The sequence below is a fragment of the Aegilops tauschii genome, chromosome 2 (genome assembly GCF_002575655.3).
Source record: "Aegilops tauschii subsp. strangulata cultivar AL8/78 chromosome 2, Aet v6.0, whole genome shotgun sequence".
NCBI classification, from domain to species: domain Eukaryota; kingdom Viridiplantae; phylum Streptophyta; class Magnoliopsida; order Poales; family Poaceae; genus Aegilops; species Aegilops tauschii.
Genome location: NC_053036.3, coordinates 185,197,038 through 185,269,126, shown reverse-complemented (window position 1 = coordinate 185,269,126; position 72,089 = coordinate 185,197,038).

Below are 72,089 nucleotides of genomic sequence, written 5' to 3'. Positions count from 1 at the left end.
ATTATTAGAGCATTGTCCCAGTGAGGAAAGGATGATGGAGACTATGATTCCCCCACAAGTCGGGATGAGACTCTGGATGAAAAAAATAAAAAAAAGAGAAAAAAAAGAGGCCATAAAAAAAGAGAGAAAAGGCCCAAATAAAAAAAATAAAAAAATGAGAGAAAAAGAGAGAAGGGACAATGCTACTATCCTTTTACCACACTTGTGCTTCAAAGTAGCACCATGATCTTCATGATAGAGAGTCTCCTATGTTGTCACTTTCATATACTAGCGGGAATTTTTCATTATTGAACTTGGCTTGTATATTCCAATGATGGGCTTCCTCAAAATGCCCTAGGTCTTCGTGAGCAAGCGAGTTGGATGCACACCCACTTAGTTTCTTGTTGAGCTTTCATATACTTATAGCTATAGTGCATCCGTTGCATGGCAATCCCTACTCACTCACATTGATATCTATTGATGGGCATCTCCCTACTCACTCACATTGATATCTATTGATAGCTATAGTAGGGGGGCGCGCCCACCCCCCTGGGCGCGCCCTCCACCCTCGTGGGCCCCTCGTGGCTCCCCTGACGTACTTCTTCACCTATATATACCCATATACACTAAAATGATTGGGGAACAGAATAGATCTGGAGTTCCGCCGCAGCAAGCCTCTGTAGCCACCAAAAACCAATCAGGACCCTGTTCCGGCACCCTGCCGGAGGGGGGATCCCTCACCGGTGGCCATCTTCATCATCCCGGCGCTCTCCATGACGAGGAGGGAGTAGTTCACCCTCGGGGCTGAAGGTATGTACAAGTAGTTATGTGTTTGATCTCTCTCTCTCTCTCTCGTGTTCTTGATTTGGCACGATCTTGATGTATCGCGAGCTTTGCTATTATAGTTGGATCTTATGTTGCTTCTCCCCCTCTACTCTCTTGTAATGGATTGAGTTTTCCCTTTGAAGTAATCTTATCGGATTGAGTCTTTAATGATTTGAGAACACTTGATGTATGTCTTGCCATGCGTATCTGTGGTGACAATGGGATATCACGTGATTCACTTGATGTATGTTTTGGTGATCAACTTGCGGGTTCCGCCCATGAACCTATGCATAGGGGTTGGCACACGTTTTCGTCTTGACTCTCCGGTAGAAACTTTGGGGCATTCTTTGAGGTTCTATGTGTTGGTTGAATAGATGAATCTGAGATTGTGTGATGCATATCGTATAATCATACCCACGGATACTTGAGGTAACATTGGAGTATCTAGGTGACATTAGTGTTTTGGTTGATTTGTGTCTGAAGGTGTTATTCTATGAACTCTAGGGCTGTTTGTGACACTCATAGGAATAGCCCAACGGATTGATTGGAAAGAATAACTTTGAGGTGGTTTCGTACCTTACCATAATCTCTTCGTTTGTTCTTCGCTATCAGTGACTTTGGAGTGACTCTTTGTTGCATGTTGAGGGATAGTTATATGATCCAATTATGTTATTATTGTTGAGAGAACTTGATCTAGTGAAAGTATGAACCCTAGGCCTTGTTTCCTAGCATTGCAATACCGTTTACACTCACTTTTATCTTTAGTTACCTTGCTGTTTTTATATTTTCAGATTACAAAAACCTATATCTACCATCCATATTGCACTTGTATCACCATCTCTTCGCCGAACTAGTGCACCTATACAATTTACCATTGTATTGGGTGTGTTGGGGACACAAGAGACTCTTTGTTATTTGGTTGCAGGGTTGTTTGAGAGAGACCATCTTCATCCTACGCCTCCCATGGATTGATAAACCTTAGGTCATCCACTTGAGGGAAATTTGCTACTGTCCTACAAACGTCTGCACTTGGAGGCCCAACAACGTCTACAAGAAGAAGGTTGTGTAGTAGACATCACCCTCCGCACGGCAGACCCACGCGACCTCGCCCCAGCCGCGGGTCATGAAGATCTTGCCCGGGGAGACTGCTTCAAGCTCAGCTCCGGTCGCCGGAGCGTCGCAGCCAACGTGCTGCAACTAGAGCTCGAGGGGCCCCCTCGGTGGCATCACGTCAGAGAAGAACCGCAGGAAGCGGATCCAAGAGCTTGGGGGCATCGCCGCTCACAGCACGAGCTCGCGCGAGGATTCTGCCGCATGGACTCCAGGAGCGACGGCGTGCGTCACCATGGCACGTTGACCTTGGCCGCGGCGCGCGTGTCGATGCCCGTCGTTCCTTCCTCCTGAGCCCCCGGCTTGGGCATACAGGGGCAGCTGATACCCAGGAGGAGGCCGCTCGCACCAAGGCCTTGTCACCACCTGCATCACCGCTGCGTCGCGGCGGTGAACCGACCTCTTCTTCGGCGGAAGCAGCCCCAGCTCATCGCGGGGAGCCTTTCCTTTCTCCTCGGCGGAGAACCTTCGGGTTGGCGCCATGGGAATTGTTACTAGTGATGAAGCAAGAAGGAAGAAGCAAGAGAACTAGGAAGAGATGGGCGACGGGGCCTCAGCCCCCCTCCCTCATTTATAGCAGGAGAAGGCCAACCAGCGCCTCCCATGATCATAGGTAATGATGGTTTCCCTTGCATGTCGCAGGGACTTGTCACGTCGGGCAGTTGCCGAGGCGGCGTGGGGAAGCGGAGATGCCCACGTCCAATCAACTGCCACGCGTCGACCAAGGCCGCAGGCTTTTGGGGCCCGCGGCGCTCCGTACTTGACCTTTGGCTTCGCCTCGAAGCCAAGCCCGAGTGTGCCTTGGGCCCGGGGGCTACTGTCGGCGTTCGGGGAACGGGGTCCCCAGACTTGCCTGCCTGCGGCCCACGGCGTGGCTGTGCTAGCAGGCCTGTACGACCCATCTTCAACAACAAGGCATTCAAGACCCTCGCGAGGGGCCAAGCCTCACGAGGCAGACGACGCAAGACCTCCTCAGGAGCAGCCTCATCAGGCAGGCTCGCGAGGGGCGGAGAGATCAAGGCGAGGCAAACTTCGCGAGGCTCTCGTGACGTGAGCCATGATGATCGAGACCAGGCGGGCGCCAGCGCGCGCAGTGTCCTTGCTTCCTCTTTGGTGCTCAAGGGGCAAGCGCAGGCGCGGAGTACCGAGGCATCAAGCAAAGGTTTCCATATCGGTGCAACGAGACCAAGACCGTCAGGACGACAAGACGGAGGTCACCATGGAGCCCAAGGCGGCGTCACCACCAGAGCCTTTTGCAGGCGATGACCGCTTTTGTCAGGATAAGCTATACTAGCTGTCCCCTTTCAAATTGGCCGTTGTTGGCTCCCTTCCCCCTCAATATTTGGGAAGAGGACCAGGGCCTATATAAGTAGAAGTAGCTACCACAGTAGGGGCAACTGATCTGATCCAGAGTCATCTGATCCAGGGGCACCTCGCCTAATCCTTAGCCACACACCGAGCACAAGAACACCTCAACCTCCGGAGTCTGTTCTTCCCCTTGTACTGTTCATCATCAGCCCAAGAGGCAATCCACCACCACCACCACACTGGAGTAGGGTATTACACCACAACGGTGGCCCGAACCAGTATAAACCTTGTGTCCTTTGTGTTGTGAGTTCGTCGAGCTCGTTCTTGTGATCTTAGCTAGTTAGGACACGGATCGGTAGGAGGGAATGAGCTCCGCGAGCACCCCAGAGTTCGAACCTTAAGGGTTTGCCGGAACCCTGTGATCCGACAGTGTCATCATAGTCAACTCCTTGAACTTGCCGAAAACCCTTTGTGACGAGTCGAGCTTTATAGACAGTGGCATTACCATCAGCGTCTGTCTTCTTCTTAAAGATCCATTTGTTCTCAATGGCTTGTTGGTCATCGGGCAAGTCTACCAAAGTCCACACTTGGTTCTCATACATGGATCCTACCTCGGATTTCATGGCCTCTAGCCATTTGTCGGAATCCGGGCCCATCAACACTTCCTCATAGTTCGTAGGCTCATCATTGTCTAACAACATGACTTCCATGACAGGATTACCGTACAACTCTGGTGCGGAACATGTCCTGGTCGACCTACGAAGTTCAGTAGTAACTTGATCAAAAGTTTTATAATCATCATTATTAGCTTCCTCTTTGGTTGGTGCAGGCATCACGGGAACTGCTTTCTGTGATGTGCTACCTTCAAGTTCGAGAGAAGGTACGATTACCTCATCTAGTTGTACTTTCCTCCCACTCACTTCTTTCGAGAGAAACTCCTTCTCCAGAAAGGATCCATTTCAAACAACAAAGACTTGTCTTTTGATCTGTGATAGAAGGTATTCTATGAAGACATACTTCTCCGCTTTGGGTTTGTAACACCCCGGATGTAACTTTCCATAATTGTAACTCCAACTCTTGCCATTTTCGGCTATGTGTTATGATATTCCCTCCGTGGTCGGGTTTTGGCTTTCGTTTTGCATTTTGTCCATGTCATGCATTTCATATCATGTCATCATGTGCATTGCATTTGCATACGTGTTCGTCTCATGCATCCGAGCATTTTCCCCGTTGTCCGTTTTGCAATCCGGCGCTCCCATCTCCTCCGGCGCACCCCTCTTGTTTTCTTTCGTGAGCGGGTGTCAGACATTCTCGGAATGGACCGAGGCTTGTCAAGTGGCCTTAGTATACCACCGGTAGGCCACCGGTCAAGTTTCGTTCCATTTGGAGGTCGTTTGGTACTCCAACGGTTAACCGGGCATCCGCAAAAGTCCATTTGTGTGTTCCAGCAAAACCCCCTCTCTAAACAGCCCAAAACCCACCAAACTCTCTTCCATGCTATAGGGCGTTCGATCACGATCGTGTGGGCGAAAACCGCACCTCATTTGAAGCCTCCTAGCTCCCTCTACCTATTTATATGTGAGCCCTCCCGAAATCATTCGCAGTCCAACCCTAAAAAATCGCCCTCCGGCGCAGCCGGACGTGTCTGTACCACGCGGGACGAAGCCGCCGCCGCTTCCAGCCACCCACGCGCCGCCACGTCACCCCCGGCCACCGCGCCGCCGCCGCCGCCCGCCATGCCCGTGGCCGGCCCTCCCCGCGGCCCGCGCGCTCCACGCCGCCCGGCGCCTCCTCCCGCAGCTCCGCCCGCCGGGCCCCACACCGCCGCCGCCCGGGCCGGTGAACTCCGGCGCCGCCGCCGCCATCCGCCGCCGCTGCCTCCTCTGCCGCGCTCGCCGCCGTCCTTCTCCTCCTCGCCGCCAGATCCCGCGCCCCCGGCCTCCCTCCTCCTCTCCTCCAGCTTGCCGCCTCGCCTTCCTCCATCGTCGCCGACGAGCACGAGCTCGAGCTCGCCAGATCTCGATCCAGTACCGAGTGCGTTGACTTTTCCCGAGCCCCCCAAAAATTCCTGTCTTTGATTTTACTTTAAGTACCCCTATTCATCATGGCATAACTCACTCTGCATAGCTCTGTTTCGCGCGTGTAATATATCGAAATGTTCGTCTCGTGATGCTCTTCATTTTGTTCAATTGCACCATGTTCATTAGAAGCCATCTTGATGCACAAATCTCTGGTGCAAGAGTGCTAGTTGCTGTTATCACTGGTTCTTATCAGAACTTGGAGATTTGTTATTTTTGTATCTTTTAATCTGTGCATCTTATGGGCATGAGCTCTACATGTGTTTTGTTGTATGCCATGCCATCTTTCCAGTGGAGTATGCCATGTATTTTTTTGAACTCTGTGATGACTAGAACAAGCATGCAAACTAGGCTCCGTAATGTTTCTGATTTCAGGGACATTGATTTCTCTAAGTCCTTGTCTGCTGTTATTTTGTTGCCATGTAAACTTGATGCTACAGAGAGATCCATGCATATTTTGGAGATGTTCAGTAAGGATGTTTTGTAGATATTGTTGTAATTGATCCATTCCTGCCCTTGTTTGCAATTATGGAGTGCATAGCATGACTCAATCTTGCTCTACTTGTGCTATAAAATATTTCTGGCAGATTCTTAACATGATATGAAATTTTGCCAAACTTGTTGTAGTTGATCCATACATGCTATGCTTTTGTTCTTGCCATGGATAGCTTTATAAACATGCCATCTTTCTGTAGGTATGCTTTTTTTGTCATGAATTGCTTTGTGGTGAGTGCATCAAGCTCACCAAGATGCCCTCATATTATTGTTTCTGCCATGCTCTGTTTTCTGCTAAGTCTGAAACCTGATAACGAAACTTGCTATGTTTACAAGGTTGCCATCATATCTTCTGGTCCTTTTTGGCTTATGGTCAGTAAGGGACTTTTGTCATATGAAGTAGTAGAATACTTCAATTCCTTGTTTTTCCATGTTAAGTTCCTGTAGCATGTTGATTTCGTGCTCTGAACATTGCTACCTGATGCTGTTTCAGCCATGTCCAGTAATTTCACCAAGTCTGTGAACCTGTTATCTTTTGCACTTTTGCCATGCTTGTTTGAGATTGTTATGTTGTGATCTAGCCGTAGCTCAGTGTTTATCTTTTGTCAAGCATCTCCTGTAGATTACTGCCATATGCTTTGTTCCTATGTTGGAGTGCTGTAGCATTGTTGCTTGTTGCATCTTAAGTGCTATCATGCTGTTAATCGCAGATTCGTGTCATTCTTGTTTTGCTTGCCATTTGCAAACTGTGCATCCGTTTCCGGTGATCTTTATATCGATTTCGACCGAAATCATCTCATCTTTCCAGTGGCATGCTTGGTTTGCCAAGTTACTGCCTTGTTCATCATTTTCCTTCCAGAGCACGCATATGCATCGCATATCATATCTTGCATATCATACATGTTTTGCATTATGTTGCTTGTGCATTTCTCGTGGTTGATTATGGTTCCGTTTGTTTGTGTTCTTGTCTTGGGTAGAGCCAGGAGACGAGTTCGTGAACGAGGAACCTGTTGAGTACGCTTACGAGGATCAAGCTTTCGACAACTCTGAGAACCTTGCAGGCAAGATGACCACCCCTCGAAATCACTTCTATCTTTGCTTTGCTAGTTGTTCGCTCTATTGCCATGCTGCGCTACCTATCACTTGCTATATCATGCCTCCCATATTGCCATGTCAGCCTCTAACCATCCTTTCCTAGCAAACCGTTGTTTGGCTATGTTACCGCTTTTGCTCAGCCCTTCTTATAGCGTTGCTAGTTGCAGGTGAAGTTGAAGTTTGTTCCATGTTGGAACATGGATATGTTGGGATATCACAATATCTCTTATTTATTAATGCATCTATATATTTTGGTAAAGGGTGGAAGGCTCGGCCTTATGCCTGGTGTTTTGTTCCACTCTTGCCGCCCTAGTTTCTGTCATACCGGTATTATGTTCCTTGAGTTTGCGTTCCTTACGCGGTTGGGTGATTTATGGGACCCCCTTGACAGTTCGCCTTGAATAAAACTCCTCCAGCAAGGCCCAACCTTGGTTTTACCATTTGCAACCTAAGCCTTTTTCCCCCGGGTTTTCGCGAGCCCGAGGGTCATCTTTATTTTACCCCCCGGGCCAGTGCTCCTTCGAGTGTTGGTCCGAACCGAGCAGCCTACGGGGCCACCTCGGGGAAACTCGAGGTCTGGTTTTACTCGTAGCTTGACTTATCCGGTGTGCCCTGAGAACGAGATATGTGCAGCTCCTATCGGGATTTGTCGGCACATTCGGGCGGCTTTGCTGGTCTTGTTTTACCATTGTCGAAATGTCTTGTAAACCGGGATTCCGAGACTGATCGGGTCTTTCCGGGAGAAGGTTTATCCTTCGTTGACCGTGAGAGCTTATGATGGGCTAAGTTGGGACACCCCTGCAGGGTATTATCTTTCGAAAGCCGTGCCCACAGTTATGAGGCAGATGGGAATTTGTTAATGTCCGGTTGTAGAGAACTTGTCACTTGACCCAGTTAAAATACATCAACTGTGTGTGTAGCCGTGATGGTCTCTTCTCGGCAGAGTCCGGGAAGTGAACACGGTTTGAGTTATGAATGACGTAAGTAGGAGTTCAGGATCACTTCTTGGTCATTTCTAGATGACGACCGTTCCGTTGCTTCTCTTCTCGCTCTCTGTTGCGTATGTTAGCCACCATCTATGCTTAGTGTCTGCTGCAGCTCCACCTCATTACACCATCCTTTTCTATAAGCTTAAATAGTCTTGTTCTCGCGGGTGTGAGATTGCTGAGTCCTCGTGACTCACAGATTCTACCAATACAGTTGCAGGTGCCGACGATGCCAGTGCAGATGATGGGATCGATCTCAAGTGGGAGTTCGATGAGGAACGTGGTCGTTACTATGTGTCTTTTCCTGATGATCAGTAGTGGAGCCCAGTTGGGACGATCGGGGATCTAGCATTTGGGGTTATCTTATTTTCATTTGGATCTTGACCGTAGTCGGTCTATGTGTGTATTTTGGATGATGTATGAATTATATTTATGTATTGTGTGAAGTGGCGATTGTAAGCCAACTCTTTATCCCATTCTTGTTCATTACATGGGATTGTGTGAAGATGACCCTTCTTGCGACGAAACCACAATGCGGTTATGCCTCTAAGTCGTGCCTCGACACATGGGAGATATAGCCGCATCGTGGGCGTTACAGGGTTTGAGCTTATCAGGCATAAGTGTCTTCCCCAAACTTTAAGAAACTACAACATAGGTTTCCTGCTAAACCATAGTTCTTATAGTGTCGTCTCAACGGATTTAGATGGTGCCCTACTTAAAGTGAATGTTATTGTCTCTAATGCATAGCCCTAAAAATATAGTGGAAAATCAATAAGAGACATCATACAACACACCATATCCAATAGAGTACGGCTACGATGCTCGGACACCCCATTACACTGTGGTGTTCCAGGTGGCGTGAGTTGTGAAACAATTTTCACATTGTCTTAAATACATACCAAACTCGCAACTCAGATATTTTCCTCCACGATCATATCATAGACTTTTTATCTTCTTGTCACAATGATCTTCAACTTCACTTTGAAATAGCTTGAACTTTTCAAAAATTTCAGACTTGTGTCTCATCAAGTAAATATACCCATATTTGCATGAACCATCTGTGAGGGTAAGATAATAATGATATCCACCGCGTGATTCAACACTCATCGGACCACATACATCGGTATGCATATTTCCAACAAGTCACTTGCCCCATTGTACCAGAAAACGGGGTTTTCGTCATCTTGCCCGTGAGGCATGGTTCACATGTTTCAAATGATTCATAATCAAGTGATTCCAAAAGTCCATCAACATGGAGTTTCTTCAATTGTTTTACACCAATATGACCTAAGCGGCGGTGCCACAAATATGTGGTACTATCAGCATTAACTTTGCATCTTTTGGCATCACTAATATGAACATGTGTATTACTATGATCGAGATTCAACAAGAATAAACCATTCACATTGGGTGGATGACCATAAAAGATATTATCCATATAAATAGAACAACCATTATTCTCTGACTTAAATGAATAAATGTCTCGCAATAAACAAGATCTGGATATATTGTTCAGGATTAACGCAGGCACCAAATAACATTTATTTACGTTTAAAAGTAATCCTGAAGGTAGAGGGAGCGCGCCGATAGCGATCAGAAAACCTTAGAGACACTTCCAACGCGCATCGTCACCTCATCCTTAGCTAGTCTCCATTTACTCTGTAGCTTCTGTTTCGAGTGACAAATAAGAGCAACCGAACTAGTATCAAATACCAAGGCGCTACTATGAGCACTAGTAAGGTACACATCAATAACATGTATATCAAATATACCTTTGTTAACATTGCGAGCCTTCTTTTCTGCTAAGTACTTAGGCAATTCCGCTTCGAGTGACCATCCTAGCAATAGAGGCACTCAGTCTCAGGTTTGGGTCTAGCCTTGCGTTTCTTCACGGGAGCGGCAACTGCCTTGCCATTCTTCTTGAAGTTCCCTTTCTTTCCCTTGCCTTTCTTGAAACCAGTGGTCTTATTAACCATCAACACTTGATGCTCTTTCTTGATTTCTACCTCCACGGACTTAAGCATCGCGAAAAGCTCAGGGATTTACTTCTCCATCCCTTGCATATTATAGTTCATTACAAAGCTCTTGTAGCTTGGTGGCAGTGATTGGAGAACTCTATCAATCGCTACTTTTTTCGGAAGATTAACTCCCAATTTATTCAAGCGGTTGTAGTACCCAGACATCTTGAGTACGTGCTCGCTAATGGAGCTGTTCTCCTCTGTCTTGCAGCTAAAGAACTTGTCGGAGGTGTCATACCTCTCAACCCGGGCATGAGCCTAAAATACCAATTTCAGCTCCTGGAACATCTCATATGCTCCGTGGTGCTCAAAACATCTTTGGAACCCCGGTTCTAAGCCGTAAAGCATGGTGCACTAAACTATCATGTAGTCATCACTTGTAATCTGCGAGACATTCACCGCATCCAGATTTTCTAGAGCGGGTGGTTCACCTAGCGGTGCATCAAGGACATAAGCCTTCTGTGCAACAGTGAGGATAATCCTCAAATTACGGTACCAGTCAGCATAGTTGCTTCCATAATGTTTCAACTTTTCTTTCTCTAGGAATGCATTAAAATTCAGGGGAGCTATAGCATGAGCCATTGATCTACAACATAATTTGAGAAGACATTTAGACTATGTTCATGATAATTGGTTCAGCTAATCAAATTACTAGTGAACTCCCACTTAAATCAACATCCCTCAAGTTTTCTACTAAGTGTCACATGATCCAAATCAACTACCCATGTCCGATCATCACGTGAGATGGGGTCGTCATCAATGGTGAACATCTCCATGTTGATCATATCTACTATATGACTCATGTTCGACCTTTCGGTCCTCCGTATTCCGAGGCCATGTCTATACATGCTAGGCTCTTCAAGTTTAACCCAAGTATTCCACATGTGAAAAACCAGCTTACACCCATTGTATGCGAACATAGAGTCTATCACACCCAATCATCACGAGGTGCTTCGAAATGACGAACTTTTGCAACTATGCATACTTAGGGAGAACACTTTTATCTTGACATTAAGTGAAGGGATCATCTTATAATGCTACCGTCGTCTTAAGAAAATAAGATGCATAAAAGATAAATATCACATGCAATCAATATATGTGGCATGATATGGCCATTATCATCTTGTACTTTTGATCTCCATCTCCAAAGCACCGGCATGATCCCCATCGTCATCGGCATGACACCATGATCTCCATCATCGTGCCGTCACGTAGTTGTCTTCGCCAACTATTGCTAACGCATATCGATAAAGTAAAGCAATTACATGGCGTTAAATGATTCACACGCAGGTCATACAATAAATTAAAGACAACCCTATGGCTCCTGCCGATTGCCATACTCATAGACATGCAAGTCATGAACCTATTACAAAACATGATCATCTCATACATTGATACGTCTTCAACGTATCTATAGTTTTTTATTTTTCGATGCTATTATATTATCCATCTTGGATGTTTTATATGCACTATTATGCTATTTTATATCATTTTTTGGGACTAACCTATTAACCTAGTGCTAAGTGCCAGTTGCTATTTTTTCCTTGTTTTTGTCTTTACAGGAAATCAATACCAAACAGAGTCCAAATGGAATGAAACGTTTTGACGATTTTTCTTGGACCACAAGACACCCTGGAAGCTTCGGGAGGAGGCCAGATGGGCCATGAGGCGACGACAAGCTCAGGGGCGCGCCCTAGGAGGGGGGCGCCCCCAAGCTTGTGGGCCCCTCGTGGCTCCTCTAACCCTAATTCTTCTTCTATAAATACCCAAATATTCCCTGTATACCAGAGGGCACACCAAAAATACTTTTTTCGCCTCCGCAAGTTTATGTCCTCGTGAGATCCCATCTGGAGGCCTTTTCCGGTACTCTGTCGGAGGGGGATTCGACCACGGAGGGCTTCTGCATCAACCTTGCTGCCCTTCCAATGATGTGTGACTAGTTTTTACCACAGACCTATGGGTCCATATCTAGTAGCTAGATGGCTTCTTCTCTCTCTTGATCTTCAATACAATGCTCTCCTCGATGTTCTTGGAGATCTATTCAATGTAATCTTCTTTTGCGGTGCATTTGTTGAGATCCGATGAATTGTGGGTTTATGATCAGATTATCTATGAATATTATTTGAGTCTTCTCTGCACTCTTTTATGCATGATTAAGATAGCTTTGTATTTCTCTCCGATCTATTGATTTGGTTTAGCCAACTAGATTGATTTTTCTTGCTATGGGAGAGGTGCTTTGTAATGGGTTCACTCTTGCGGTGCTTATTCCCAGTGACAGAAAGGTACATGACACATATTTCTATTGTTGCCATTAAGGATAAAAAGATGGGGTTTGTTCATATTGATTGGATTTATCCCTCTACATCATGTCATCTTGCTTAAGGCGTTACTCCGTTCTTGTTAACTTAATACACTAGATGCATGCTGGATAGCGGTCCATGTGTGGAGTAATAGTAGTAGGTGCAGGCATGAGTCGGTCTACTTGTCACGGACGTGATGCCTATATTCATGATCACTGACTTAGATATCGTCATGACTATGCGCTTTTCTATCAGTTGCTCAACAGTAATTTGTTTACCCACCGTATGCTTTCTTACAAGAGAGAAGCCTCTAGTGAAAACTATGGCCCCCCGGATCTATCTTTTATCATATTATTTTCATATCTATAAAATCAAAAAACCCCAAAATACCTTGTTGCAATTTATTTACCTTTATCTTATTTTGCACTTTTACTTGTCTTTTATATCTATCACTGTCAGATCTCAACCTTGCAAGTAACTATGAAGGGATTGACAACCCCTTTATCGCATTGGGTGCAAGTATTTGTTTGTTTGTGTAGGTGGAACCATTGGTGATTTGTGTGTTCCTCCTACTAGATTGATACCTTGGTTCTCAACTGAGGGAAATACTTATCTCTACTTTGCTGCATCACCCTTTCCTCTTAAAGGGAAAAACCGACGCAATCTCAAGAAGTAGCATACATCAACATATATCATATCATGTTTTGGCCATACCACATCACAACATGCCCTGCAAAAACAAGTTAGACGTCATCTACTTTGTTGTTGCAATTTTTTACATGGCTGCTAGGGCAAACTATAAGAACCGTTCTTATCTACGCAAAACCACAAAGATGATATACAAGTTGCCTTTTAACCTTATACAAGGATCGCCGTTGTCAAATCAGATTCAACTAAGGTGGGAGAGACAAATACTCGCAAAGCCACTTTTATGAAATACAACTTGCATGTCAGTTAGTGGAACCGGTCTCTTGTGTGTGGACAAGTAAGGTTTGTCCGAGCCGCTTCATCCCAAAATACCACTGAATCCAAAGAGGACAAAGGAAGTAAGAAATTCGAACATCAACACCCACAACATCTTTGTGTTCTACTTGTGCATATACATCTACGCATAGACCTAGCTCATGATGCCATTGATGGGGAACGCTGCATGAAAATCAAGAAATTTCCTACGAATCACCCAAGATCTAATCTAGGAGATGCATAGCAACAAGAGGTGAGTGTGTCTACGTACCCTTGTATACCGAAAGCATTAGAGTCGTAACGCGGTTGATGTAGTCGTACTCGTCGCGATCCAATCACAATCCAATCCGATCTAGTGTTGAACGGAATGCACCTCCGATTTTAGCACACATGCGGCTTAGCGGTGTCCTCTCCTTCTTTATCCAGCAAGCGAGGGAGAGGAGGTAGATGAGATCTGAACCAACACGACAGCGTGGTGGTGGTAATGGCAGCGGAACACCGACAGGGCTTCGCCAAGCGCTGACGGATCGAGGTGGAGGCTTATCGGGAGAGAGAGGAGGCTTGGGTTTGGTGTGTCCAGCCCTTGTGCCCCCTCCCCACTATATATAGGGGTGTGGGAGGGCTGGGGGTGCAGCCCTAGTCCCTCCTTCAAGGAGAGGGTGAAGGAAATATGCCCTAGAGGCAATAATAAAGTTATTATTTATTTCCTTATATCATGATAAATGTTTATTATTCATGCTAGAATTGTATTAACCGGAAACATAATACATGTGTGAGTACATAGACAAACAGAGTGTCACTAGTATGCCTCTACTTGACTAGCTCGTTGATCAAAGATGGTTATATTTCCTAGCCATAGACATGAGTTGTCATTTGATTAACGGGATCACATCATTAGGAGAATGATGTGATTGAGTTGACCCATTCTGTTAGCTTAGCACTCGATCGTTTAGTATGTTGCTATTGCTTTCTTCATGACTTATACATGTTCCTATGACTATGAGATTACGCAACTCCCGTTTACCGGAGGAACACTTTGTGTGCTACCAAACGTCACAACGTAACTGGGTGATTATAAAGGTGCTCTACAGGTGTCTCCAAAGGTACTTGTTGGGTTCGCGTATTTCAAGATTAGGATTTGTCACTCCGATTGTCGGAGAGGTATCTCTGGGCCCACTCAGTAATACACATCACTATAAGCCTTGCAAGCATTGTAACTAATGAGTTAGTTGCGGGATGATGTATTACGGAACGAGTAAAGAGACTTGCCGGTAACGAGATTAAACTAGGTATCGAGATACTGACGATCGAATCTCGGGCAAGTAACATACCGATGACAAAGGGAACAACGTATGTTGTTATGCGGTCTGACCGATAAAGATCTTCGTAGAATATGTGGGAGCCAATATGAGCATCCAGGTTCCGCTATTGGTTATTGACCGGAGAGGTGTCTTGGTCATGTCTACATAGTTCTCGAACCCGTAGGGTCCGCACGCTTAACGTTACGATGACAGTTATATTATGAGTTTATATGTTTTGATGTACCGAAGGTTGTTCGGAGTCCCGGATGTGATCAGGGACATGACGAGGAGTCTCGAAATGGTCGAGACATAAAGATTGATATATTGGAAGCCTATGTTTGGATATCGGAAGTGTTCCGGGTGAAATCGGGATTTTTCCGGAGTACCAGGAGGTTACCGGAACCCCCCGGTAACTTAATGGGCCTTAGTGGGCCTAGGTGGAAGAGAGGAGAGGAGACCAGGGTAGGGCCGCACGCCCCTCCCCCCAGTCAGAATAGGACAAGGAGAGGGGGGGCGGCGCCCCCCTTCCTTCCTCCCCTCCACCTCTTCCCCCTCTCTCCTAGTCCAACATGGAAAAGGGGGGAGTCCTACTCCCGGTAGGAGTAGGACTCCTCCTGGTGCGCCTCTCCCCTTGGCCGGCCGAACCCCCCTTGCTCCTTTATATACGGGGGCAGGGGGGCACCTCTAGACACACAATTGATCATTGATCTCTTAGCCGTGTGCGGTGCCCCTCTCCACCATATTACACCTCGATAATATCGTAGCGGTGCTTAGGCGAAGCCCTGCGTCGGTAGAACATCATGATTGTCACCACGCCTTCGTGCTGACGAAACTCTCCCTCAACACTCGGCTGGATCGGAGTTCGAGGGACGTCATCGAGCTGAACGTGCTGAACTCGGAGGTGCCGTGCATTCGGTACTTGATCGGCCGGATTGTGAAGACGTACGACTACATCAACCGCATTGTGTTGACGCTTCCGCTTTCGGTCTACAAGGGTACATGGACAACACTCTCCCCTCTCGTTGCTATGCATCACCATGATCTTGCGTGTGCGTAGAAGTTTTTTGAAATTACTACGTTCCCCAACAGTGGCATCCAAGCCAGGTTTTATGCATTGATGTTATATGCACGAGTAGAACACAAGTGAGTTGTGGGCGATATAAGTCATATTTCTTACCAGCATGTCATATTTTGGTTCAGCGGTATTGTGAGATGAAGCGGCCCGGACCGACATTACGCGTACGCTTACGCGAGACTGGTTTCACCGTTGCGAGCACTCGTTGCTTAAAGGTGACTGGCGGGTGTCTGTCTCTCTCACTTTAGTTGAACCGAGTGTGGCTACGCCCGGTCCTTGCGAAGGTTAAAACAGCACCAACTTGACAAACTATCGTTGTGGTTTTGATGCGTAGGTAAGAACGGTTCTTGCTAAGCCCGTAGCAGCCACGTAAAACTTGCAACAACAAAGTAGAGGACGTCTAACTTGTTTTTGCAGGGCATTTTGTGATGTGATATGGTCAAGACATGATGCTATATTTTATTGTATGAGATGATCATGTTTTGTAACCGAGTTATCGGCAACTGGCAGGAGCCATATGGTTGTCGCTTTATTGTATGCAATGCAATCGCCATGTAATTGTTTTACTTTATCACTAAGCGGTAGCGATAGTCGTAAAAGCAATAGTTGGCAAGACGACAACGATGCTACGATGGAGATCAAGGTGTCGCGCCGGTGACGATGGTGATCATGACGGTGCTTCGGAGATGGAGATCACAAGCACAAGATGATGATGGCCATATCATATCACTTATATTGATTGCATGTGATGTTTATCTTTTATGCATCTTATCTTGCTTTGATTGACGGTAGCATTATAAGATGATCTCTCACTAAAATTTAAAGATAAAAGTGTTCTCCCTGAGTATGCACCGTTGCCAAAGTTCTTCGTGCCCAAACACCACGTGATGATCGGGTGTGATAAGCTCTACGTCCATCTACAACGGGTGCAAGCCAGTTTTGCACACGCAGAATACTCAGGTTAAACTTGACGAGCCTAGCATATGCAGATATGGCCTCGGAACACTGAGACCGAAAGGTCGAGCATGAATCATATAGTAGATATGATCAACATAGTGATGTTCACCATTGAAAACTACTCCATTTCACGTGATGATCGGTTATGGTTTAGTTGATTTGGATCACGTAATCACTTAGATGATTAGAGGGATGTCTATCTAAGTGGGAGTTCTTAAGTAATATGATTAATAGAACTTAAATTTATCATGAACTTAGTACCTGATAGTATCTTGCTTGTCTATGTTAATTGTAGATAGATGGCCCGTGCTGTTGTTCCGTTGAATTTTAATGCGTTCCTTGAGAAAGCAAAGTTGACAGATGATGGTAGCAATTACACGGACTGGGTCCGTAACTTGAGGATTATCCTCATTGCTGCACAGAAGAATTACGTCCTGGAAGCACCGCTGCGTGCCAGGCCTGCTACAAGAGCAACACCAGAAGTTATGAACGTCTGGCAGAGCAAAGCTGATGACTACTCGATAGTTCAGTGTGCCATGCTTTACAGCTTAGAACCGGGTCTTCAACGACGTTTTGAACATCATGGAGCATATGAGATGTTCCAGGAGTTGAAGTTAATATTTCAAGCAAATGCCCGGATTGAGATATATGAAGTCTCCAATAAGTTCTACAGCTGCAAGATGGAATAGAATAGTTCTGTCAGTGAGCATATACTCAAAATGTCTGGGTATAACAATCACTTGATTCAACTAGGAGTTAATCTTCCGGATGATAGCGTCATTGACAGAATTCTTCAATCACTGCCACCAAGCTACAAGAGCTTCGTGATGAACTATAACATGCAAGGGATGAATAAGACAATTCCCGAGCTCTTCGCAATGCTAAAGGCAGTGGAGGTAGAAATCAAAAAGGAGCATCAAGTGTTGATGGTCAATAAGACCACTAGTTTCAAGAAAAAGGGCAAAGGGAAGAAGAAGGGGAACTTCAAGAAGAACAGCAAGCAAGTTGCTGTTCAGGAGAAGAAACCCAAATCTGGACCTAAGCCTGAGACTGAGTGCTTCTACTGCAAGCAGACTGGTCACTTGAAGCGGAACTGCCCCAGGTATTTGGCAGATAAGAAGGATGGCAAGGTGAACAAAGGTATATGTGATATACATGTTATTGATGTGTACCTTACCAGAGCTCGCAGTAGCACCTGGGTATTTGATACTGGTTCTGTTGCTAATATTTGCAACTCGAAACAGGGACTACGGATTAAGCAAACACTGGCCAAGGACGAGGTGACGATGCGTGTGGGAAACGGTTCCAAAGTCGATGTGATCGCCGTCGGCACGCTACCTCTACATCTACCTTCGGGATTAATATTAGACCTAAATAATTGTTATTTGGTGCCAGCGTTGAGCATGAACATTATATCTGGATCTTGTTTGATGCGAGACGGTTATTCATTTAAATCAGAGAATAATGGTTGTTCTATTTATATGAGTAATATCTTTTATGGTCATGCACCCTTGAAGAGTGGTCTATTTTTAATGAATCTCGGTAGTAGTGACACACATATTCATAATGTCGAAGCCAAAAGATGCAGAGTTGATAATGATAGTGCAACTTATTTGTGGCACTGCCGTTTAGGTCATATCGGTGTAAAGCGCATGAAGAAACTCCATAATGATGGACTTTTGGAATCACTTGATTATGAATCACTTGGTACTTGCGAACCGTGTCTCATGGGCTAGATGACTAAAACACCGTTCTCCGGAACTATGGAGAGAGCAACTAATTTGTTGGAAATCATACATACAGATGTATGTGGTCCGATGAATATTGAGGCTCGTGGCGGATATCGTTATTTTCTCACCTTCACAGATGATTTGAGCAGATATGGGTATATCTACTTAATGAAACATAAGTCTGAAACATTTGAAAAGTTCAAAGAATTTCAGTGTGAAGTTGAAAATCATCGTAACAAGAAAATAAAGTTTCTACGATCAGATCGTGGAGGAGAATATTTGAGTTACGAGTTTGGCCTACATTTGAAACAATGCAGAATAGTTTCGCAACTCACGCCACCCGGAACACCACAACGTAATGGTGTGTCCGAACGTCATAATCGTACTTTACTAGATATGGTGCGATCTATGATGTCTCTTACTGATTTACCGCTATCGTTTTGGGGTTATGCTTTAGAGACGGCTGCATTCACTCTAAATAGGGCACCATCGAAATCCATTGAGACGACGCCTTATGAACTATGGTTTGGCAAGAAACCAAAGTTGTCGTTTCTTAAAGTTTGGGGTTGCGATGCTTATGTGAAGAAACTTCAACCTGATAAGCTCGAACCTAAATCGGAGAAATGTGTCTTCATAGGATACCCAAAGGAGACTGTTGGGTACACCTTCTATCACAGATCCGAAGGCAAGACATTCGTTGCTAAGAATGGATCCTTTCTAGAGAAGGAGCTTCTCTCGAAAGAAGTGAGTGGGAGGAAAGTAGAACTTGATGAGGTAACTGTACCTGCTCCCTTATTGGAAAGTAGATCATCACGGAAACCAGTTTCTGCGACACCTACACCAATTAGTGAGGAAGTTAATGATAATGATCATGAAACTTCAGATCAAGTTATTACTGAACCTCGTAGGTCAACCAGATTAAGATCCGCACCAGAGTGGTACGGTAATCCTGTTCTGGAGGTTATGTTACTAGACCATGACGAACCTACGAACTATGAAGAAGCGATGGTGAGCCCAGATTCCGCAAAATGGCTTGAGGCCATGAAATCCGAGATGGGATCCATGTATGAGAACAAAGTATGGACTTTGGTTGACTTGCCCGATGATCGGCAAGCCATTGAAAATAAATGGATCTTCAAGAAGAAGACTGACGCTGACGGTAATGTTACTGTCTATAAAGCTCGACTTGTTGCGAAAGGTTTTCGACAAGTTCAAGGGATTGACTATGATGAGACCTTCTCACCCGTAGTGATGCTCAAGTCTATCTGAATCATGTTAGCAATTGCCGCATTTTATGATTATGAAATTTGGCAAATGGATGTCAAAACTGCATTCCTGAATGGATTTCTGGAAGAAGAGTTGTATATGATGCAACCGGAAGGTTTTGTCGATCCAAAGGGAGCTAACAAAGTGTGCAAGCTCCAGCGATCCATTTATGGACTGGTGCAAGCCTCTCGGAGTTGGAATAAATGCTTTGATAGTGTGATCAAAGCATTTGGTTTTATACAGACTTTTGGAGAAGCCTGTATTTACAAGAAAGTGAGTGGGAGCTCAGTAGCATTTATGATATTATATGTGGATGACATATTGCTAATTGGAAATGATATAGAATTTCTGGATAGCATAAAGGGATACTTGAATAAGAGTTTTTCAATGAAAGACCTCGGTGAAGCTGCATATATATATTAGGCATCAAGATCTATAGAGATAGATCAAGATGCTTAATTGGACTTTCACAAAGCACATACCTTGACAAAGTTTTGAAGAAGTTCAAAATGGATCAAGCAAAGAAAGGGTTCTTGCCTGTACTACAAGGTGTGAGATTGAGTAAGACTCAATGCCCGACCACTTCAGAAGATAGAGAGAAGATGAAAGATGTTCCCTATGCTTCAGCCATAGGCTCTATCATGTATGCAATGCTGTGTACCAAACCTGATGTGTGCCTTGCTATAAGTTTAGCAGGGAGGTACCAAAGTAATCCAGGAGTGGATCACTGGACAGCGGTCAAGAACATCCTGAAATACCTGAAAAGGACTAAGGATATGTTTCTCGTTTATGGAGGTGACAAAGAGCTCATCGTAAATGGTTACGTTGATGCAAGCTTTGACACTGATCTGGACGATTCTAAATCGCAAACCGGATACGTGTTTACATTGAACGGTGGAGCTGTCAGTTGGGGCAGTTCTAAGCAAAGTGTCGTGGCGGGATCTACGTGTGAAGCGGAGTACATAGCTGCTTCAGAAGCAGCAAATGAAGGAGTCTGGATGAAGGAGTTCATATCCGATCTAGGTGTCATACCTAGTGCATCGGGACCAATGAAAATCTTTTGTGACAATACTGGTGCAATTGCCTTAGCAAAGGAATCCAGATTTCACAAGAGAACCAAGCACATCAAAAGATGCTTCAATTCCATCCGGGATTTAGTCCAGGAGGGAGACATAGAAATTTGCAAGATACATACGGATCTGAATGTTGCAGACCCGTTGACTAAGCCTCTTCCACGAGCAAAACATGATCAGCACCAAGACTCCACGGGTGTAAGAATCATTACTGTGTAATCTAGATTATTGACTCTAGTGCAAGTGGGAGACTGAAGGAAATATGCCCTAGAGGCAATAATAAAGTTATTATTTATTTCCTTATATCATGATAAATGTTTATTATTCATGCTAGAATTGTATTAACCGGAAACATAATACTTGTGTGAGTACATAGACAAACAGAGTGTCACTAGTATGCCTCTACTTGACTAGCTCGTTAATCAAAGATGGTTATGTTTCCTAGCCATAGACATGAGTTGTCATTTGATTAACGGGGTCACATCATTAGGAGAATGATGTGATTGACTTGACCCATTCCGTTAGCTTAGCACTCGATCGTTTAGTATGTTGCTATTGCTTTCTTCATGACTTATACATGTTCCTATGACTATGAGATTATGCAACTCCCGTTTACCGGAGGAACACTTTGTGTGCTACCAAACGTCACAACGTAACTGGGTGATTATAAAGGTGCTCTACAGGTGTCTCCAAAGGTACTTGTTGGGTTGGCGTATTTCGATATTAGGATTTGTCACTCCGATTGTCGGAGAGGTATCTCTGGGCCCACTCAGTAATACACATCACTATAAGCCTTGCAAGCATTGTAACTAATGAGGGTTGGGGAACGTAGTAATTTCAAAAATTTCCTACGCACACGCAAGATCATGGTGAGGCATAGCAACGAGAGGGGAGAGTGTTGTCCATGTACCCTCGTAGACCGAAAGCGGAAGCGTTAACACAACGCGGTTGATGTAGTCGTACATCTTCATGATCCGACTGATCAAGTACCGAACGCACGGCACCTCCGAGTTCAGCACACGTTCAGCTCGATGACGTTCCTCGAACTCCGATCCAGCCGAGTGTTGAGGGAGAGTTTCGTCAGCACGACGGCGTGGTGACGATGATGATGTTCTACCGACGCAGGGCTTCGCCTAAGCACCGCTACGATATTATCGAGGTGTAATATGGTGGAGGGGGGCACCGCACACGGCTAAGAGATCAATGATCAATTGTTGTGTCTATGGGGTGCCCCCTGCCCCCGTATATAAAGGAGCAAGGGGGGAGGCGGCCGGCCTAGGAGGAGGGCGCGCCAAGGGGGGAGTCCAACTCCCACCGGGAGTAGGACTCCTCCTTTCCTTGTTGGAGTAGGAAAAGGGAAGGGAGAAGGAGAAAGAAGGAAGGGGGCGCCCCCCTCCCTAGTCCAATTCGGACTAGTCCATGGGGAGGGGTGCGCCCACCCTTTGGGGCCTTTCTCTCCTTTCCCGTATGGCCCATTATGGCCCAATACGAATTCCCGTAACTCTCCGGTACTCCGAAAAATACCCGAATCACTCGGAACCTTTCCGATGTCCGAATATAGTCGTCCAATATATCGATCTTTACGTCTTGACCATTTCGAGACTCCTGTCAAGTCCCTGATCTCATCCGGGACTCCGAACTCCTTCGGTACATCAAAACACATAAACTCATAATATAACCGTAATCTAACTTTAAGCGTGCGGACCCTACGGGTTCGAGAACTATGTAGACATGACCGAGACATGTCTCCGGTCAATAACCAATAGCGGAACCTGGATGCTCATATTGGCTCCCATATATTCTACGAAGATCTTTATCGGTCAGACCGCATAACAACATACGTTGTTCCCTTTGTCATCGGTATGTTACTTGCCCGAGATTCGATCGTCGGTATCTCAATACCTAGTTCAATCTCGTTTCTGGCAAGTCTCTTTACTCGTTCCGTAATACATCATCTCGTAACAAACTCATTTGTTGCAACGCTTGCAAGGCTTAAGTGATGTGCATTATCGAGAGGGCCCAGAGATACCTCTCCGACAATCGGAGTGACAAATCATAATCTCGAAATACGCCAACCCAACAAGTACCTTCGGAGACACCTGTAGAGCACCTTTATAATCACCCAGTTACGTTGTGACGTTTGGTAGCACACAAAGTGTTCCTCCGGTAAACGGGAGTTGCATAATCTCATAGTCATAGGAACATGTATAAGTCATGAAGAAAGCAATAGCAACATACTAAAACGATCAAGTGCTAAGCTAACGGAATGGGTCAAGTCAATCACATCATTCTCCTAATGATGTGATCCTGTTAATAAAATGACAACTCATGTCTATGGCTAGGAAACATAACCATCTTTGATCAACGAGCTAGTCAAGTAGAGGCATACTAGTGACACTCTGTTTGTCTATGTATTCACACATGTATCAAGTTTCCAGGTAATACAATTCTAGCATGAATAATAAACATTTATCATGATATAAGGAAATAAATAATAACTTTATTATTGCCTCTAGGGCATATTTCCTTCAGTCTCCCACTTGCACTAGAGTCAATAATCTAGTTCACATCGCCATGTGATTTAACATCAATAGTTCACATCACCATGTGATTAACACCCATAGTTCACATCATCATGTGACCAACACCCAAAGGGTTTACTAGAGTCAGTAATCTAGTTCACATCGCTTATGTGATTAACACCCAAAGAGTACTAAGGTGTGATCATGTTTTGCTTGTGAGATAATTTTAGTCAACGGGTCTGTCACGTTCAGATCCGTAAGTATTTTGCAAATTTCTATGTCTACAATGCTCTGCCCGGAGCTACTCTAGCTAATTGCTCCCTCTTTCAATATGTATCTAGACCGAGACTTAGAGTCATCTAGATTAGTGTCAAAACTTGCATCGACGTAACCCTTTACGACGAACCTTTTGTCACTTCCATAATCGATAAACATATCCTTATTCCAGTAAGGATAATTTTGACCGCTGTCGAGTGATCTACTCCTAGATCACTATTGTACTCCCTTGCCAAAATCAGTGTAGGGTATACAATAGATCTGGTACACAGCATGGCATACTTTATAGAACTTATGGCCGAGGCATAGGGAATGACTTTCATTCTTTTTCTATCTTCTGCCGTGGTCAGGCTTTGAGTCTTACTCAATTTCACACCTTGTAACACAGGCAAGAAACTCTTTCTTTGACTGTTTCATTTTGAACTACTTCAAAATCTTGTTAAGGTATGTACTCACTGAAAAAACTTATCAAGCGTCTTGATCTATCTCTATAGATCTTGATGCTCAATATGTAAGCAGCTTCACCGAGGTCTTTCTTTGAAAAACTCCTTTCAAACACTCCTTTATGCTTTGCAGAATAATTCTACATTATTTCCGATCAACAATATGTCATTCACATATACTTATCAGAAATGCTGTAGTGCTCCCAATCACTTTCTTGTAAATACAGGCTTCACCGCAAGTCTGTATAAAACTATATGCTTTGATCAACTTATCAAAGCGTATATTCCAACTCCGAGATGCTTGCACCAGTCCATAGATGGATCACTGGAGTTTGCATATTTTATTAGCACCTTTAGGATTGACAATACCTTCTGGTTGCATCATATACAACTCTTCTTTAATGAATCCATTAAGGAATGCAGTTTTGTTTATCCATTTGCCAGATTTCATAAAATGCGGCAATTGCTAACATGATTCGGACAGACTGAAGCATCACTGCGAGTGAGAAAATCTCATCGTATTCAACACTTTGAACTTTGTCAAAAACCTTTTTCCGACAAGTATAGCTTTGTAGATAGTAACACTACTATCAGCGTCTGTCTTCCTCTTGAAGATCCATTTATTTTTTATGGCTCGCCGATCATTGGGCAAGTCAATCAAAGTCCATACTTTGTTCTCATACATGGATCCCATCTCAGATTTCATGGCCTCAAGCCATTTTGCGGAATCTGGGCTCACCATCGCTTCTTCATAGTTCGTAGGTTTGTCATGGTCTAGTAACATAACCTCCAGAACAGGATTACCGTACCACTCTGGTGCGGATCTTACTCTGGTTGACCTACGAGGTTCAGTAACAACTTGATCTGAAGTTTCATGATCATCATCATTAACTTCCTCACTAATTGGTGTAGGTGTCACAGAAACCGGTTTCTGTGATGAACTACTTTCCAATAAGCGATGAGGTACAGTTACCTCATCAAGTTCTATTTTCCTCCCACTCACTTCTTTCGAGAGAAACTCCTTCTCTAGAAAGGATCCATTCTTAGCAACGAATGTCTTGCCTTCGGATCTGTGATAGAAGGTGTACCCAACTGTCTCCTTTGGGTATCCTATGAAGACACATTTCTCCGATTTGGGTTTGAGCTTATCAGGATGAAACCTTTTCACGTAAGCATCGCAACCCCAAACTTTAAGAAACGACAACTTTGGTTTCTTTCCAAACCACAGTTCATAAGATGTCGTCTCAACGGATTTAGATGGTACCCTATTTAACGTGAATGCAGCTGTCTGTAATGCATAACCCCAAAACGATAGTGGTAGATCGGTAAGAGACATCATATATCGCACCATATCTAATAAAGTACGGTTACGATGTTCGGACACACCATTACACCGTGGTGTTCCAGGTGGCGTGAGTAGTGAAACTATTTCACATTGTTTTAACCGAAGGCCAAACTCGTAACTCAAATACTCTTCTCCACGATCAGATCGTAGAAACTTTATTTTCTTGTTACGATGATTTTCCGCTTCACTCTGAAATTATATGAACTTTTCAAATGTTTCAGACTTCTGTTTCATTAAGTAGATATACCCATATCTGCTCAAATCATCTGTGAAGGTCAGAAAATAATGATACCTGCTACGAGCCTCAATATTCATCGGACCACATACATCTGTATGTATGATTTCCAACAAATCTGTTGCTCTCTCCATAGTTCTGGAGAACTGCGTTTTAGTCATCTTGCCCATGAGGCACGGTTCGCAAGCATCAAGTGATTCATAATCAAGTGATTCCAAAATCCCATCAGTATGGAGTTTCTTCATGAGCTTTACACCAATATGACCTAAACGGCAGTGCCACAAATAAGTTGCACTATCATTATTAACTTTGCATCTTTTGGCTTCATTATTATGAATATGTGTATCACTACGATCGAGATCCAACAAACCATTTTATTGGGTGTATGACCATAGAAGGTTTTACTCATGTAAACAGAACGACAATTATTCTCTAATTTAAATGAATAACCGTATTGCAACAAACATGATCAAATCATATTCATGCTGAATGCAAACACCAAATAACACTTATTTAGTTTCACCACTAATCCCGAAAGTATAGGGAGTGTGCGATGATGATCATATCAATCTTGGAACTACGTCCAACACACATCGTCACCTTGCCTTTTACAAGTCTCTGTTTATTCTGTAACTCCCGTTTCGAGTTACTACTCTTAGCAACTGAACCAGTATAAAATACCGAGGGGTTTCTATAAACACTAGTAAAGTACACATCAATAACATGTATATCCAATATACCTTTGTTCACTTTGCCATCCTTCTTATCCACCAAATAGTTGGGGTAGTTCCGCTTCTAGTGACAAGTCCCTTTGCAGTAGAAGCACTTAGTCTCAGGCTTAGGACCAGACTTAGGCTTCTTCACTTGAGCAGTAACTTGCTTGCCGTTCTTCTTGAAGTTCCCCTTCTTCCCTTTGCCCTTTTCTTGAAACTAGTGGTCTCGTCAACCATCAACACTTGATGTTTTTTCTTGATTTCTACCTTCGTCGATTTCAGCATCACGAAGAGCTCGGGAATTACTTTCGTCATCCCTTGCATACTATAGTTCATCACGAAGTTCTACTAACTTGGTGATGGTGACTAGAGAATTCTGTCAAACACTATTTATCTGGAAGATTAACTCCCACTTGATTCAAGCGATTGTAGTACCCAGACAATCTGAGCACATGCTCACTGCTTGAGCTATTCTCCTCCATCTTTTAGCTATAGAACTTGTTGGAGACTTCATATCTCTCAACTCGGGTATTTTCTTGAAATATTAACTTCAACTCCTGGAACATCCCATATGGTCCATGACGTTCAAAACGTCTTTGAAGTCCCGATTCTAAGCCGTTAAGCATGGTGCACTAAACTATCAAGTAGTCATCATACTGAGCTAGCCAAACGTTCATAACATCTGCATCTGCTCCTGTAATAGGTCTGTCACCTAGCGGTGCATCAAGGACATAATTCTTCTGTGCAGCAATGAGGATAATCCTCAGATCACGGATCCAATCCGCATCTTTCCTACTAACATCTTTCAACATAATTTTTCTCTAGGAACATATCAAAAATAAACACAGGGAAGCAACAACGCGAGCTATTGATCTACAACATAATTTGCAAAATACTATCAGGACTAAGTTCATGATAAATTTAAGTTCAATTAATCATATTACTTAAGAACTCCCACTTAGATAGACATCCCTCTAATCCTCTAAGTGATCACGTGATCCATATCAACTAAACCATAACCGATCATCACGTGAAATGGAGTAGCTTTCAATGGTGAACATCACTATGTTGATCATATCTACTATATGATTCACGCACGACCTTTCGGTCTCAGTGTTCCGAGGCCATATCTGCATATGCTAGGCTCGTCAAGTTTAACCTGAGTATTCTGCGTGTGCAAAACTGGCTTGCACCCATTGTAGATGGACGTAGAGCTTATCACACCCGATCATCACGTGGTGTCTGGGCACGACGAACTTTGGCAACGGTGCATACTCAGGGAGAACACTTTTATCTTGAAATTTAGTAAGAGATCATCTTATAATGCTACCTTCAATCAAAGCAAGATAAGATGCATAAAAGATAAACATCACATGCAATCAATATAAGTGATATGATATGGCCATCATCATCTTTTGCTTGTGATCTCCATCTCCGAAGCACCGTCATGATCACCATCGTCACCGGCGCGACACCTTGATCTCCATCGTAGCATCGTTGTCTTCTCGCCAACTATTGCTTCTACGACTATCGCTACCGCTTAGTGATAAAGTAAAACAATTACATGGCGATTGCATTGCATACAATAAAGCGACAACCATATGGCTCCTGCCAGTTGCCGATAACTCGGTTACAAAACATGATCATCTCATACAATAAAATTCAGCATCATGTCTTGACCATATCACATCACAACATGCCCTGCAAAAACAAGTTAGACGTCCTCTACTTTGTTGTTGCAAGTTTTACGTGGCTGCTACGGGCTTAGCAAGAACCGTTCTTACCTACGCATCAAAACCACAACGATAGTTTGTCAAGTTGGTGCTGTTTTAACCTTCGCAAGGACCGGGCGTAGCCACACTCGGTTCAACTAAAGTGAGAGAGACAGACACCCGCCAGTCACCTTTAAGCAACGAGTGCCCGCAACGGTGAAAACAGTCTCGCGTAAGCGTACGCGTAATGTCGGTCCGGGCTGCTTCATCTCACAATACCGCCGAACCAAAGTATGACATGCTGGTAAGCAGTATGACTTATATCGCCCACAACTCACTTGTGTTCTACTCGTGCATATAACATCAACGCACAAAACCGGGCTCGGATGCCACTGTTGGGGAACATAGTAATTTCAAAAATTTCATACGCACACGCAAGATCATGGTGATGCATAGCAACGAGAGGGGAGAGTGTTGTCCATGTACCCTCGTAGACCGAAAGCGGAAGCGTTAACACAACGCGGTTGATGTAGTCGTACATCTTCACGATCCGACCGATCAAGTACCGAACGCACGGCACCTCCGAGTTCAGCACACGTTCAGCTCGATGACGTTCCTTGAACTCCGATCCAGCCGAGTGTTGAGGGAGAGTTTCGTCAGCACGACGGCGTGGTGACGATGATGATGTTCTACCGACGCAGGGCTTCGCCTAAGCACCGCTACGATATTATCGAGGTGTAATATGGTGGAGGGGGGCACCGCACACGGCTAAGAGATCAATGATCAATTGTTGTGTCTATGGGGTGCCCCCCTGCCCCCGTATATAAAGGTGCAAGGGGGGGAGGCGACCGGCCTAGGAGGAGGGCGCGCCAAGGGGGGAGTCCTACTCCCACCGGGAGTAGGACTCCTCCTTTCCTTGTTGGAGTAGGAAAAGGGAAGGGAGAAGGAGAAAGAAGGAAGGGGGCGCCCCCCTCCCTAGTCCAATTCGGACTAGTCCATGGGGAGGGGTGCGGCCACCCTTTGGGGCCTTTCTCTCCTTTCCCGTATGGCCCATTAAGGCCCAATACGAATTCCCGTAACTCTCCGGTACTCCGAAAAATACCCGAATCACTCGGAACCTTTCTGATGTGCGAATATAGTCGTCCAATATATCGATCTTTACGTCTCGACCATTTCGAGACTCCTCGTCAAGTCCCTGATCTCATCCGGGACTCCGAACTCCTTCGGTACATCAAAACACATAAACTCATAATATAACCGTCATCTAACTTTAAGCGTGCGGACCCTACGGGTTCGAGAACTATGTAGACATGACCGAGACACGTCTCCGGTCAATAACCAATAGCGGAACCTGGATGCTCATATTGGCTCCCACATATTCTACGAAGATCTTTATCGGTCAGACCGCATAACAACATACGTTGTTCCCTTTGTCATCGGTATGTTACTTGCCCGAGATTCGATCGTCGGTATCTCAATACCTAGTTCAATCTCGTTTCCGGCAAGTCTCTTTACCCGTTCCGTAATACATCATCTCGTAACAAACTCATTTGTTGCAACGCTTGCAAGGCTTAAGTGATGTGCATTATCAAGAGGGCCCAGAGATACCTCTCCGACAATCGGAGTGACAAATCCTAATCTCGAAATATGCCAACCCAACAAGTACCTTCGGAGACACCTGTAGAGCACCTTTATAATCACCCAGTTACGTTGTGACGTTTGGTAGCACACAAAGTGTTCCTCCGGTAAACGGGAGTTGCATAATCTCATAGTCATAGGAACATGTATAAGTCATGAAGAAAGCAATAGCAACATACTAAAACGATCGAGTGCTAAGCTAACGAAATGGGTCAAGTCAATCACATCATTCTCCTAATGATGTGATCCCGTTAATCAAATGACAACTCATGTCTATGGCTAGGAAACATAACCATCTTTGATCAACGAGCTAGTCAAGTAGAGGCATACTAGTGACACTCTGTTTGTCTATGTATTCACACATGTATCAAGTTTCCAGTAAATACAATTCTAGCATGAATAATAAACATTTATCATGATATAAGGAAATAAATAATAACTTTATTATTGCCTCTAGGGCATATTTCCTTCAATGAGTTAGTTGCGGGATGATGTATTACGGAACGAGTAAAGAGACTTGCCGGTAACGAGATTAAACTAGGTATCGAGATACTGACGGTCGAATCTCGGGCAAGTAACATACCGATGACAAAGGGAACAACGTATGTTGTTATGCGGTCTGACTGATAAAGATCTTCGTAGAATATGTGGGAGCCAATATGAGCATCCAGGTTCCGCTATTGGTTATTGACCGGAGAGGTGTCTCGGTCATGTCTACATAGTTCTCGAACCCGTAGGGTCCGCACGCTTAACGTTACGATGACAGTTATATTATGAGTTTATATGTTTTGATGTACCGAAGGTTGTTCGGAGTCCCGGATGTGATCACGGACATGACGAGGAGTCTCGAAATGGTCGAGACATAAAGATTGATATATTGGAAGCCTATGTTTGGATATCGGAAGTGTTCCGGGTGAAATCGGGATTTTTCTGGAGTACCGGGAGGTTACCGGAACCTGCCGGTAACTTAATGGGCCTTAGTGGGCCTAGGTGGAAGAGAGGAGAGGAGGCCAGGGCAGGGCCGCACGCCCCTCCCCCCCAGTCCGGATAGGACAAGGAGAGGGGGGCGGCGCCCCCCTTCCTTCCTCCCCTCCACCTCTTCCCCCTCTCTCTCCTAGTCCAACATGGAAAAGGGGGGAGTCCTACTCCCGGTAGGAGTAGGACTCCTCCTGGCGCGCCTCTCCCCTTGGCCGGCCGAACCCCCCTTGCTCCTTTATATACGGGGGCAGGGGGGCACCTCTAGACACACAATTGATCATTGATCTCTTAGCCGTGTGCGGTGCCCCTCTCCACCATATTACACCTCGATAATATCGTAGCGGTGCTTAGGCAAAGCCCTGCGTCAGTAGAACATCATCATTGTCACCACGCCGTCGTGCTGACGAAACTCTCCCTCACACTCGGCTGGATCGGAGTTCGAGGGACGTCATCGAGCTGAACGTGTGCTGAACTCGGAGGTGCCGTGCGTTCGGTACTTGATCGGTCGGATCGTGAAGACGTACGACTACATCAACCGCGTTGTGTTGACGCTTCCGCTTTCGGTCTACGAGGGTACGTGGAGAACACTCTCCCCTCTCGTTGCTATGCATCACCATGATCTTGCGTGTGCGTAGAATTTTTTTGAAATTACTACGTTCCCCAACAGAGGGGGCGTCCAAGGTAGGAAACTTGGCAAGTGGACCCCCTCCCACTTAGGGTTTCTCCTTCCCATGCGCATGGGACTTGTAGGGGCTGGTTCCCTTGGCCCATTAAGGTCAGGGCGCTCCCCCTACAGCCATGCTACTGTATGGGATGTGGTGGAACCCTTTGAGGACTTCCGGACCGCTCCAGAACCTTCCGCCGACTTCCTGGTACAATATCAAAAAAACCAAACTTTTTCCCGGAACCCCGACAAGAACTTTCCATATATAAATATTTACCTCCGGACCATTCTAGAGCTCCTCGTGACATCCCGAATCCCATCTGGGACTCTGAACAACCTTCTTATTTTCCACTATTAATATCTCAATACTACCCTAGCGCTACCGAACGTTAAGCGTGCGACCGTACGGGTTCGAGATCATGTAGACATGACAGAGACTCCTCTCCGGTCAATAACCAATAGCAGGACCTGGATGCCCATATTGATCCCTACATATTCAACTAAGATCTTTATCGGTTAAACCAAGATGTCAAGGATTGAGTTAATCCCGTAAGCAATTCCCTTTGTGCGGTGATATATTACTTGCCCGAGATTCGATCGCCGGTGTCTCCATACCTAGTTCAATCTTATTACCACCAAGTCTCTTTACTCATTTCCGTAATACATGATCCCGTGACTAAACTCATTAGTCACATGCTTGCAAGGTTCTTGTGATGTTGCATTACTGAGAGGGCCCAGAGATATCTCTCTGGCAAACAGAGCGACAAATCCCGGTCTTGGTCCATGCAACCCAACAAACACCTTCGAAAATACCTATAGAGCAACTTTATGATCACCCAGTTATGAAGTGACGTTTCATAGCACACAAAGTATTACTCCGGTATCCGGGAGTGGCATGATCTCATGGTCTATGGAACAAATACTTGACATTGCGAAAGCTGTGACAAATAACTAAGTGATACGATCTGATGCTAAGCTTATGGTTGGGTATGTCTAGCACATAATTCTCCTAATGATGTGATCCTGTTATCAAAAGACAACTCATGTCTATGGTTGAGAAACCTTAACCATCTTTGGTCAACAAGCTAGTCTAGTAGAGGCTTACTAGGGACACTGTGTAGTCTATGTATTCACACATGTATTTAAGTTTCCGGTCAATAAAATTCTAGCATGACTAATAAACATTTATCTTGAATGGGAAATATGATAATAACCAATTTATTATTGCCTCTAGGGCATATTTCCAACATGTGCATCTAGACCGAACATTATGTTGAGTGTGGGAAAGTGTGCAAGGATCCAAGCCACACCTAAGGAAAGCCACTATGTGGCGGTCAAACGAATCTTTCAATTTTTGGCTCATACCCCAAACTTTGGCGTATGGTACCACAAAGGAGGAATATTTGATCTCATGGGCTATTCGGACTCGGATTGGGTGGGAGATGTTGTGGATAGGAAGTCAACTTCTGAATGGTGCCAATTCCTTGGGCGCTCTTTGGTGAGTTGGTCTTCGAAGAAGCAAAATTGTGTCTCTCTCTCATCCACCGAGGCCGAGTATGTAGCCGCCGCAAGTTGTTGTGCACAATTGCTATGGATGAGACAAACTTTAAAGGATCACACGCTGTCACTTGTGACAAGGTGCCTCTTCTATGTAACAATGAAAGTGCAATCAAGATCTCCCACAACCTGGTGCTTCATAGCAAGACAAAGCACATTGAGATTCATCATCATTTCATCCGGGATCATATCAAGCATGGAGAGATTGAGATTATCTACGTCGACACTCAAGAGCAACTAGAGGATATTTTCACGAAGCCTTTGGATGAAGCAAGATTTTGTGAGTTAAGACATGAGCTAAATATAATTGATTCGAGCAATGTGGCTTGAATCTAGGCACACCCCACCACATTCATCATTTTATCTTGTTCTAGATGTAGGCATGGACATACGGGGAGTGTTGTTCTCTCAATGAACTCTCCCTCCCCCCATTATGCATAAATTGATCAAGCCTTTCACATTGGCCATTCTTGATGGTACTTGTGCTTCAAAGATGAATTTTGGTCATGGGCCCAAGGTTAACATCTTCGCGGTGCCATACCAATCGACTCAAACATAGGTGACTTCGGTCACCGCCCTCTCGTTGAGAGGCTTGGCTCCGTTTGGTTTGAGTATTGCTTTCTTATCTTAGGCTTGTTGGGTGTTGGTTTACTCCTTGTGTGCTCTTGATTTAGTTTCTTTTTGACCTTGGAGTATTCCTTTCCATTTATGATGTTTCCTTGTCTCCAACCCAAGCCTTACTTTTCTCAAACCTCTTAAAATTGCATAAGCCCATTCTCCCAAACTTTGACCCTAGTAGCTTTTTTGGCAGCAAGTGGTACTACTGCTGGTGGGCACGGTGCTACCGCGCGGGCCTATGGTACTACCGCTGAGTGCAGTGTGCCAACCTCCTGTCGAATCACTCAGGCGGTACTACCGCTGGTAGTGAATGGTACTACCGCACACGCGGTACTACCACTGACTCTAGCGGTACTACCACTTCGGGGACCCGCGAGAGGGTTAAGTGTTGGGCACGAGGAGTTCTAACTCCCCCATACCCATTCACTTCCTCTCCTCTCTTGCTCTCTCTTAGGCGGCTAAGAATTGCTCCGGAGGCTGGCTCCGGCCCTCCGATTTTGTGTCGTCTTCTCCGTTTCCGATCGGTGGGATCGATCCCCACCTTCCCCTTCTTTCCATGGATACCATATTGCCCTTGTTTTTCTCTCCTACGGTTCTATTTTTTGAATCTTGGTTCTAGGGCAATGCATGTGGTTTTGGTATATTTTTGGCTAAATCTAGGCATTAGTAGGATGCCGGATGACTGCTAGTTAGGAGTATAGTCGTCTTTGCCAAAATTTTGCAATTATACGTCACCGGTACTACCGGATCCACGCCGTGGATGTAATCCCGTCGGGTGGGTGGTACTACCGTTGGGACGCGGACGGTACTACCGCTTGTAGCAGTACTACCGCTCGTGTCTAGCGGTACTACCGCTGCTGGGCACGGTACTACCGCTGTGACCTAGTTTTTCATAATTTTTGCACTTACTTCTATTGTCTTTTTGTATCTCTTGGCTTATTCAATGGCTTTACACCTGCTTTTCCCTCACTCTGTGTTTGTGGGTCCAAGGTGATGGTAGCTCCGTTCATCATGCTCATCGCAAGAACCCAGAGCATCCCGGTGGTTCCAAGCGCTACCGTACCGCACATGGTAGCCCAACCAGCTCTGGTGGTCCTCCAAGATAGCATGTGAAGAAAACCTCTAGTAAGCCGAAGGAGAAGGAGAAGTACACCCCTCCTGATGAGATGTCTGCAAAGGAGTTTGGTGCATTCCGTATTCATAATACGTATCATCGTGCTCAGGACGAGGCTCTCATTGGTCGTCCCTTCTGGACCAAGGAGCAATCTCTAAGTCTAAGAAGAACTTGTATGTTGTGGTCAAGTCTATCGACATCACTCGCATGGAGAAGGAGCCAACTTACTTTGGAGAAGCTCTTGCTCTTTGTCACTAGTGGGGACTTATTCCTATCATCACATTCAACACGGAATATGATGCAAAGATTGTGGCTCAATCTATGCCATTGTTCACTTCCATGCCAATGAGGAGAGATGCATGTCATGGATGACTGGTGGGAGGAGATTCAAGGTTGATTAGAAGGATTTTGTGGATTGTCTGGGCATTGCTGATGAGGGGGAAGACAACCCAGTTGGTCTCTGGCCTCACAAGGACACACCTCCTATACACAAGTCGAAGCTTATCCGTTACTCCAGGACTATGGCTAATGCCAAGGGGGCCACTCGCACAGAGCTTATCCCATTCTTGGACATCATGCATCATATCTTTCGCAACACTCTTTTCCCTCACATTGGGAACCTAGATCAAGTACACTCATATTTGGTGGATCTTCTCTTTATTTGCGTCAAGGAGAAGGGCAGGACATCTACTTTGGATATCTCCCACATCATGTGGCGTGAGCTTCGTTCTGCTGTGCTTGACTGGAAGGTGCCCATCTATGGCCCTTATTTGTATAAGTTGATTGAGATGGCATGGGATGCTGAGTTTCCAGGGGAGGCACTTCCTACTGAGCATATGGTGTCTCATGAGGTTCTGAACTTGTGCCAGAAGGAGAACTGGGGGACTACACCTACTGCCCCCGGCGAGGAGATTGCCCCCACTGACTCTGATGATGAAGCTGAACCGGATTATGAGTTTGTCCCTTCTCCTGAGAAGGTACCATCTTGGGCGTCCAAGCTCAAGATGAAGATGAAGAAGCTCTTCTGCATGGAAGCCAAGGGTCAGTATAGGGCTCACGAGGCCGAGAAGGCGGCTCGCACGCATCATAAGACCATGATGAGGCACTTCGGTCAGGAGATTACTAGTGGCTCTGAGGAGAGGGTCACTGATGAGGAGACGTGGATCTCACAGCATCGCAAGTGGTCAGACTCAGAGGTGGAGCTTCAGGATGCAGAAGCAGAGGAGTCTGTAGAGCACGAGGACTCAGATGAGCACGAGGAGTACTGATGTTCTGGAGCATCTCCATCACCTTCGGCTAGTTTAGTGCTCTTTGCCCCTTTTGGCTTGATGCCATGATGAGACACCTGGGTCAGGGGATTACTAGTGGCTCTGAGGAGAGGGTCACTAATGAGGGGACGTGGATCTCGCAGCATTGCAAGTGGTCAGACTCAGAGGTGGAGTGTCAGGATGCAGCAGCAAAGGAGTCTGAGGAGCACGAGGACTCGGATGAGAATGAGGAGTACTGATGTTCTGGAGCATCTCCATCACCTTGGGCTAGTTTAGTGCTCTTGGCCCCTTTTGGTGTCTCAATGCCAAGGGGGAGAGAGCTTAGGGATTTTCCGAGTCATGAGTGTGTCTTCTTTGTTGTTGATTTCATTCTCTCATGAACTCTCTTTCGTTTGCTTCAATTTTGTTGTGTGGAACCCAAAGTACCTATCATATGGTATGAGACATATGCTACCCTATATTTATCTTTATGTCTAGTACCTTATTAGCTTTTGAGATGTTATTTATCTTGTGGCCTATCTTTATGCTCACATGCTACTTACTTGCATCCTTGTATATCCATCTCATTTTGTTGATGCAAGTGTTGTCGGTCTATAAAATATAGGGGGAGTGTTGATCCTAGTGTGTGTGCTTTGCATTCCAAAGGCATACTCAATTAGTGCACACATCTAGGGGGAGCCCTTCTATATTTTTTTTAGATTGTGGGTTGCATCCTTTCCTGCAATATATTTGTGCAAATCCCATGTTGTCATCAATCCGCCAAAAAGGGGAGATTTCTTAGGGCATATTTCTCCCTTAGTGGTTTTGGTTATTGATGGCAATGCTTTTGCGGACTAATTGTGTGCACTGAGCATTTCAGATAATCTATCATATGGCACAAGATGATTCGTGCCCCTCTGAGCTATTGCGAAGACGATGTTTTTCGTTCGTTTCATTTTTGGTGGATTTGAGTCATAGGAACTGAAATGATCGAGAAGAGGTGTCTAGAGGGGGGGTGAATAGACTCTAATCAAGAAAAGTTGCAGTTTTTAATTCTTTATGTTGATGTGGAGTTTTAGCACAAGTTTAAGCATTCACAATACATATCAAGCAAGCATGCCAAGAGTATATGAGCAGCGGAAAGTAAAGCATGCAAGTTGCAAAAATGTAAAGGGATGGGATTGGAGTGTGCAAATGCAATTTGGACACGGAGATTTTTTATCCATGGTTCCGATAGGTGGTGCTATCGTACATCCACGTTGATGGATACTTCAACCCATGAAGGGTAACGGTTGCGCGAGTCCACGGAGGGCTCCACCCACGAAGGGTCCACGAAGAAGAAACCTTATCTATCCCACCATGGCCGTCGCCCATGAAGGACTTGCCTCACTAGGGTAGATCTTCACGAAGTAGGCGATCTCCTTGCCCTTACAAACTCCTTGGTTCAACTCCACAATCTTGACGGAGGCTCCCAAGTGACACCTAGCCAATCTAGGAGACACCACTCTCCAAGAAGTAACAAATGGTGTGTTGATGATGAACTCCTTGCTCTTGTGCTTCAAATGATAGTCTCCCCAACACTCAACTCTCTCTCACAGGATTTAGATTTGGTGGAAAGAAGATTTGAGTGGAAAGCAACTTGGGGAAGGCTAGAGATCAAGATTAATGTGGTTGGAATGGAATATCTTGACCTCAACATAAGTGTAGGTGATTCTCTCTCAGAAAATATGTGTTGGAAGTGTAGGCATGTTCTGATGGCTCTCTCCATGAATGAAGAGTGGGTGGAGGGGTATATATAGCCTCCACACAAAATCTAACCGTTACACACAAATCACCAAACTCGGTGGGACCGATTCAAAGAACTCGGTCAGACTGGTTTGGTTCATAATGTGACCGTTATGGTTTTCGGTGGGACCGACTGGATTAACTCGATGGGACCGATGTGCTAGGGTTAGGGTAAATCCAAAACTCGGTTTGACCGATTAATCAAACTCGGTGGGACCGATTTGGGTAATAAGCGAAAGAGAGAGTTAGCCAAGCAAACTCGGCGGGGCCGATTGCATATCTTGGTGGGACCGAAATTATTACAATGGGCAACAGAGAGTTTGCAAGCCCATCTCGGTGAGACTGAGATCCCATCGGTGAGACCGAATTGATTAGGGTTTCTAGCAGTGGCTATGTCAACTGAACTCGGTGGCTCCGGATATGAAATTTTGGTGGGGCCGAGTTGGATTTTTGGTTTGGGACATATGTGGATGTGAGAAAGTAGTTGAGGGCTTTGGAGCATATCACTAAGCACTTTGAGCAAGAACCTCATTAAGCAACACCTCATCCCTTCTTAATAGTATTGGCTTTCCTATGGACTCAATGTGATCTTGGATCACTAAAATAGAAAATGTAGAGTCCTGAGCTTTAAGCTTGAGCCAATCCTTTGTCTTTAGCATCTTGAAGGGGTTCCACATCCTCTAGTCCATGCCACTCCATTGTTGAACTTATCTGAAACATACTAGGTAGAAGCATTAGTCCAACAAGAGATATGTTGACATTAATTACCAAAATCACCCAGGGAGCACTTGTGCTTTCAATCTCCCCCTTTTTGGTAATTGATGACAACATACATCAAAGCTTTAAATAAAGATATAGAGAACAACAATGTCAGCGTTCTGGGAACAGGGGTCCCCAGACTTGCCTGCCTGCAGCCCACGGCGTGGCTAAGCCAGCGGGCCGTACGGCCCATCTTCATCAACAAGGCTTTCAAGACCCTCGCAAGGGGCCAAGCCTCCCGAGGCGGACGACGCAAGACCTCCTCAGGAGCGGCCTAGCCAGGCAGGCTCACGAGGAGCGGAGATATCAAGGCGGGGCAAACCTCACGAGGCTCTCGCGACGTGAGGCATGACGATCGAGACCAGGCGGGCGCCAGCGCGCGCACCGTCCTTGTTTCCTCTTCGGTGCTAAGGCGGCAAGCGCAGGCGCGGAGTACCAAGGCATCAGGTAAAGCTTTCCATATCGGTGCAACAAGACCAGGACCAGCGGGACGGCAAGACGGAGGTCACCATGGAGCCCAAGACGGCGTCACCGCCAGAGCCTTTTGCAGGCGAAGACTACTTTTGTCAGGATAGCTTGTACTAGCTGTCCCCTTTCAAATTTGCCCGCCGTTGTTGGCTCCCTTCCCGCTCAATATTTGGGAAGAGGACCAGGGCCTATATAAGTAGAGCTAGCCACCATAGTAGGGGAGAGGAAGGAGTTCTCATCCACCAGTCCATAGAGCACAAGAACACCTCAACCTCAGGAGGCTGTTCTTCCCCTTGTACTGCTCATCATCAGCCCAAGAGGCAATCCACCACCACACACTTGTGTAGGGTATTACACCACAACGGTGGCCTAAACCAGTATAAATCTCGTGTCTTTGTGTGTTGCGAGTTCGTCGAGTTCATCCGTGAGATCTTAGCGAGCTAGGGCGTGGATCGGTGGGAGGGAAAGAACTTCGTGCGCACCCCAGAGTTCGAACCTTAAGGGTTTTGTGGGAACCCGAGATCCGACATTTGGTGCGCCAGGTAGGGGTGCGTCGTAGCTTCCCTTCCATCGATCCGTCGCTCCATCGTCTCCATGGCGGATGCTCGCCACGCTCGAGCTGAGCGCCGGGCTGCCCTCACCGCCCGCGTTGCTCAGATGGCTCCCATCGGCAGGCCACCACGTCGTTCTCCGTCTCCCGCCGCCAACGCCGCCACCGGTCCGGCGGGGAACGAGCAGCAAGCGTCCTCGCTGCACCCATCGGTGCGGCAGGACGGCCGCACCGCCACTCCATCGCTGACCTCGGCCGGTTCTTCGTCTCATGCACGCCGCGCTCCCATGGACGCGCGGGCCGCGCTCCTCGCGGCAAACGAGCTCCTGCGCTACCGCCCGGTCGACGACCTCTATGAGGAGTGGCTCGACTGCGTCGCCGAGTTCGTCCACGCCGCAGGGGGCTCCCCGGCGTCGTCCCTCTCTCTGCTTCAACCTCCGCCAGCCACGGGCAACGTGGACTATGGCGCGCCTCCACCACCTTTGCCCCAAGACTGCGCCTTGGTGCCATGGCGCGCGGCCCCATGGCGCGATCCACCACGCCCGGTGTCCGCGCGCGAAGAGAGGAGCTGCCAAGAAGTCCCTCGGCCGCGAGAAGCTGCACCTGCGCTCCCCCCGCGCTACCCGCGGTAGCAGCACGCGGGCCTCACCAAGACCAAGCTCCACCTCCGAGACGGGCCCCGGCAACCACGGCCGGCTGCCGTGCCTTCACCCCCGAGCTGCGTAGCGTCGCCTGGCCGGGCAAGTTCAAGCCGGATCTGCCCCTCGTTACGACGGCACCGCCGACCCCGCAGAGTTCCTGCAGCTCTACGAGCTGAGCATCGAAGGAGCCAACGGCGACGAGAAAGTCATGGCGAACTAGTTTCCCATGGCTCTCAAGGATGGTGCCTGCTCCTGGCTCCTGAACCTGCAGCATGGCTCGATCTCCTCCTGGGACGAGATGCGCGACCGCTTCGTCGCCAACTTCCAGGGCACCCGCGACTGCCCGCCGGCCGTGGGTGACCTGCGCCGCATCAAGCAACAACCAGGAGAGACCCTCCAGAAGTACATCCATCGCTTCAACAACACTCGCCTCAAGATTCCCAAGGTCACGGACAAGGCCATCATCTCCGTGTTCTCCGACGGCGTCCGTGACGTCAAGATGAAGGAGGAGCTCGCTATCCACGAGGAGCTGTGCATGTCTCAGGAGCTGTTCAACCTGGCGACCAAGTGCACAAGAGCTGAGGAAGGGCGCCTTTCCCTCCTCGAGCTGCCAGCTGCAGGTGCAGAGAAAAAGAAGGCCAAGGCCAAGGACGTGAAGCGCAAGGAAGCGGCCGTGCTCGCAGTGGAGCCCGACACCAAGCGGGGCAGAGATCAGCCCGAGTCATCCAAGAACAGCAGGCCGTTCTGCGCCTTCCACAACCTGAACACCCACAGCACCAGTGACTGTCAAGAGCCCAGAGCCATCCGCGAGGGACGCTTCGGTCGACGCCCCGAGCGCAGCGACCGGGGCTACGGCCATGGAGGAGGACGTGGTGGTGGACGCTGGGAGGACCGTGGCCCACGCCAGGAGTGGCGTGACCGTCCTCGTGAGGACCGCTGGCAGGATCATCCTTGCGAGGGCGCCTGGAGAGACCAGCCTCGCGAGGACCACCCTCAGGGCAATGCCGGTCTTCCCCCGCTGCCGCCACCACCAAGGAGGAACGACGACCACCACCAAGACGAGGGGGCTGGGGGCTTCCAGGAGCCGCGTGCAATCACCTGTATCTTGGGCGGAGCTCAGGCCCCAGCCTCGCAGCGCATCTTCAAACAGTTTGCTCGTGAAGTGAACGTTGTTCTCCCCAAGCTCGAGGCCACGCGCCCGCTCAAGTGGTCCCAGTGCGCCATCACCTTCAACTCGGCAGATCAGCTCAAGTGCGCAGCCACTGCTGGCGCCCTCCCGATGCTTTGTTCCCCAGTCATCAGCAACGTGCAAGTTACCAAGACCCTCGTCGACGGCGGCGCCGGACTCAATGTCCTGTCCGTCGACACATTCGACAACCTCCAAGTGCCATACGAGCAACTTCAGCCTACCAAGCCTTTCTCAGGGGTGACCGATGGTTCCACCGCACCGATTGGGCAGGTCCGCCTCCCTGTCACCTTCGGGGAACGCAAGAACTACCGCACCGAGCTCATCGACTTCAACGTTGCCCACATCCGTCTGCCATACAACGCCATCCTCGGGTATCCAGCCCTGGCCAAGTTCATGGCCATCGCCCACCACGGCTACAACGTCCTCAAGATGCCAGGAAGCGGTGGAATCATCACGGTCCCATGTGAAGAGAGAGATGTGGTGTGCTCCCTCGAGCGCGCCTTCCAAGCTCCAGTAATCGACGACCCCGCAGCAGAAGTGAGGGCCCTCCGGAGGCCATCCCCAAGAAGAAGCAGTCACGCCATGCAGGATCTCAGGAGGGTGGCGACGCAGCTGGAGCCTCGTCAGGATCAGCGCCCGCTCCAGGGGCACCTCCCTCCATCGCATAGGAAGGCGCGCCCGACGCCCTCCTCGGGCAGGGCTCGAGGGCTCTCTTCTAGAGGGCCTCGGACCTCGCCAATCTCACGAGGGAGGCGCTTGGGCACCACTTGGAGGCGTGCTTCACGGCACGTTTCCCTCAGGAGAACACAGGGCAAGGAGTGCCTACCACTCAGGAATTCATCACCAAGACAACTCAGGAACTGCAAGACGCAAGGGCCATGCGCGGCGACTGCCGCTCACCAGGCGCAGCTCCCCATCCAGGTGAGGATGCCGGGCTGCACGTCTGCATCGACATCCCAGGGCTCAACAGGGCCGCATCTCAGGAGCTTTTCTAGCCTTCGCGTGTGGGCGGTTGTGAGGGCCCACCACACAGCTACGTTCACATTCCCTTCGGCTTGCCGAGCGTGGCGTCAGCCTATCAGCGCAACATGCGGCGTGTCCTGGCGGCTCAGGAGGCCAGGCACCACGCCGTCCTGGCGGAGATGGAGATGGTCCTCAGGGAACCACCTGATCCCCCAGAGCCTCCTGAGGCTCGGGGTCCCAGTGGCTCGTGTGGAGCTATTCCTTCGACGCACGCCTTCAGCTGCACCAACTCCTCTTCGTCGATAGAACCAGGTGACATTTTCCAAGTTCATTTAACTGGGAACGCCCCTCGGGCTGCATTATTCCCAGGCCGTGTGGGTCCGTCCCTGTGGCATGTATCCCTTTTGCTTATGTCTTTAGCTTACCTTGTTGGGGGCGCCCCTCGGGATGCATCATCCCCAAGCCGCTCGGGCCTGACCCAGGGGCATGTATCTTTCTGCTTTACTTAAGCTGGTTTGCCTTCTGTGCTTAACCTGCCTGATTGCTACCTGCTCAGTCGTCGCCCTCACGGGGCCTCCTCACACTGGCACGACGCTGGTCCATGGGCCCGTCCCTGCCACGTCGACAAACCTGAACGGTCGAGCTCTGGCATGCGGCACGCCCCGCGCACGTCACCTTACCAGGCCCTCAGTGCATTCGTCTCCTCACCAAGCGACCAGCGGCAGGCTGGCAACCATAACGGCAAAACTGTATCTCCCTTTGTGATGGATTACAGGAACCTCATGAAGAAGACAGCGGGCGGCACCCCGAGCTTCCTTTTCCTTCGTGCAATTCGCTTCCGCGTTAAAAGGGGGGCTCCTGAGCATCACGACTCAGGAGCTCTTACTGGCTCTCCAGCCCTCACCCCTGGCCTTGACCACGGCATCGCGACCTGGCATACCAGCGGCCGCTGAGCTCGCTCGAGGACCGGGACCTGAGGATGTAGAGCACTAAGGAGAGTATGGGGAGGGGAAGACTCGTGCAGGCCTAACCTAGCTACACTGAAAGGATCGAGAAGAGGTGTCTAGAGGGGGGGGGTGAATAGACTCTAATCAAGAAAAGTTGCAGTTTTTAATTCTTTATGTTGATGTGGAGTTTTAGCACAAGTTTAAGCATTCACAATACATATCAAGCAAGCATGCCAAGAGTATATGAGCAACGGAAAGTAAAGCATGCAAGTTGCAAGAATGTAAATGGGTGGGATTGGAGTGTGCAAACGCAATTTGGAGACACGGAGATTTTTTATCCATGGTTCCGATAGGTGGTGCTATCGTACATCCACGTTGATGGAGACTTCAACCAACGAAGGGTAACGGTTGCGCGAGTCCACGGAGGGCTCCACCCATGAAGGGTCCACGAAGAAGCAACCTTGTCTATCCCACCATGGCCGTCGCCCACGAAGGACTTGCCTCACTAGGGTAGATCTTCACAAAGTAGGCCATCTCCTTGCCCTTACAAACTCCTCGGTTCAACTCCACAATCTTGACGGAGGCTCCCAAGTGACACCTAGCCAATATAGGAGACACCACTCTTCAAGAAGTAACAAATGGTGTGTTGATGATGAACTCCTTGCTCTTGTGCTTCTAATGATAGTCTCCCCAACACTCAACTCTCTCTCACAGGATTTAGATTTGGTGGAAAGAAGATTTGAGTTGAAAGTAACTTGAGGAAGGCTAGAGATCAAGATTTATGTGGTTGGAATGGAATATCTTGACCTCAACACAAGTGTAGGTGGTTCTCTCTCAGAAAATATGTGTTGGAAGTGTAGGCATGTTTTGATGGCTCTCTCCACGAATGAAGAGTGGGTGGAGGAGTATATATAGCCTCCACACAAAATCTAACCGTTACACACAAATCACCAAACTCGGTGGGACCGATTCAAAGAACTCGGTCAGACCGATTTGGTTCATAATGTGACCGTTAGGGTTATTGGTGGGACCGACTGGATTAACTCGATGGGACCGATGTGCTAGGGTTAGGGTAAATCCAAAACTCGGTTTGACCGATTACTCAAACACGGTGGGACCGATTTGGGTAATAAGCGAAACAGAGAGTTAGCCAACCAAACTTGGTGGGCCGATTGCATATCTCGGTGGGACCGAAATTATTACAATGGGCAACAGAGAGTTGGCAAGCCCATCTCGGTGTGATCGAGATCCCATTGGTGAGACCGAATTGATTAGGGTTTCTGGCAGTGGTTATGTCAACTGAACTCGGTGGCTCTGGATATGAAATTTCGGTGGGGCCGAGTTGGACTTTTGGTTTGGGACATATGTGGATGTGAGAAAGTAGTTGAGGGCTTTGGAGCATATCACTAAGCACTTTGAGCAAGAACCTCATTAAGCAACACCTCATCCCTTCTTAATAGTATTGGCTTTCCTATGGACTCAATGTGATCTTGGATCACTAAAATAGAAAATGTAGAGTCCTGAGCTTTAAGCTTGAGCCAATCCTTTGTCTTTAGCATCTTGAAGGGGTTCCACATCCTCTAGTCCATGCCACTCCATTGTTGAACTTATCTGAAACATACTAGGTAGAAGCATTAGTCCAACAAGAGATATGTTGACATTAATTACCAAAATCACCCAGGGAGCACTTGTGCTTTCAGGAACACTGTACTATTAAGAGGGGGTCCGCTACAGAAAGGTTGGGTGGAATCAATACGTACGTAGTCCCTCTGCACCCTCCTTCCTTCCCTGCATTTGAGCTTGGCCTTCCCTTGTGCTTGGGCTTTTCAGAGCATTTAGCGGTAGTACCACTACTGCAGGATACTGCTAACGCGTGATGCGACTTGAACTACGTAGGTATTTCCCCAAAGAGGAAGGGATGATGCAGTACAACTACGGTAGGTATTTCCCTCAGTGATGAGACCAAGGTTATCGAATCAGTAGGAGAACCACGCAACACTATGTAAACGGTACCTGCACACAAAGAACAAATACTTGCAACCCGACGTGTAAGAGAGATTGTCAATCCCTCCCGGGTAAAAAGATAGATAAATTTGTAGTAGATTGAATAAATAGATTTCACGGAAACGCGAAATAAAATATATAACAAAAAATGCAGCAAGGTATTTTTGGGTTTTTGGATTAATAGATCTGAAAATAAAAGCAAATAAAAATAGATCTGGAAGGCAAATATGCTAAAGAAGAGACCCCGGGGCTGTAGATTTCACTGGTGGCTTCTCTCGAGAAAAATAGCATACGGAGGGTAAACAAATTACTGTTGGGCAATTGATAGAACTTCAAATAGTTATGACTATATCCAGGCAATGATCATTATATAGGCATCACGCCCAAGATAGTAGACTGACTCCTGCCTGCATCTACTACTATTACTCCACACATCGACCGCTATCCAGCATGCATCTAGTGTATTAAGTTCATGGAAAAACGGAGTAATGCAATAAGAACGATGACATGATGTTGACAAGATCTATTCATGTAGGAATAGACCCCATCTTGTTATCCTTAATAGCAATGATACATACATGTAATGTCCCCTTTTGTCACTGGGATTGAGCACCGTAAGATCAAACGCATCACAAAGGACCTCTTCCCATGGCAAGAAGAATCGATCTAGGGCGGTCTAACTAAACCAAATATTCGAAGAAGAAATACGAGGCTATAAGCAATCATACATATAAGATATCAAAACTCAAATAACTTTCATGGATAAAATAGATCTGATCATAAACTCAAAGTTCATCACCACAAAAAGAGTTACATCAAATAGATCTCCAAGAGACCATTGCATTGAGAATCAAAAGAGAGAGAGAGAGAGAGAGAGAGAGAGAGAGAGAGGAAGCCATCTAGCTACTAACTACGGACCTGTAGGTATACAATGAACTACTCACGCATCATCTGAGAGGCATGAATGAGGATGATGAACCCCTCTGTGATGGTGTCTAGATTGGATCTACGATTTTCTGGAACTTGCGGCGGCTGGAATTGTGTTTCATCGACTCCCTAGGGTTTTTGGATTTTTGGGATATTTATAGAGCAAAGAGGCGGTGCAGGAGGCGACCGAGGTAGGCACAACCCACCAGGGCGCGCCTAGGCCCCCAGGCACGCCCAGGTGGGTTGTGCTCCCCTCGGAGCCCCCCTCTGGTACTTCCTTGGTCCATCGTGTGTCTTCTGGTCCAAAAAACTCTCCAAAAAGTTTTGCTGCGTTTGGTATTGATTTTCTGTGAAGTAAAAAACAAGCAAAAAATAGCAACTGGCACTATGTCAATAGGGTAGTCCCAGAAAATGATATAAAGGTCCTAAAATGATTGTAAAACATCCAAGAATGATTATATAACAACATGGAACAATAAAAAAATATAGATACGTTGGAGACGTATCAGCATCCCCAAGCTTAATTCCTGCTCGTCCTCGAATTGGTAAAATGATAAAAACAAAATTTTTGATGTGGAATGCTGCCTAACATGTTCATCACATATTCTTTTCTTTTGTAGCATGGACATTTGGACTTTTATATGATTCAAAGCAATAGGCTAGTTTTGACATGAAGATTTCAATACTCAAGCATATCAACAAGCAACCATGTCTTCCAAAATATCAACACTAAAGCAAGTTATCCCTTGCCCATTATGCTCAATCATTGATCCATTCATGAAACAAACTCGCATATTAGCTACACCCAATGCTCAAGTACGATCATAGTGCCCCTTAGTTGGTGCTTTATAAGAGAAGACGGAGACTCAATAAAATTGCATAAAGTAAATAGAAAGGCCCTTCTCAGAGGGAAGTAGGGATTTGTAGAGGTGCCAGAGCTCAAAGCGGAAGTTAGAGATAAAACATTTTGGGTGGCATGCCTTTCCTGCCAACGAAAACGATCGAGTAGTTCCCAATACTTTTCATGCTAGATATATCATAGGCGGTTCCCAAACAGAGAATAAAGTTGATTATTTATCCACCATACTTTCACATTCCACGGCTAACCGAATCCTCGGGTACCATCCATACCAACACTTTCCAAGGAATTTATTATTTGACAACATAAAGTAAATTCATTTTTCGTTTCGGGACTGGGCATCCCTAATACCTTTGCCGTACTCTCGTGCAATGACAAGCGAATAAACACTCATCTTGAGAATAACACATCTAGCATGGAAAAATATCAGCCACCCCCTACCGATTCATGAGCGGTACGAGCACAAAAAGGAAATTTATTTTGAAGATTAGAGATGGCACATACAAATTTGCTTAGAACGGCATGGAAATACCGCATATAGGTAGGTATAGTGGACTCATATGGCAAAAACTAGGTTTAAGGATTTTGGATGCACAAGTAGTAATCCCACTTAGTACAAGTGAAGGCTAGCAAAAGATTGGGAAGCATCCAACCAAGAAAAGAAAAATCTCATAAGCGAGCATTAAGCATAACTAACACCGAATAATGCACCACAAGTAGGATGTAATTTCATTGCACAACTATTGACTTTTGTGCTTGTGTAGGGAATCACAAACCTTAAAATCAATATTCTTACTAAAGCATAATTACCCATCAACATGACTCACATATTATATCATCATATCACAAAACTATTACAAAGAATCAAGTTTATTTTGTCCAATGATCTTCTTGAAAGTTTTTATTATATCCCTCTTGAATATCTATCACTTCGGGACTAATTTCATATGTTGCTTTTGATAGCTCAAACAAATCTAAGTGAAGAACATGAGCATAAAATTTTTCTTCTCTCAAAATAATTTAAGTGAAGCATGAGAGGATTTCTTAATTTTTTTACTAACTCTCAAATAAATCTAAGTGAAGCATGAGAGCATTTCTTCAAAAATACTAAAGCACACCATGCTCAAAAAGATATAAGTGAAGCTCTAGAACAATTCCATAGCTCAAAAAGATTTAAGTGAAGCATATAGAGCAATTCTAACAAATCATGGCAAAATTTTGGCTCTCTCAAATAGGTGTGTCCAGCAAGGATAGATGACACGAAGTAAAAAAAGCAAAACAAGAAAAGACTCACATAATACAAGACGCTCCAAGCAAAACTCATGATATGTGATGAATAAAAATATAGTTCCAAGTAAAATACCGATGGTCGTTAGAAGAAAGAGGGGATGCCACTCGGGGGCATCCCCAAGCTTAGTTGCTTGTTCCTCTTTGGATGATAACTTGGGGTGCCATGGGCATGCCCAAGCTTAGGCTCTTCTTACTCCTTATTCCTTCATCCATCGTGATCTCACCCAAAACTAGAAAACTTCAATCACACAAAACTCAACAAACCTTCGTGAGATCCATTAGTATAACAAAGCAAATCACTAATCTAAGTACTATTGCAACCCATTCATATTATATTTTTTGCATTATATCTATTGTATTCCAACTTTAGTATAGCTTATACCCTCCAATACAAACCATAGATTCATCAAAATAAGCACACAACGCAAAGAAAACAGAATCTGTCAAAAACAGAACAGTCTGTAGCAATCTGAAAACTTCGTATACTTCTGTAGCTCCAAAAATTCTTAAAAATCAGGAAGATGTATGAAATTTGTATATCAATCTTGTTTAAATAATTTAGAAGCTTTAGTCACTTCTGTGATTTTTGGAAATTGTTTTACTGGACGCAAAAGTTTCTGTTTTCCAACAAGATCAAATCAACTATCACCCAACATGATCCCAAAGGCTTTGCTTGGCACAAACACTAATTAAAACATAAAAAACACAATCATAACAGTAGCATAATTGTGCAAACACTCAAGAACAGAAAGAAAAAGACAAAAATAAATTTTATTTATTGGGTTGCCTCCCAACAAGCGCTATCGTTTTACGCCCCTAGTAGGCATAATGCATAGATCTAAGTGTTGTCATCTTTAGTTTCCAACTCCTCAATAAAACACTTAGAACTCTTCAATGATTTGGCATACAAATTTTCAATAACAATACTCCTAGGAACAAGTTTGAAGAATTCATTTTTGCAAGTAGGGTCTCTTATCACTTCAACAAAATACGGGTGAATACTAATCATCTTAAGATCTTCTTTGTTACTATTAGAAGTTCACCCTTGTTTTTAGTGACTTGAGTAATCTTGCCAATTTTTACTGGAGTTTTTTCAATAGTTTTAGCAAAAGAAAATCCGTGCTTAAATTAGTAAAAATTTCTTCCAACTTATCAATTCTAGCAGGACTCTCCTCTATTCTTTCGTTGAATGCATGTTCTTTTTCTTTTAGTACTTTAAGAGCATCTCCCGCTTTTGACCCGATTCTATTAGCAAGATTGTGCATTCTTTTCTCTAATTTTTCAATATTTTCTTCAGTGAGCATTTTCTTTTCAATAGCATCAAGCCTTTCCATAGCATGCTCGAGAGTAAAAGTTTGTTCATTAATCATAAGAGGTGGTGAACCCACTAGATTCCCCAAGGCATTAAAAGCATCTAGAGAAGGACACATCAAGAAATTCCCATCGGTAATCGTATCAAGAACGAATCTATACCAAGTGGTGATGCCCACATAAAAACAGCGAAGAAGAACAACGGTAGATTGCTTACGAATAGATCTATTATGAGCATTGCAAATCCTATACCAAGCATCTTTTAAATTCTCCCCTCCCCTTTGCTTGAAGTTAAGAACCTCATTCTTGGGGGTGAACGCAAAGAGGAAGAACTATCCAAAACGACAAATGCGACAAACAAAATTGCACACGAAAAACAGATCTGACGAGAAAACGACAAACGAATAAGAGGGCGAATAAAACGACATTTTTTTGTGAAGTGGGGGAGATGAAAACAAGAGGCAAATGGCAAATAATGTAAATTGCGAGGAGATGAGATTTGTGATTAGGAACCTGATAGATGTTGATGATGTCTTCCCGGCAACGGCGCCTGAAATTCCTTTTGATGCGGCTTGAACTACGTCGGTATTTCCCCAAAGAGGAAGGGATGATACAACACAGCTACGTAGTTATTTCCCTCAGTGATGAGACCAAGGTTATCGAACCAGTAGGAGAACCACGCAACACTCTGTAAACAGTACATGCACACAAAGAACAAATACTTGCAACCCGGCGTGTAAGAGGGGTTGTCAACCCCTTTCGGGTAAAAAGATAGATAAATATGTAGTAGATTGAATAAATAGATCTCGCGGAAACGCGAAATAAAAAAAATTGCAGCAAGGCATTTTTGGGTTTTTGGCTTAATAGATATGAAAATAAAAGCAAATAAAAATAGATCTCGAAGGCAAATATGATAAAGAAGAGACCCAGGGGGCGTAGATTTCACTAGTGGCTTCTCTCGAGAAAAATGGCATACGGAGGGTAAATAAATTACTGTTGGGCAATTGATAGAAGCTTAAATAATTATGAAGATATCTAGGCAATGATCATTATATAGGCATCACGTCCAAGATTAGTAGACCGACTCCTGCCTGCATCTACAACTATTACTCCACACATCGACCGCTATCTAGCATGCATCTTGTGTATTAAGTTCATGGAAAAATGGAGTAATGCAATAAGAACGATGACACGATGTAGACAAGATCTATTCTTGTTGGAATAGACCCCATCTTGTTATCCTTAATAGCAACGATACATACGTGTCATGTCCCCTTCTGCCGCTGGGATTGAGCACCGTAAGATCGAACCCATCACAAAGTACCTCTTCCCATGGCAAGAAAATCGATCTAGTCGGCCTAACTAAACCAAAGATTTGAAGCAAAAATACGAGGCTATAAGCAATCATGCATATAAGAGATCAAAACTCAAATGACTTTCATGGATAAAATAGATCTGATCATAAACTCAAAGTTCATCGGATCCCAACAAACACACCGCAAAAAGAGTTACATCAAATAGATCTCCAAGAGACCATTGTATTGAGAATCCAAAGAGAGAGAGAGAGGAAGCCATCTAGCTAATAACTACGGACCCGTAGGTCTACAATGAACTACTCCCGCATCATCGGAGAGGCACCAGTGAGGATGATGAACCCCTCCGTGATGGTGTTTAGATTGGATCTTTGGTTTCTGGAACTTGCGGCGGCTGGAATTGTGTTTCATCGACTCCCCTAATGTTTTTGGATTTTTGGGGTATTTATAGAGCAAAGAGGCGATGCGGGAGGCGGCCGAGGTGGGCACAACCCACCAGGGCGCGGCTGGGCCCCCAGGCTTTCCCAGGTGGGTTGTGCTCTCCTCGGAGCCCCCCTCTGCTACTTCCTTGGCCCATCGTGTGTCTTCTGGTCCAAAAAAATGTCCGAATAGTTTTGCTGCGTTTGGACTCCCTTTGGTATTGATTTTCTGCGAAGTAAAAAACAAGCAAAAAATAACAGCTGGCACTGGGCACTATGTCAATAGGTTAGTCCCAAAAAATGATATAAAGTTGCTATAAAATGATTGTAAAACATCCAAGAATGATAATATAACAACTTGGAACAATAAAAAAATTATAGATACGTTGGAGACGTATGGACGCGACACTACCATCAGAGACCCTTTGAGGAAACTTTGGGCGATGCATTAATCACAAACGGTGATGTAAAAAACCATCAGAAAAGATGCAAAACGTTTGCGATGGCGGATACATCAAACACGGTTCACATTTTAGTTGCGTGTGCGATGCTGGGCATACGATTGATCCATACGAACTGTTTGCGATTACACAGAACAACAGAAACGAGCAGCCATATAAATGTGTGTGCAATATATGGCATACAGTTCGCAACGATGAACTGTTTGCTATTAGGGAAAACAACAGAAACATCAGCCAGATCAAGGTGTGTGTGATATACGGCATACGGTTCACTCGAATGAACTGTTTTCGATTAGAGAACAGAAATGGTTCAACTTAACAAGATGTGTGTGATATGCGGCAAACAAGTTTGTAATCGGAAATGTGTGGGATGACCGATAACAACACAGACAATTCCTGTTAACAAGCTGTGTGTCTTGTGAGCAAACAATTGCTGGTATACAATTGTCAGTGATTGATGAAATCATCACCGATGGGTTCCATTCTTTAGTCCATGTGTGATGTAATTTGATCTGTCCGCACAACATCTACGCTCTGTCTACAGAGCATCAACATATATACTTAAAAAGACAGCATTGCAAAACCAAATTAAGCATACAATTACACAAGCGACTACACACATAACATTTCCACACACCAAAGTAAGCAATTACATGCATACTAATAATCTACTTGCAAGGAGAAACGTGGATCTAATAATCTACTTCTTGTTGCGACGATGCCTGCCATTGCTCTGCTTCTGGCTGGATCCCCGGCCATTTTGGGGAAGCATCATGTCAACGATCTGCCTGTACATCTCGTAGCTCGTGTACGCCTCCGTGGCCACGTACACGACGTGAGCTCTGTCGAGTTTCTCCATCCAGGCCGAGTGCCAGGCATGCTTGTCCTTGTTGCAGGAATGCTTCATGACTGTGTAGTAGGAATCGATGATGGCCTCGGCGTGGTGAACCAGTGAGTCCTTCTCATGCTCGTTTCTGCCCCAAATCTTGTATTGGCCCTGGATGTCAACAAGATTCTAGCAGGCGATGCCTGAATTCTTGAGCACCTTTACATCGTTGGTGATGTCCACCGTAGCGAACATGTAGTGGGGGATGTTGACAAACCTCGCGAAACACTCACAAGGCCTTGTGGCCAGGCAGTAGTGGTAGATGAGGATGTGATTGCGCACGCACATCTGGGTGACGGCAACCTTGGGACGACACCTGACACGAGCGGGGGTGTTTTCAAGGTCGAACCCGGCCACCTTGTACTTCTCCTTAGCAAACAACAACTCCATGATGTGGATGGAGTGCTCCACCTAGACCGGGTTGTTCGTGTACACCATTGAGAGCTCCGTGAACCTTCTGTGGGTGTCCACCACGGCATGCATGGTGAACTGATGCTCGTCGTCGGAGCCGCTCGGAGCGCCATTGGATCCGCGCATGATACCCTCTAAGAATTTGTCGTGGTGGGTGTGCTTCTTGCAATGGTGGGGCGCGATCGAAAGGTTGAAGAGACACAAGGGTTAAATGGCCGCTGGAATAAATGGGGGCCGGCCGGCTTGTAATCGTCACGTCTTGTCACCGCGTTCATAGCAGAGGATTCCAGTGCCCGCTTGACAACACCGCACCGCACACGTTTCGTTTGACCACGCGTGGGCTCGAAGAGGCGCCAAATGTATCGTCGGTGAGCCTGTTCCCACAGTACCGCGCAGTTTACCGCGCAAGCTTCCCGCCCGGCTAGTTTGGCCACGCGTCGGCTAGAAGAGGGACAAATCGTGGGCGTTTATTGGCAACAAGCTTTGTAAAAACTAAGTGTGTGGAATGACTTCGGTCATAAGTTTACCCGTGGGTGATGAGGTCAAAGTTACACAGAAGGGTGATGATGGACACTCGAGTGCGATAATTAATTCTGCGCTCTACAGGGCACATGGTTGAAGAAACCAACTATGTGCAATAATGTCGAAGATCGCAGTCGAGTTAGCTATACAGATCGTGTGCTATGAGATCGACAAGGTAAACAGATTCAAGAATGGTTAATAAAATCTAAGTCCATTGCATATTAAGGTCAAAATTGTCCTACCAATATACGAGTCTCATACAATGCCATTTCAACGATTGTACCACAAAAGCTCGAAATATTACAAGGTTCAAATTCCAGAGTTAATTATATGGCTCAAATTCGAAGATTACAAGGTTCAAATTGATATTAGAAATGAAATTCAGCTCATCAACTGAAAACGCTCGCGCTGATCCGCTGAACATGGATATAAGAGAGGTTCAAACTAATATTACCACTTGTAAGGCTGGTTTAGAAACCTCATAATTTTTGCAAAGGGGTCAACAACTAAGAAGTCATGTATGGGGTTTACATGATGACTTCCGATTACTCTGTCATCTGAAGTTCCAAAATGAAATTCACCATTTTCGGAGCCTCTTCCATTCCGCCATAGCCGCCGACGCTGATCAACAAACCATTCATTTTTGCAAAATAAACGTAGGGCAAACCTCATTACCTTCAGCACCCTTGCTCTAACAACAAAGAACCTGGTGAATATAATCTCCGGTAAGGTCCCTCGGTAGGAGTTCAAAGTAATTTTCGAGAGATGCAGATCTAGGCATTCAATGTGATTGTTATATTGTATCACATTATCCACCACCGGGCCTAATCTTATCTGCAAAAGAAGAAAACGTGTTAGTGCGTACATGCAGTTTTGAACGCTACTACAGGCTTATTTGGTTTGCAGGATTTGTAAAATGCACTAACGTGCCATCTTTGATCCGACTTGATTAACATGGGTATTTGATTACAATCTAGAAAAATGTAGCCTTCTTCACAAGAGGTTGGAGTGGATGAAAATTTCCCTAATAAAACTATTACAGATGAATCCAAAGGAGAAATGCTTATGTATTGTAACCATATGGATCAAGCAACCAATATGGGGTGGGGAACATGTATGTACTGAAATCCTCCAAAAAATGCTTCAGAAATCGTAGTACATTGTCATTGTAAACTTGGAAAAAGGTGTCACAAATTAAACTCCCTTATGGTTAACATTTAACAGGAAAGGAACATCACCTCGATATATAGCTTCTCCAGGCACGGAAAGCATCCCAGGAAACTGACAACTTGCTCCAGGTTGGGGCCGATAGATTCTAGTGCCAAGACCTTCACTGTGCGCAGTTTCGGGGTCAAGCTTGTCGGAATCATTTTCTGGATGACAGACGAACATACATCTTCAAAATTAGAAATAATGTTAATTTCTAAAAGGAGAGGCAGAAGGCGGCTGTTGCACCTGAACGGGTGTGGATCCAATAACAAGTTCGGAGTATTTGTCAGACGAGTAGCCCACCACTATCAATTCGGCGCTGAAATGACATTGATTCTTGTTGGACCTTCTTGATTAACTACAAGTAATCTCTCAAGTGCAAGTGTTTCCTCAATGACCATACCGTGGTAGATATCTTGTGATGTCTTCTTGCAGCACCAGCAACACACATAAATAGTCTGGAGAGTCATGGAGGTGATGTGGAAGCTACTCAACCCATTGATCACCTGAAGATGAAGGTACTCGAGTGCAGTATAGCCACGGAGCAGGCGCTCCATGTCACCGTTTGGGAGGCAGACGACGATGAGCTCGAGGTGCTTTAGTTGTGGTAGAATAAGAGCGGGCGCGCCATTAAGGGGGATGGCAATTCCGGAACTTGGCGATGCGCAGCGTGGGCGCGAGGCGGAGCACAGACGTTGGCAGCAAGCGCATATGCCCATCATCAAAAGTAAGAAAATGGAATAACAATTGGTTGCTTAAATACTACACAATTCGTTTGATATTGCTGGGTAAGTCAACATGCAGATACTTGAAAAGAACACTTACTTCGAGCAAAGTCTGGACGGATGATATCGTCGGGGATGTTAGCATATATCTCATGAACAGGGTCTTTTATGTGCAGTGCAATTTTAGTGCCAGCTTTCAGTACATAAAACTTAGAAATTTCTGTCCAAAGGCCCTTGGCAAAATAGGAGTGACCACATTCATCAAGTCTTACAGAAGCAACGATTGTAAATCCATGGTTTGTGTTCAGTATGCACTACAAAAAAAGACACATCCGTGACATTTTGGGCCAAACGAATTTTTTTCTGTCATACTCATGACACTTCTATGACAATAATTGTGACGAAACCCGGTATCATCATAGATGTAGTGGGGTCCTACTTCTATGACAAAAAAATCATGACAGAAAATGGGATTTTCGTCCTGGGCAGGCCGGAGACGCAGCTACATGAAATTCTTTGGGCCGTCCATGACGGAAAAAACCATGGTAGAAGCGAGGGCGAGGAAAATATCGGGGAGTTCCCGGTTACGGTGGCTGGTCGGGGGCCGAGCGATGCGCGTTTCTCTCATACGTACGCGCGTGTGTGCGAGGCATTGGGCTCTAACTGAACCCGTGCGAGGCATTGGGCTCTAACTGAACCCGAGTGATTGCATTGCAGGCTACGCATTACTGAACCCGAGCGATCGATCGATCCCTTGCTGTTAACTGAACCCGAGTGATTCCTTCGCTATGCTGCTAACTGAAGCCGATCAAACACTGCTGCCTCCTTCCCTGGATGAACAGTGAGCGTTGTTGAGGGGGTTTGGATGAACAGTTCCCGGTGGGGGGTTGGATGAACAGGAACCCGTGGTAGTAGAGGCCATTGCCGCTGGATGAACAGTACCCCAATCGATTGAGCCGGTGGATGAACAGGACCCCCATGGAGGGCTAGATGAACAGGACCCCGTGGAGGGCTGGTTGAAAAGTAGCCGGTGGAGGGTTGGTTGAACAGTAGCCGGTGGAGGGCTAGATGAACAGTAGCCTGTGGAGGGGTGGTTGAACAGGACCCCCATGGAGAGGGCTGGTTGAACAGTAGCCGGTGGAAGAGCGCGCGGTGGAGGCTGGATGAACAGGAGCCCGTGGAGGCTGGAGGAGGTCGACGGTGGAGATGAACAGTATCCCGTGGAGTCCCGTTTTGCGGCACGCCACATCCCTCCCGATGAACAGGACCCCCATTTCGACCGTAGCACTCCAGCACAAGTCCGTTTCCTCCGTTTTAAGGTACGCCACACCCCTCCCGATCAACAGGACCCCGTTTCGACCGTACGAGGTCCGTTTCCTCCGTTTTGCGGTACGCCAGACCCCTCCCGATGAACAGGATCCCGTTCCACCATGGCCGGTCAAACACAAGGCCGTTTCCTCCGTTTTGCGGTACGCCAGGCCTCGTTTCCATCGCCTGTTCCGTCCAAGGCGGTTGGCTCCCGATGAACACGACGACGACGCAGTTTCTCCGTTCCAACCCAGCCATGTACAGGAGCCCTGGCCATACGTATGCGCGAGTAGGCGTTCGAGACCCCGCCCGTATGTACGTACGTGGCCGTATTTACTTTCTTGCAACATGGCCGTTGTACATACGTGTACATGCTACATGCGCGCCTCTACTACGACACGTGCCCTTCCTAACACGGCCATGGTTCATCGCTGCAGCCTACAGACAGACCGATCGTATATACGTACACGTTCGCGACCAGAATGAGAACGCTACGTACGATTCGACCAGGTGGGTCCCGACTATCAGGCACTTCCTTGCGTGCGAAGATGTAGCTGGTGCGTCCTAGCAGTCAGGGGGGAACGTTTTTTCACAAAATACGATGGCCCGTCCGGTGGGTCCCTGCTGTCAGGTGGAGGAATCATTATTTTCCGCGTAATAAGGAGGCACTTCCTTGCTGCGGCCGTGGACCCAGCTGTCAGCCTCTCCACGTACAGTACTCTTCCGATGGAAGTCGTTCCTTGACCACGTTGACCACGCCGCGCCGAGAGCACCAGGGCGGTGGACGATGGCGAGGCCTAGGAAGGGGATGACACAAAGCCGGGGAAGACACGGCAGTGGAAGCCCACGCGAAGAGGAGTACGAGGGTTCACTGGTTCGGCTACGGTGTGAGGCTGCCGTCGCCGCAGGGCCTGGCCAGCGGTGGGAGTAGTAGGGGGTGGTGAGGCCTTCGCGTCAGCATAGCCGGCCACGGGAGGCAGGAGCAGGCGGCATGACCGGCGCTGCTCTGGGCGGCTGGAGCAAGAAGACCAGAGGTTGAAGAAGCACTACAGCCGTTGGATGGACATCGTACGGTCACTGGAGCTAGAATCGTTCATATTGACTAAGTTGATAAAGTCCTCCATCCCCGTCAACTTAGTAGGCCCACAAGTCAGCCTCCCACTATGCTGGGTCCCAGCTAGCAGGGGGAGTATTCATTTTTTTGTGCGCAATAAGGAGGCACTTCCTTGCGTGCGAAGATATAGCTGGTGGGTCCGAGCTGTCAGCGGGGGGAACGTATTTTTCGCGAAATACAGAGGCCCTTCCGGTGGGTCCCATATGTCAGGTGGAGGAATCATTATTTTGCATGTAATAAGGAGGCATTTCCTTGTGTGCGGCCGTGGACCCAGCTGTCAGCCTTTCCACGTACAGTCCACTTCCGATGGATGTCGTTCGTTGACCATGTTGACCACGCCACGCCGAGAGCACCAGGGCGGTGGACGATGGCAAGGCCTATGAAGGGAACGACACGAAGCCGGGGAAGACACGGCAGTGGCTGCCCACACGGTGGGGCGTATGAGGGTTGACTGGTTCGGCTGCCGTCGCCGGATAATAACAGCAGGTGTGGGTGAGCAGAGGGATGGCTAGGCCAGCGATGGGAGTACGGTGGGGCGGTGAGGCCTGCGCGGCAGCACAGCCAGCCGGGGGAGGAGGGAGCAGGCAGTCCCGCCGGCGCTTGTTTGAGCGGCTGGAGCAGGAAGAGCAGAGATTGAAGAAGCACGACGGCCGTTGGATGGCCATCCAACAGTCACTGCTTGTGCGTCAACCTTTTTTAGGAAAGCCTCAAATCTGTGGGAAACAACATACAACCCATCTGCCATTACTTCTAATAATTTACAGTCCAATTGCTAATTCTTAAGGTTTTTTTGGAGCCCATATTATTTTTGTTAGCATTACAGCCCATATTGTGGCCACGGTTAAAAAATTATACGAAAATTTGCATATTTCAGTGCGGCCCGATCCGTTTTTAATCCCAAAATTTCGAGTCACATTCAAACTGATTTTTAAAATAAATGTATATCAATATAAAATCCAACAAATTGTCCACGCATAAAAATCAATGCAATTTAAAATCTCGAAATGAATTTTTTTAAAACTAATTGGCGATTTGATGTGTTTTAAAAATGTACAACCCATTTCTCATTACTGATAGGCCATTTTCTCGGCGAGCCGAATGAAGCTCTCCTCGTCTTGAAAGTTTGCAGCCCAACAGGCCTGACAAAGCGACTTACTTGACAAGTCACAAAAATACTGGGCTAGCCATTTTCAGAAAGAACAAAAAACTACTGGGTTGATCTGTGGTAAACATAAAAGAAAAGGCTGTCTAGACAGGCCCGAGTGCCCCACACAGACCAGTTGACACCCTGCTTCCATCTAAAAAATAAAATAGATAAATGCCACTCCAATTATGGCGATTCATAAAAATGCCACTGCAATTTTCAAACTTTGAAAAATGCCACTGCAATTTTTGCAAACTTTGAAAAACGCCACTTCAATTTGCAAACTTTGAAAAACGCCACTCAAGACTTTGAAAAATGCCACTGGAGATGGCATGAAATGGCATTTTTCAAAGTTTGGAAATTGCAGTGGCATTTCTCGGAATCACCAGATTTGGAGTGGCATTTATCAAATTAACCCAAAACAAAAATAACTAGGCGAGCTGCTGGGTCCCTGGTGTCAGCCGCTCGTTGTGCAATTCTCTCGTTTATTGACTACGTTGACAATGGCATGGGACCCAGATGTCAGAAATCCATTAGGAGGAGCCATTTTTTTATTGGCTTGAAATAAGGAGGCACTTGCTTGCGTACTGCCATGACCTTGGTGGGTCCCCACTGTCATCCTCTCCACGTACAATCATATCCTGATTGTGTACGTGTCAACCTGGTAGGCCCACAAGTCAGCCTCTAAACCCGCGGCGGACAAATACAACCCATTTAAAAAAATAACAACCCATTCCATACGTTCAAACGGAAAGTTCAACATTCAGAGCAAAGTAACAGGTCTGATCCAGATATAGAGTACTGAACTTCCACATTGACAACCATCATAGCCAAGTTAACTCTCTACTCCCACTAATACTCTAGTAGTATACAAGTACTAACTTACTCTTAGCTAACTAGACGATGCCGGCCGCCATCTGTGGTACACGCTAAACGCCAGCATCGGCGTCCTTCTCCTCGCCTCGAACTTGTCAGAGGTGCGATAGGGCGCGTTGCTCGCGCGCGTTGGCCCTTTCCATGCCGGCATGGTCCACAGAATCTTCGACTTCTAAGCGGGAAACCCACTTGTCGAGCTTGTAGTAAAATTAGGCGTCGCGAATGCGTGCGTGCCTGACAGCCTCCAGGGCTATTTGCCGGGCGCCGGCCTCCACGTAGTCGGCCCAGTTGCGGGCGCTCTGCTCGCGACTCAGAGCGTCGGTGCGCTGTTGCTCCATGTCCCGCTGGCGGCGCAAATCGGCAATACGCTGCTCCTCCGCCAGCCGGTCGCGCTCCAACAACTCCTCATACTCCGCATTGCCATCTAAAGACCGATGGAATGCCTCCTCCCTCTGTCTGCCTTCCGGTGAAAAACCGAACACTAGTTCCGACGGTGACCGCCTCCGGCGTCGCCTATCGCGGACGGGCGGGGGCATGGCAGACGTGGCGAGAGCGAGGATAAGTGGCGAGCGACGTCGGGCCGGTGGGGTCTTATGAGGATAGGGCGAGTTGGGTGATGGTGCCACCGGAGAAGCCCGGGAAACAGTAATTATAGGTGGAAGGTAGGCAAACTAGCGTGTCGCGGGAAACGCGACGGTCATCGCGGTCATCGGAATTCAATTCATAAGCAGGCATGGCTTAGCATGCCAGCTTGCCGTGGAAAACTAGAAAAACTAAAATTATGACTATGCCGTCCCGTCCCGTCAATGGTGCGTCCCATCCGTGCTGGGTCGCACGCCGGCATGACGGTCAAACGAGTGCACTCGAATCATCCAGATGAGGTACTCCCTCCTTGTCAAAAATGATTCCACGGATTTAAAAGGCCCGCAACAATTAAAGTGCACCTTTTTCGCATCAGTTAGCAGCCTTAATTACGGCCGGCTACATGCAGCCACTCAAAATCGCTCGCAGCCAGTACGCGGAGCAGCATGCAACGAGTCGCAGCCGAGGGCACGCATGCAGCCACTTAAATCGCTGGAATTAATTAGGCTTAAACTTCTGCATGCAGTTAATTATTGCCATGCCTTGGTCTTGCTGCTTTGGCTCACGTGACTAATAAACCTGGATGGAGGGAGTACCTTGGTTGGTGAGATTTTTGAATTAAGCCATGCAAACCGAAAAGGAGGTACTAGTACGTGCATGATCTGCTATTTATTCGTGTAGGATCGAGTAGGTCGTTTCTTGAATTGAGCCCTGCAAACCGGAAAGGAGGTAGTACGTGCGTGATCTGCTATTTATCTGTGTAGGATTGAGTAGGTCGGATAGTGTACGTGTAGGATCGAGTAGGTCGGATGGTGTACGTGTACGATCGCATTAGCTGATGAACGTTAGCTGGGAGATAGGGCATTTGTGAACGTTTTTGCTGGCAGTTTCTTCAGATTCGCATGGCATTTTCTTCAGAGAAGCTTGTCAGTTTCTTCAGAGATAGGCATTTTTATTCAAAAAACTGCCACTTCGGATCCTGCGTCGCAACTAAAACTGCCAGGAGCGCATTAGTAGGCTAGCTAGTGATCGATCAGTAACTTGTAAACACTGAGCGAACAGAAATAAGGAACTGTTAGTAACTTGTAAACACTGAGCGAACAGAAATAAGGAACTGTTAGTAACTTGTAAACACTGAGAACAAAGAAATAAGGATCATGCTGTGCACAGCAGTAAGAGCCGATCCGTTTGAAATGTTCACACGAGACTCACAGGCCTGGCATTGTAATATGTTCACATTAGTAGCCCAAATTCAAAACCAATTAGTACGATTCCCATACATAAGATCAACATGTTAATGCATCTCAATGATTCGCAGATCATATACAAATATGTAGCTTTAAAAGCAAAGATCTAGAAAAAACATCTGTTCTTCCTACTAACATGGATGCTTCTCTCACTACTGGAATCAGGGATTTTGCCGTCTGCCAGTTCTTTGCTGTCCGCTAGCAGACGGCAAAGAAGGTCTTTGCCATCAGCTACCAAAATGCAGACGGCAAACAACTGGCAGACGACAAAGAAGGTCTTTGCCATCTGTCACTTCTTTGCCATTTGCTGGCTCACGGCAAAGAATCTTTGCCGTCAGCTGGCCGACGACAAAGAGAGAGGTGCCCCCCACTAACGAGCCGATTAGAAAAAACTTAACGGCCCCCCTCTTTGCCGTCTGCTAGCAGACGACAAAGATAAAAAAGCGGACGACAAAGGCTAACTAACCTAACCTAACTAACGGCCGATCGAGCCCCCCCGCCCGTTACTCCTCTCTGTTTCTCTCCCTCTCTCCTCCCCGACGGCACACCACCAGATCCACCCACCGCCGCCCCCGTTGCCCGGTGCCGCCCCCGCCACCGCCCCCGCCACCGCCCCCGCTTGCCCCGTCGCCCCACCACCCCGCCGTCCCCACCCCACCCGCCGAAGCCCTGTCGCCCCACCACCCCGCCGCCCCCATCCCACCCGCCGACGCCCCGTCGCTCCACCATCCCGGTGCCCCGGCGCGCCACCACGTCGCCGGCCCACCCGCCCCACTGCCCCGACTGTCCCATTGCCCCGGCGCGCCACCACGTCGCCGGCCCACCCGCCCCACTGCCCCGACCGTCCCATTGCTCCGGTGAGTTATTTTTCCTTTTTTCGGTTTTTTCATTTTTTTGTTGTTTAATTGTTAGTGATAGATTTAGTGCTAGATATGTGTTATATAGTGTTAGTATTAGAAGAAAAGAAGAAAAGAAGTAGAAGAAAAAAGAATATGTAGAAGAAAAGAAGAAGAAGAAGAAAAGAAGTAGAAGAAGTAGAAGAAGAAGAAAAGAAGAAAAGAAAAGAAGTAGAAAAAAGATGAAAAAAGAAGAAGAAGAAAAGAAGTAGAAGAAGAAGAAAGGAAGAAAAGAAAAGAAGTAGAAAAAAGATGAAAAAAGAAGAAGAAGAAAAGAAGTAGAAGAAGTAGAAGAAGTAGAAGAAGAAGAAAAGAAGAAACGAAAAGAAGTAAAAGAAGTAGAAAAAAGATGAAAGAAGAAGAAGAAGAAAGGAAAGAAGAAGAAGAAGAAGAGAAAGAAAGAAAGAAGAAGAAGGATAGAAGGAAACACCCCGACCCCCTGACCCCGACACCCCGACCCCCTGACCCCCCTGACCCCGACACCCCGACCCCGACACCCCGACCCCGACACCACACCCCGACACCCCGACCCCCCGACCCCCTAACCCTGACACCCCGACCCCGACACCACACCCCGACACCCCGACCCCGACACGACACCCCGACACCCCGACCCCCTGACCCCGACACCCCGACACCGACACCACACCCTGACCCCGACACGACACCCCGACCCCCGGACCCCCTGACGCCGACACCCCGACCCCACACCAGACCCCGACACCCCGACCCCGACACGGCACCCCGTCCCCGAAACAGCACCCCAACCCCGACACGGCACCCCGACACCGACACGACACCCCGACCCCCGACACCTCCCGAAAAGGTGCTCTTTGGCCGTCCAGAGGCCGACGGGGTCATATATTTGTGAATTATGAGTTAGGTCGTATATTTTTTGATTTTGTTATGAAAAACATCATATATAATTGTGTTGATCGGGTAGATTTAAATGTGCAGTTGTTTCATCGCTGCGAGGTTTGGTGTTCGACGACCTCGCCGTGCGTTTGACGAGCTCTGCCCCTTCATTCGTGGGTGAGCACAAATGACATGTCCTCCTCCCCCATTAATTATTTGCTCTGTTCCGGTGTTCGTGCCGATGAAACTTGATAGCTAGCTATATATGTGTCTTGAATCATCAGTATGCGTAACCAATATGTGTCTCCCATTCGAAAGCGTTATAGTTATAAATATGCATGCATTTGCATATTTATAACCTTGATTCTTTCGAATTGTCCAACGCTATCCATGGACAACCCGAGTATGTGTAGATTGGGTTCGTTTTCCCATATGCTTTGCTCCGGATCCGACACATAAATTTCGTCAGTGCCTCCCCTGTTGTTCTCCAGGTACACATCCTCTCTGTTTATTGCAGAGACGTGTATCAGGAGAACAGCGGGGAGGTGCTGCCGAAATTTTGCATTGGATCCGGAGCATAGCGTGGGAAATGAACCCAATCTACACATACTCGGGTGGGATTAGGACCTATCATTACCTATTAGAGTGTAGGTTGCATGGACGTAATAAAATTGACAAAGTAGATCAACTGATGAATATATACATGGTGAATTATATATATATATATATTCGTTGTGTGTCCAGAAGCTCTGAAAGTCAAGATGAGTGATCCTGCATGGATGTATACCGGTCACACTGGTCAGAACAAATGGAGCGCTGAATGGTTCACAAAAACCAAGGGGTTTGTGCAAGCCGCATTTGCAAATGGCCAGAGGAAAACCTGGTGCCCCTGTTTCCGGTGCGGCAATTGGGAAAAGAGGACAGAGGATGAAATGGGCAAACACCTGCAGAAGAGTGGTTTTACGCCCGATTATACAGTGTGGACATATCATGGTGAGTCTGCCCAACGTGACAGAGCTGAGGTGGATCGTCGTCGCACCGACGAGCATGGTACCGGGATGGAAAACATGGTGCAAGACTATGATGATGCTCGGGATTCGGACGAGGAGATGGAGGAATCTGCAAAGGCCTTCAATGAAATGTTGGAGTCTTCAAAACGTCCGCTCCACGAGCACACTAAGCTTTGTCAGTTGGATGCCATCTCACAAGTAATGGCTCTGAAGGCTCAGTTCAACTTCGGCAGAGAATGCTACGACGCAATAATGACAGTATTTGGACGCTTTCTACCCAAAGGCCATGTAATGCCTGCAAACCTGTACCAGTCGGACAAAATCCTCTGTGCACTGAAGATGCCCTATGAGAAGATACATGCCTGTGAGAAAGGATGTGCCTTATTTAGGCTTGACTATGCGGACTTGAACTATTGTCGCATTTGCATGTCTTCCATGTATGTTGTGGTAGACAATGGTATGGGTGAGAAGACACAGACCAAAATCCCCGTTAGTGTTCTTCGGTATATGCCAATCGTACCAAGACTTCAACGTCTTTTCATGGTCGAAGAGACGGCCAGACAGATGACATGGCACAAAACAGGCAAAAGAACCGAACTAGATGCAGATGGGAATCTGATGATGGTACACACATCGGATGGTGTTGCGTGGAAAAAGTTTGATGAATTACATGCTGACAAAGCGGCAGATCCGAGGCATCCTCGAGTCGGCATCAGCACGGATGGGTTCAGTGTGTTTGGTATGACGGCAACCCAATACAGTTGTTGGCCCGTATTTGTCTTTCCACTCAATCTCCCCCCGGACAGATTATGCAAAGAAAGAACATTTTCCTGACGTTGATAATTCCAGGGCCCAACTATCCGGGGAAAAATATGAATGTGTACATGCAGCCGCTTAAGGACGAATTGCAAGAAGCCTGGGATAATGGGTTCAAGACATACAACGCCTATAGGAAACGAAACTTCATAATGCGTGTCTGGTACATGTACTCGACGCATGACTTGCCGGCGTATGCGCTATTCGTTGGCTGGTGTGTGCATGGAAGGTTCCCGTGCCCCACATGCAAGGGAGCTCTTGAGTTTCGTTGGCTTCAGGCCGGTCGCAAGTTTTCTTGCTTCGACATGCATAGACAGTTCCTAGATCCTCGCCATAAGTTTAGGAAAGACAAGAAGAACTTCATCGGAGGTAGAGTTGTCAGAAACTCTGCACCACCTGCGTTGACAGGCCAACAGACCCTGGATCAGTTAAACGCTCTCGAGTCAGATCTAGAGCATCCAGGGTACTTCAAGGGGTATAATTCTAAGCACGCCTGGACTCACAAGACATGCTTATGGGATCTGCCTTACTTCAAAGACCTCCTTTGCCCACACAACATCGACGTGATGCACACTGAGAAGAATATCGCCGAGGCACTTTTTGGTACATTGTTCGGCATAGATGGGAAGTCAAAGGATAATACTAAGGCTAGAGTCGATCTAGAGGCGCTATGTGATAGGCCGTTACAAAACATGAAAGAACCGAAAGGAAAGCAGAACTGGACGAAGCCAAAGGCATGGTTCAATCTTGGAAGGCCAGCTATGAGGGGAATTATCTTGTGGGTGAAAATGCAGTTGATGTTCCCCGATGGGTATGCAGCGAATCTAAAGAGGGGAGCGAGTCTTGATAAATTGAAAATATTTGGTCTCAAGAGTCATGATTGGCACATATGGATTGAGCGAGTAATGCCGGTGATGTTGCGTGGCTTCATCCCTGAGGATGAATGGCTAGTACTGGCTGAACTCAGCTATTCCTTTCGTGTTCTTTGTGCGAAAGAACTATCGCCTGACGTGCTAGAAGAAATGGAAGAGTTGGCACCGGAGTTGATCTGCAAGTTAGAGAAGATCTTTCCACCGGGCTTCTTTAATCCAATGCAGCATTTGATTTTGCATCTCCCGACCAAGGCAAGATTGGGGGGGCCTGTGCAAAATCGTTGGTGCTACCCAACTGAGAGGATGCAGAAGACGCTTCGACAAAAATGTAAAAATAAACGTAGAATTGAAGCATCGATGGCTGAGGCATTCATCACTGAGGAGGCGGCAAACTTCGTGACAGCACACTACGAAGCCAAAAATCATCATTTGCATAATCCGAAGCCTCGGTACAATGCTGACGAACCTCAAAAGGGTGGATCCAACCTCAGCCTACTCAAAGGGAATCTCGCACCAGCCAGTGGTTCGAAACCAGTATCTTTGGATAACGAAGAATGGCGGACCATTACATTGTATATCTTCAACAACCTGACAGAAGTGCGGCCGTACATCGAGTAAGTTCTCGGTACATTGTTTCGCAACTTCTATTTCCTTTGAACTGCTCTTATTCCTGGATATTTCATACAGTCGATACGTTGCCATATTCTCGTATGGAGCGGTAATCCAAAAGGATTCCATCGAAGAGTATGAGCTTCTCGCAAAGCAAGGAGGCGGCTATCCCGGTTTCATCTCTTGGTTCAAACAAACAGTAATTTCTATTAGACCATTTCATTACATTCGCTAATTTCTGCCTAATGCAAAAATCCTTTCGTATTAAACTTGTAGGCTAATTCAGAGTCTATGGACGCCGAATTGAGACAAGTTGCTAATGGTTTTGACTATAAGGTCCGTTCATTTGACAAATACGACATCAACGGGTATCGCTTTCGTACCTATGGCAAAGAGCTATCTATGGCCGGCCGAAAGTCTACAAATTGTTGTGTATCTGCTATCGGCGAAGGAGGTACCGAGTATTATGGGAGAGTTGAAGCACTTTATGAACTTATATTCTATGGTGACAACCCACCGAATGTCGTACTCTTCAAATGTTATTGGTTTCAGCCGAAGGAGACTAGAAGGACTCATGAACATATAGGGCTAGTTGAAATCAAACAAAGCACCCATTTAGATGTTCCTGATGTCTATATTACGGCTCAACAGGTGACCCAAGTATTCTATCTACCGTGGGCCTGCCAAACTAATCCAAATCTGAAAGGTTGGGATGTCGTTTATGAAGTGCCGCCACGTGCTAGACTATCTCCCCCAAAGGAAGAGGATTATGAACCTCACATTAACCCAGACACATATGAAGGAGAATTCTTCCAAGAGACACGTCTTTCCAAAAAGCGTTTCAAGAATCTCTATACTTCACCCCAAAATATTGAAGTAGACAGCAACAGTGAATCCGACATCAACCCAGAGGAGGAACAAGAAGAGCCGGAACAAGAAGAGGTTACTGCTGCGGATGACCTACCAATGCTTGACCGATTACGTCAAGGTTGTAACACCCCGGATGTAACTTTCCATATTTGTAACTCCAACTCTTGCCATTTTCGGCTATGCGTTATGATATTCCCTTCGTGGTCAGGTTTTGTCTTTCGTTTTGCATTTTGTTCATGTCATGCATCTCATATCATGTCGTCATGTGCATCTCATTTGCATACGTGTTCGTCTCATGTGTCCGAGCATTTTCCCCGTTGTCCGTTTTGCAATCCGACACTCCCACATGCATCGGCGCACCCCTCTTGTCTCTTTTCGTGAGCGGGTGTTAAACATTCTCGGAATGGACCAAGGCTTGCCAAGTGGCCTTGGTATACCACCGGTAGACCACCTGTCAAGTTTCGTTCCATTTGGAGGTCGTTTGGTGCTCCAACGGTTAACCGGGTAACAGCAAAGTCCTTTTGTGTGTTGCAGCAAAACCCCCCTCCAAACAGCCCAATAACCCATCTAAGTCCCCTCCATGCTCTCGGTCGTTCGATCATGATCGTGTGGGAGAAAACCGTGCCTCATTTGGACTCTCCTAGCTCCCTCTACCTATAAATATGTGTCTCCCCCGGAATTCTCGCGCAGATCAAACCCTAGCCCTGCTCCCTCTCCGCCGCCGGACACGCCCGGCCCGAGCCGGACGAAACCACCGCCGCGCCTGATCCAATCGGAGTTCGCCACGTGGCACCCCGCCCGCCACGGTTCGCGTGCCGACGAGATCTGGACCGAAGGTTGACTTTTCCCCCTCTCTAATTTTTCTCCAAGTCCCGAAGTTCCAACATTCTGTTGCCATGTTCATTGCATCATAACTCTTTGCATACTACTCTGTTTCGTGCCTGTAATATATCTAAATGTCGAGATGCTCTTCATTTTGTTCCATTGTGCCATGCTCGTTTGAGTCTATCTTGATGCCCAAATCTCTGGTGCAAGAATGCTATATGATGTTTTCTGCTGTTACTTATCAGAACTTGGTGTTTTGTTATTTTTGCTACATTTGATGTGTGCATCTTATAAGCATGAGCTCTACAGGTGTTTTGATCTATGCCATGCCATCTTTACATAGGTGTATGCCATATATTTTTGTGATCTATGTGGTGACTAGCACAAGCATGCAAACTAGGCTTCGTGATGTTTCTGTTTCCAGGGACTTAGGATTTTGCTGTCTGTTACCTGCTGTTATTTTGTTGCCATGTATCCATGTGTCTACAGTGATATCCGTGCTTCTTTTGAGTATGTTCAGTAAGGATGTTTTGTAGACATGGTTGTGATCTATCCATCCATGCCCCTGTTTGAAATTATGGAGTGCCCTAGCATGTCTTAATCTTGCTCTACTTTTGCTATAAAATATTTCTGGAAGAATGTTAACATGATATTCAATTTTGCCAAGGCTGTTTAGTTGTTTCATACATGCTATGAACTTTATGTTGCCATGGATAGCTTCATGAACATGCCATCTTGCTGTAGGTATGATTTTTTTGTCATGCATTGCTTTGTGATGAGTGAATCAAGCTCACCAAGATGCCTTCATAATGTTGTGAATGCCATGTTCTGTTTTCTGCTAAGTCTGAAACCTGTTGACGAAACTTGCTATGTTTACATGGGTGCCACTATATCTTCTGGTCCTTTTTGGCTCATGGTCAGTAAGGGACTTTTGTTCTATGCATTTATTAGATTCATGCCATGCCTTGTTTTGCTATGTTAAGTTCCTGTAGCATGTGTTTTGCTTGCTCTGAACATTGCTACCTGAAGCTGTTTGAGCCAAGTTCAGTATTTTCACCAAGTCTTTGAAGCTCATATCTTTTGCATTTTTGCCATGCTTGTTTGAGCCTGCTCTTGTGTGATCTAGCTGTAGCTCAGTGTTCATCTTTTGTCAAGCATCTCCTGTAGATTACTGTCATATGATTTTTTGCTATGTTGGGGTGCTGTAGCATAGTTACTTGATGTATTCTAAGTGCTATCATGCTGTTAATCGCAGATTCGTGTCATTCTTATTTTGCTCGCCATTTGCAAACCGTGCATCCGTTTCCAGTGATCTTTATATCGATTTCGACCGAAATCATCTCATCTTTCCAGTGGCATACTTGGTTTGCCAAGTTACTGCCTTGTTCATCCTTTTTCTTCCGGAGCACGCATATGCATCGCATATCACATCTCGCATTTCATGCATGTTTTGCATCATGTTGCTTGTGCATTTCCCGTGATTGATTGTGGTTCCATTGCTTGTGTTCTTGCTGTGGGTAGAGCCGGGAGATGAGTTTGTGAACGAGGAACCTGTTGAGAACGCTTACGAGGATCAAGCTTTCGACAACTCTGAGAACCTTGCAGGCAAGATGACCATACCCTCGAAATCACTTCTATCTTTGCTTTGCTAGTTGTTCGTTCTATTGCTATGTTGCGCTAACTACCATCTGCTATATCATGCCTCCCATATTGCCATGTCAATCCTCTAACCATCCTTTCCTAGCAAACCGTTGTTTGGCTAAGTTACCGCTTTTGCTCAGCCCTTCTTATAGCGTTGCTAGTTGCAGGTGAAGTTGAAGTTGGTTCCATGTTGGAACATGGATATTTTGGAATATCACAACATCTCTTATTTAATTAATGCATCTATATATTTGGTAAAGGGTGGAAGGCTCGACCTTATGCCTGGTGTTTTGTTCCACTCTTGCCGCCCTAGTTTCCGTCATACCGGTATTATGTTCCTTGAATTTGCGTTCCTTACGCGGTTGGGTGATTTATGGGACCCCCTTGACAGTTCGCCTTGAATAAAACTCCTCCAGCAAGGCCCAACCTTGGTTTTACCATTTGCCACCTAAGCCTTTTTCCCTTGGGTTTTCGCGAGCCCGAGGGTCATCTTTATTTTAACCCCCGGACCAGTGCTCCTTCGAGTGCTGGCCCAAACCGAGCGATGTCCTGCGCCCCCTGGGCAACCAGGGTCTATGCCAACCCGACGTCTGGCTCATCCGGTGTGCCCTAAGAACGAGATATGTGCAGCTCCTATCGGGATTTGTCGGCACATCCGGGGGGCTTTGCTGGTCTTGTTTTACCATTGTCGAAATGTCTTGTAAACCGGGATTCCGAGACTGATCGGGTCTTCCTGGGAGAAGGTTTATCCTTCGTTGACCGTGAGATCTTATAATGGGCTAAGTTGGGACACCCCTGCAGGGTATTATCTTTCGAAAGCCGTGCCCGCGGTTATGAGGCAGATGGGAATTTGTTAATGTCCGGTTGTAGAGAACTTGACACTTGACGTATTTAAAATACATCAACCGTGTGTGTAGCCATGATGGTCTCTTTTCGGCGGAGTCCGGGAAGTGAACACGGTTTGAGTTATGCATGAACGTAAGTAGTTTCAGGATCACTTCTTGATCATTTCTAGCTTCGCGACCGTTGCGTTGCTTCTCTTCTCGCTCTCATTTGCGTATCGTAGCCACCATATATGCTTAGTGCCTGCTGCACCTCCACCTCATTACACCGTCCTTTCCTATAAGCTTAAATAGTCTTGATCTCGCGGGTGTGAGATTGCTGAGTCCCCGTGACTCACAGATTCTACCAAAACAATTGCAGGTGCCGACGATACCAGTGCAGATGACGCAACCGAGCTCAAGTGGGAGTTCGACGAGGAACGTGGTCGTTACTATGTTTTTTTTCCTGATGACCAGTAGTGGAGCCCAGTTGGGACAATCAGGGATTTAGCATTTGGGGTTATCTTATTTTCATTTGGTTTTGATCGTAGTCGGTCTATGTGTGGATTTTGGATGATGTATGATTTAATTTATGTAATGTGTGAAGTGGCGATTGTAAGTCAACTCTCGTTATCCCATTCTTGTTCATTACGTGGGATTGTGTGAGGATAACCGTTCTTGCGACAATACCACAATGCGGTTATGCCTCTAAGTCATGCCTCGACAAGTGGGAGATATAGCCGCATCGTGGGCGTTACAAAGGTGGCCTTCCACATGTTGATGCCACTGAACCCTATGAGCCCGTCATTGATTATAGTGATGATGATGATTATGCATTTATTGATGATAGTGATCGAGATTATTAGTAGTGTGAGGTATATAATTTTTTATGTTGTACTTGATGATGATACACTTAAGTGATATACATATTATTATTCATGTCGGTATTTTTTTATGTTGTACTAATTTCGTTTACTCTTTGTCATGGCAGGTGTTGAAAGATGGTGGGCGCTGGTAAGTTTCTTCTAGTGTTTTGCTTAACAAATGCATAAAGACCTAGAGTTAGCCTTATTTCCTCCAATATGCTTACCACAATGACCTAGAGTTAGCTTCTTTTCCTCCAAAATGACTTAATAAGCTTACTGACCTCCAAAACCATCCATTTTACCTAAGTTAGCTCTAAAACGATCTATACTTAGCTTTGTTTCCTCCAAAATGACCTAAGTTAGCTCTAGTATGCTTAGTTAACTAGGTTTGCTCAATAATGACATGTACTTAGCTTACTTATGTCAAAAATGGCATAATTAGCTTAGTTAGCTCATAAACAATCCATTTTACCTAAG